The 54,171-nt window shown below is 44.6% G+C and overlaps 1 protein-coding gene and 1 long non-coding RNA gene across 12 annotated transcripts, besides 5 other annotated features; one reads left to right on the top strand and one right to left on the bottom strand.

The window, feature by feature from the left end:
* Positions 1–848: 848 nt before the first annotated feature.
* Positions 849–6,562, bottom strand: LOC105377577 (uncharacterized). The gene is made up of 3 exons (XR_939536.3): positions 6,407–6,562; positions 1,355–1,486; positions 849–930 (listed from the first exon to the last, which is right to left on the bottom strand). It is a non-coding gene; the product is annotated as an uncharacterized LOC105377577 (long non-coding RNA).
* Positions 18,422–18,624: a silencer, noted in NCBI's record as "fragment chr4:183846516-183846718 (GRCh37/hg19 assembly coordinates)". NCBI's record gives its function as "represses an EF-1alpha promoter that drives an FKBP-Casp9 reporter gene in an ReSE screen in K562 erythroleukemia cells {active_cell/tissue: K562}" and the evidence as "EXISTENCE:reporter gene assay evidence [ECO:0000049][PMID:32094911]".
* Positions 24,637–24,686: an enhancer, noted in NCBI's record as "active region_22178". NCBI's record gives its function as "activates an Ori minimal core promoter by ATAC-STARR-seq in GM12878 lymphoblastoid cells {active_cell/tissue: GM12878}" and the evidence as "EXISTENCE:reporter gene assay evidence [ECO:0000049][PMID:35858748]".
* Positions 26,260–26,969: a silencer, noted in NCBI's record as "silent region_15825". NCBI's record gives its function as "represses an Ori minimal core promoter by ATAC-STARR-seq in GM12878 lymphoblastoid cells {active_cell/tissue: GM12878}" and the evidence as "EXISTENCE:reporter gene assay evidence [ECO:0000049][PMID:35858748]".
* DCTD (dCMP deaminase) lies at positions 26,376–53,896 on the top strand. Of its 11 annotated transcripts, none has more exons than XM_017007820.3 (8): positions 26,376–27,314; positions 27,448–27,568; positions 28,103–28,106; positions 28,412–28,526; positions 28,929–29,064; positions 49,382–49,498; positions 50,860–50,956; positions 52,510–53,896. In XM_017007820.3, exons 4-8 carry the CDS (start codon positions 28,419–28,421, stop codon positions 52,586–52,588), a joined length of 537 nt encoding a protein of 178 aa, XP_016863309.1. In that variant the 5' UTR covers positions 26,376–27,314; positions 27,448–27,568; positions 28,103–28,106; positions 28,412–28,418; the 3' UTR covers positions 52,589–53,896. The 11 variants fall into 11 exon arrangements, with proteins under 11 accessions (XP_016863309.1, NP_001338676.1, NP_001338673.1 ...); NM_001351747.2 differs by having other exon boundaries at positions 28,099–28,106; NM_001351744.2 differs by having other exon boundaries at positions 27,448–27,701.
* Positions 45,858–46,358: an enhancer, noted in NCBI's record as "H3K4me1 hESC enhancer chr4:183818782-183819282 (GRCh37/hg19 assembly coordinates)". NCBI's record gives its function as "activates a minimal SCP1, AML or CMV promoter by ChIP-STARR-seq in primed H9 embryonic stem cells {active_cell/tissue: H9 hESC(primed)}" and the evidence as "EXISTENCE:reporter gene assay evidence [ECO:0000049][PMID:30033119]".
* Positions 48,385–48,955: an enhancer, noted in NCBI's record as "H3K27ac-H3K4me1 hESC enhancer chr4:183816185-183816755 (GRCh37/hg19 assembly coordinates)". NCBI's record gives its function as "activates a minimal SCP1, AML or CMV promoter by ChIP-STARR-seq in primed H9 embryonic stem cells {active_cell/tissue: H9 hESC(primed)}" and the evidence as "EXISTENCE:reporter gene assay evidence [ECO:0000049][PMID:30033119]".
* Positions 53,897–54,171: the final 275 nt, after the last annotated feature.

Below are 54,171 nucleotides of genomic sequence, written 5' to 3'. Positions count from 1 at the left end.
TGGGAATACAGAAGGAGGGACATTTGGGAATACAGAAGGAGGGACAAGGGAATACAGAAGGAGGGACATTTGGGAATACAGAAGGAGGGACATTTGGGAATACAGAAGGAGGGACAAGGGAATACAGAAGGAGGAACATTTGGGAATGCAGAAGGAGGGACATTTGGGAATACAGAAGGAGGGACATTTGGGAATACAGAAGGAGGGACAAGGGAATACAGAAGGAGGGACAAGGGAATACAGAAGGAGGGACATTTGGTAATACAGAAGGAGGGACATTTGGGAATACAGAAGGAGGGACATTTGGGAATACAGAAGGAGGGACAAGGGAATACAGAAGGAGGGACATTTGGGAATACAGAAGGAGAGACATTTGGGAATACAGAAGGAGGGACAAGGGAATACAGAAGGAGAGACATTTGGGAATACAGAAGGAGGGACATTTGGGAATACAGAAGGAGGAACATTTGGGAATACAGAAGGAGGGACATTTGGGAATACAGGAGGGACATTTGGGAATACAGAAGGAGGGACATTTGGGAATACAGAAGGAGGGACATTTGGGAATACAGAAGGAGGGACAAGGGAATGCAGAAGGAGGGACAAGGGAATGCAGAAGGAGGACAGTGTGAGTGTTGGGCATGTTGTGCTTGAGGTCCCTATGGGGCATGAGAAGAGATGTCCAGTGGGAAAATACGTACTTGATTTTGAAGTTCTCTTGGCTCAAGGTGGACATGCTGAAGTCATCACTGGCAGCTGAAGCTGTGATAGGATCCCAGAGAGACTGTTTAGAGAGAGGATCGGGCCAGGAAAAATATTTCAGCCATGACTGGAGGAAGAGGAACCATCAAGGATAATGAAGTGAAGCAGCCACAGAGGCCAGAAGAAAACTAGGGAGCAGGTGCATCATGGAAGCCAGCGGAGGGAGAGCTTCAAGAAGGAAATAGAATCAACAGTGAATAAGAAGGCTGAGGAAGTTTGTACCTTAGTCATTCCTGTTGTCATTTTTTGACCAATTTAAATTTCATTTACATTCTATTCCTGTTACCTATTAAATTCAAAAATAAGTGTTTAATACATTACATAAAATATAGCCATATTGTATAGATATTACAGCTAACAATTATGGCCTTATCAAGGTACATCTCTCCTCTTGTATTCTTATGGTAATGCCAGAGGTATTCTTTCCAGTTGTGCTTGAAGCAAAGCCTGGAAACACATAAAGAAACTATTCCTGCAATTCTCCAGTATAAAAATGAAATTTTATTCTATAGAAATAAATTCTAGTATATGACTGAGTGGGTCCTTTTGAGAGATACTTTATAATGCCATAATAAAACTACTTTGTACTCACAAGTTCAGCCGTTCAGGTTTTTATATTTGTCATAATGTCAGAAATTACCCTGAGGTATCCAGAGAGTAGCAATACTTTGAATATGATGGAAACATATTCAGAGTTCTCAGCACTGCCACATAAACATTGAACCTAAATAATTGAATGAGAAAAATACATTTTAAAAGGTTTATTCCATGAAAGAAGGTCATGTATTCAGAGTTCTCCAGAGAGACAGAACCAATAGGATATATAGATAGATAGACAGACAAGAGGGCATTTATTAGAGGAATTGGCTCATGTGATTACGGAGGCTGAGAAGTCCCACGACAGGCTGTCTACAAGCTGGAGACCCTGGGATGTCAGTAGCCCGGCTCTGAACCAGGAAGCTGATGGTGTAACTCTCAGTCTGAAGTTGAAGGTCTGAGAACAGGGAGTTGGTAGGGGAGGTTGCTGGTATAAGTCCTGGAGTCCAAAGACTGGAGAGCCTGGAGTTGTTCAAAGATAGGGGAAGAGTATCCCAGCTCCAGCAGATGGATCAGCATGTGTCTTTTCTCTGTTGTTATTCTCTATGGACCCCCAGCGGGTTGGATGGTGCCTGCTCACACTGAGGGTGGGTCTTCCCCACCTGGTCCACTCAGACTTACATGCTAGTCTCCTCCGGAAACACTGTCACAGACACACCCAGAAATCATGCTTTACTGGCTCTCTGGGCATCCCTTAATCCAGTCAAGTTGACACCTAACATTAACCGTCACACAGCATTTTATAATACTCTCAAAAAGAACGCTGAATCTCACTGTGGGGTACTGGTCTTTTAGGACTAAAAGACAAGTTAGTTGAAATTCAGAAATGTACTTGTTTGGTGTGGCATGCATGCATGTGTGTGCCTGGTCCTGTGTGTGTGTGTGTGTGTGTGTGTGTGTGTGTGTGTGTGCACCTGTTGGTTTTAGGGGATGTCTGCCCGATGACATATCTAGAGTCTAGAGTGCCCAAAGAGATTTAAATATCCTACCCAAAGAGATTTAAATTTTAGGAGGACGGTCTATTCAGTTCCCTTCTGGTTTCTAAAGAGGAGACAGTCGTATATCTCTTATATCTACAGAAGCAAACAAGATGTGAATGGAACAAAAATCAACCGATTTGTTTTCTGTTAGAAAATAAATATAGGCTTCATATCTGTGAAAAGGTATTGTTTGTCATAAACCAACACCCACATGAAATGTAATATTCTCAAAACTTATTATTTTGAAAAATTCCAAAAGTACAGAAAAGTTGAAAGAGTAATACATATACCTTTCATCTAGAATCACTAATTAGTAATATTTGGCCATATTTGCTTATTCAATGTTTATGTGGTTACATGTGTGTATGTACTGTTTTCTCTGAACCATTTGAAAATAAATTGTAGCTATCAGGATATGTCTCTCCTAAGTACTCTGTAATCCTAAGAACAAGAACATCTCCATAACCACAGTACCATTAGCAAACCTAATAAATTTAAAACTGATCTGCTCATATTCAGTTTTTCCCAATTATTCCCTTAATATCCAGGATCTAACCAACAACCACATTGTGCATTTAGTTATCATATCTTTTTAGTCTTTTTGCATCTAGAACAATCTCCTACCCATTTTTTGTGTGTTTTTGCTGTTTATGACATTGATATTTTAAAGAATCAGACCAGTTGTCTTGCAGAACATCCCACAATCTGAATTTGTGTGTTATTAGTTCCCTAGGCTGCTGTGACAACGTAGCACAGACTGCCTGGTTTAAAACAACAGTAAGGTATTGTCTCACAGCTCTGGTGACTCTAAGTCCAAAATCAAGGTGTTGGCAGGGCCACGCGCCCTCCAAATGCTGCAAGAGATAATCATTTCCATGCCTCCTCCAGCCCCCACTGGCTCCTGGCACTCCTTGACTATGGGCAGCATAACTCTTCTCTGCCTCGGTCTTCACACCACTTTCTTACAAAGAACACCATTCATTGTATTTAGGGCCCACCCTACACTAGTGTGACCTGATCTCAACTACGTCTGCAAAGACCCTATTTCCGCATAGGGCCACATTCTGAGATGCTGCATGTTAGGACTTCGACATGGAGAGATTTTGGGCAGACACCAGACACAATTGACTGAAGAACAGTGTGTTTCCTCGTAGTTTTTTTGTTTGTTTGTTTGTTTGTTTGTTTTTTGAGACGGCGTCTTGCCCTGTCACCCAGGCTGGAGTGCAGTGGCATGATCTCAGCTCACTGCAACCTCTGCCTCCCAGGTTCAAGCGATTCTCGTGTCTCAGCCTCCAAAGTAGCTGGAATTACAGGTGCCCGCCACCACGCCCGGCTAATTTTTGTATTTTTAGAAGAGATGGGGTTCACCATGTTGGCCAGGCTGGTCTCGAACTCCTGACCTTAGGTGATCCACCCACCTCGGCTTCCCAAAGTGCTGGGAGTACAGGCGTGAGCCACCGCGCCTGGCCCCACATGGTTGATTGAACTTGATGATTTTCATGAAGAATATTTTGCAGGTGATGCTGTGTACTTCCCATTACCTCAATTTGTCCCATTATTGGTGATGCTAAATTTGTTCACATAGTTAAGGTGGTGTCTGCCAGATTAAACCGATTATTAATAGGTAATCTATGAGGGTGGGAACACAACTGAGCTGAAGATTCAAGCTCAAGTCATGATGTGGAAGCTGACCTAGAAACACTGGTAGGAGGTGGGAAAGGGACATAGGGAAGCAGCACGGCCAGTGCGGGCTGGGGCGTCGAGCTGACTGTCACAGGGTGCTGCAGCTCAGTCCTGCTGGGACCGCTGGGTCAGTGTAGACTGGAACGAGGACCCCCTGGCTCTGGCTGTGGGCCACTGGAGCGGAACTTCTACCCTCCCCTGCCAGCAGACAGAGCTGGCTCTTGACCAAGGAAAGCCCTCGGAGCTTTGGGCTTGTGTGCTTCACAACATCAGGGCTCAGGACCATGGCCAGGCCGTTGGCAGCATCTGCTACAGTGACCTTGTAAGCTTCATTTGTGGCTGAATAGTACTCCATTGTGTATATGCACTAGTGTACATTTTCCTATCCATTCACCTGTTGATGGACACTTAGGTGGCTTCCAAATCCTGGCTATTGTGGATACTGCGGCAGTAAATACGGGAGTGCAGATATCTCTGGGCATGTCGATTTCAATTGCTGTGGATATGTACCCATATATGAAATTGCTGGATCACGTGGTCATTCTATTTTTTGTTTTTTGAGAAACCAAATTGCTAAGAGAGTAAATTTCTAGTGTCTCACCACCAAAATAATAATAATAATAATAATAATAATAATAATAAGTCAGGTGATGGATACGTTAATTAGCTTGGTTTAATCATTTCACATTGTATACATGCATCAAAAAATCACAGTGTCCCCCATAAATGTACATATTATCTGTCAATTAAAAACGAAACACTGAGCCAGGCGCAGTGGCTCATTCCTGTAATCCCAGCACTTTGGGAGGCTGAGGTGGGAGGATCACAAGGTCAGGAGTTCGAGACCAGCCTGGCCAACATGGTGAAACCCTGTCTCTACTAAAAATACAAAAATTAGCCCAGCGTGGTGGTGCACACCTGTAATCCCAGCTACTCGGAAGGCTAAAGCCGAAGAATCACTTGAACCTGGGAGGCGGAGCTTGCAGTGAGCTGAGATTGTGCCACTCTGCTCCAGCCTGGGAGACAGAACAAGACTCCTAAAAAAAGAAAAAAAAAAAAGAAAAAAGAAAAAAAAAGAAACACACGCACACACACACACAATGAAACCCTGTCTCTACTAAAAATACAAAAAATTAGCTGGGTGTGGTAGCAGGCACCTGTAATCCCAGCTACTCTGGAGGCTGAGGTGGGAGAATCTTGAACCCGGGAGGCAGAGGTTGCAGTGAGCCGAGATGGTGCCACTGCACTCCAGCCTGGGCACCAGAGCAAGACACCGTCTCACGCACACACAAAAATAATAATAATAAATTAATTAATTAACTAAATTAATTTTAAAATGTTAAAAACACCTTAATTTACGAGCAAGTTATATAGACCTCAGCTACTTTATCTCTAGCCATGCTTTCAGGAGTTTTCTCTGTATAATATCCTGCTTTGTCAATTGCAGCTCATTTTGGTTCCATATTTTTGTGATTTTGGGAACTGGAGTTAATAAGGGGTCCACTCCTCACATCCTGCGGATTCTGCGTTGTCAGTTACATAGGAGGGAACAAGGACGTGAAATGAAATTCCTGAAAATCCGAGAGGGAACGTTGAGGGCGAGGGCACGCGACAGCGGGCCTGGAGTGTGGCCTTGCCCTCTGCCCAGGCCGGCTGCAAATCTCTGCTGCCCCCTGGAGTCCACGCTGAGCACAACCCTGAGTGTCCTTGAAGTCTGAGTCCTGTCAAGGACCGAGTTGTGTCCCCTTCCGCCAAAATTCACATGTTGAAGCCCTAACCTCTAATGGAACTGTATTTGGGGATAGGGCCTCTAAAGAGGTAATTAAGGTAGAAGAAGGTCTTATGGTTAGGACTTAATCTAATATGACAGGTTTCCTTAAAAGAAGAAATTAAGACAAACAACAGAGACCTGGTCAGGACAGGGAGGGAAGGCAGCTGTCTGTCTGCAAGGCAGGCAGCTGTCTGTCTGCAAGGCAGGCAGAGAGACCCCAGGAGAAACCAACCCTGCCGACACCTTGATCTTGGACTTCCAGCCTCCAGAACTGTGAGAAAATACGTCTGTTGTTGAAGCCACTGGTCTGTAGTATTTTGTTATGGTAACCCCAGCAAACTAATACAGGGCTGCTTTGAGCTCTTTCATTCTCTGTTCTCTTTTTCTCATCTGTCTCTATATCTACCTTTTTGTCACACTCTTTGAACTTTAAGAAAGAGATACTTTACCTCCAGCCTCTAAATCTCTCTTGCTGCCTGGGAGGTAATTTACTTCTAAACATATCCAATTTTTCTTTGTCTTTCCAGTCTTTAAGAAAAGGGGGCAGGATTTAGATAATAAGTAGATCTTAAGTAACATTCTTTTCTTTACCTTGTATTATTTTCATACTCACCCTTTCCAAAAACTAGGTTCCTTTGTGGCTTGAGCTATGCAGCTGGCTCTCAGGTCAGCCTGCAGGACACGAGGGCAGGAGGTGGGTGTGTTTGCATCAGAAAGAACATGCTCTCACTGTGACTTCACTACAAACATTAGTCTTAAACAGTGCTTCTCAAATAGTCTGGGAGGGAGGACCTGGGATTTCCCCACGATCTGTACCGAATCTATATTTTTTGTCAAATAAGATCAAGGGATTTCTAGAAAAAAAATGAAGACATACAAAATACAGGTCCCAGGTTTTTATTATTAGATTCAATAGACAGAGAATTACTCTGTCCGATTGCTTTAATTGTTTCTAAACGGTTACTTTCAATGTCTGTACTTTTCACACACACTCAACATGCAGTGCAAAGACAGACACTGGTCTATGGAGCACGCTTTCAAGACAGCTGGCCCAAAGGGTGGTGCCAGTGATTTCCATTCTTTCTCATTGGTTTTAATAATCTCACTCAGAGTCAGCTGAGCTGTGTGTCTGGAAGAACTTCTCCCAGACTTTCTCTCTCTTTTTTCTGCCCCCTGCCTTCCTGTTGGGGTTCATCCCACTGAACTTTCCTTCATGGTCAAGGCTGGGGAGAAGGTGGTTATTCCTGAGGGTTCCTGGGGAGACCTGCAGTGCTCTAGAAGTGCAAGCTCAAGTTTCTCGGTTCCTCTGAGTGGAGCGTCTAGAAGATGGAACGCTCTCTTGCTCTATGACAGCCTCTGCCATATTTGACTCTTTTTTTTTGAGATGGAGTTTTGCTCTTGTTGCCCAGGCTGGAGTGCAATGGCTCGATCTCGGTTCACCGCAACCTCCGCCTCCCGGGTTCAAGCGATTCTCCTGCCTCAGCCTCCTGAGAGCTGGGATTACAGGCATGCACCACCACACCCTGCTAATTTTTTGTATTTTTAGTAGAGATGGGGTTTCTCCATGTTGGCCAGGCTGGTCTCGAACTCCTGACCTCAGGTCATCCACCCGCCTCAGCCTCCCAAAGTGCTGGGATTACAGGCGTGAGCCACTGCACCTGGCCATATTTGACTCTTGATCACTCTTACTTTCCTGCAACCTCTCCTTTGTCTCCTTCTTGATATCAGTCTGTCCATGGGCAGCCAGACTGGCAATATGTGAGAGGAAGCTGCAGTAACAGCTTTCTGGGTACAGGAACTTCTCCACCATCTGTTATGGTAAGTGGGAGAGCAGAGTGATGGGCAGAAATTCAGGGAATGGAATCATCTGGAACTCCTGAGGAAGTATGGAGCCAAGAGCTACATCATTCACTGGAATAAACCTTCCCCAGGGAAGTTATTGTCACATAGTATGTTTAGTTTATTGTTCAATAATAAACAGAAGGTTGCAAGACAATAATCTTTAGGCTGGCATATTAAGAGTGTGGATGGCTAAAGCCAAGCAGAATGGACCCTACTCAATTTCCCATCGCTACCTGGACAACAATCCTGCCCTGCCTCTCATCTATCTCATGACCAATACATACCAATTGGCACCTAATAAGGTCAGTTTTGTGAGGCTGGATTCCCCTGGAACTATTCCAACTGGTTTAGAATGAGCATAAGAGGTCACCATGCCATTTTTTTTTCCCATGCAAGTGCAGCCTACCTCAACAAGAAAACATCCTATCCAACCAGGGCACCTGGTTTCTAGAAGAGGTGGATGCGTGTGCCACTTCTGTTTTCTTGGAGGACCAAGATGCAAGGTACTCCCAGAGCAAAAGGGATCCTTTTGTATGGTCAGGCTGTAACAGATGTGGGTGAGTCTGGTATGGGCCTAAGGAAGTAACTCTGACACTAGTTGATTCCAAAGAAATATTGTTCCGCAATAAACATACGTGTGCATGTGTCTTTATAGCAGCATGATTTATAGTCCTTTGGGTATATACCCAGTAATGGGATGGCTGGGTCAAATGGTATTTCTAGTTCTAGATCCCTGAGGAATCGCCACACTGACTTCCACAATGGTTGAACTAGTTTACAGTCCCACCAACAGTGTAAAAGTGTTCCTATTTCTCCACATCCTCTCCAGCACCTGTTGTTTCCTGACTTTTGAATGATTGCCATTCTAAGTGGTGTGAGATGGTATCTCATTGTGGTTTTGATTTGCATTTCTCTGATGGCCAGTGATGGTGAGCATTTTTTCATGTGTTTCTGGCTGCATAAATGTCTTCTTTTGAGAAGTGTCTGTTCATGTCCTTTGCCCACTTTTTGATGGGGTTGTTTGTTTTTTTCTTGTAAATTTGTTTGAGTTCATTGTAGATTCTGGATATTAGCCCTTTGTCAGATGGGTAGGTTGCGAAACTTTTCTCCCATTTTGTGGGTTGCCTGTTCACTCTGATGGTAGTTTCTTTTGCTGTGCAGAAGCTCTTTAGTTTAATTAGATCCCATTTGTCAATTTTGGCTTTTGTTGCCATTGCTTTTGGTGTTTTAGACATGAAGTCCTTGCCTGTGCCTATGTCCTGAATGGTAATGCCTAGGTTTTCTTCTAGGGTTTTTATGGTTTTAGGTCTAACGTTTAAGTCTTTAATCCATCTTGAATTAATTTTTGTATAAGGTGTAAGGAAGGGATCCAGTTTCAGCTTTCTACATATGGCTAGCCAGTTTTCCCAGCACCATTTATTAAATAGGGAATCCTTTCCCCATTGCTTGTTTTTGTCAGGTTTGTCAAAGATCAGATAGTTGTAGCCGGTCCAAATGTCCAACAATGATAGACTGGATTAAGACAATGTGGCACATATACACCATGGAATACTATGCAGCCATAAAAAATGATGAGTTCATGTCCTTTGTAGGGACATGCATGAAATTGGAAATCATCATTCTCAGTAAACTATCGCAAGGACAAAAAACCAAACACCGCATGTTCTCACTCATAGGTGGGATTTGAACAATGAGAACACATGGACACAGGAAGGGGAACATCACACTCTGGGGACTGTTGTGGGGTGGGGGGAGAGGGGAGGGATAGCATTGGGAGATATACCTAATGCTAAATGACGAGTTAATGGGTGCAGCACACCAGCACGGCACATGTATACATATGTAACTAACCTGCACATTGTGCACATGTACCCTAAAACTTAAAGTATAATAAAAAAAAAAGAAAGAAGTATTGTTCCATCATTTATCCTAACTCTTAACCTTGCCTAGAATATGCTGAAATGTTGAAAGATGGAAGCTTCTGTGTTATGAAGCCATGGGAAATGAACTGAGGGAAACTTGACATTACTGATTTTTAGAAAGGGATAACTTAGAAGCAAATATCTTGAGAAGGGATGGGATGCAGAGAACACATGGAGAGACTGGCCTTTGATAGAAAAGGAAGTTGTTTTCTCAGTTGCTAAAGGAAAGAAAAAAAATCAACAATGTCAAGTGTGGATGAGTTTGTGAATCTGATGGTGGGAAGGTGAGGGCGGATCTGATGGCCCCTATTTTCTCAGCCAAGTGTAAGTTAAAGTGGATGGAGGATGTGAGGAGGCCACTAGGAAGGGTAGAGAGTTTGAGAAGAGAGAAGAAATGGTCTTCTTGGAGACAGGGACAGTAATCTTACTAGCAAAAATGCACTGGGTTGCTGGGTTACAGTGAAAGCCCATTTGGGGTGCAGGAGGATGAATTTTAAAGTGAAGCCAATTTGCTTAGTTGTATGAATCTGGCCAAAGTTCACCTGCTGGGTGCAGCTGAGGAGGAGTGAGCACCTGGGTCTCCTTAGGCAAGCATGATGCAGGGAGAGGGGGCAAGGTGGTTATAATGACGGGCCATGGGGTGTAATCTGGAGAAAAAATGTGAAGGAAGGAAAGGACTGATGGAGATCAAGAAACCGAGAATTTTATGTCATAATTAAAGGCGAAATATGGTAGAAATACTTGATCAAGTGACATAGAAGATAAGAGGTCATGGCTGGTATATGTAGTGTTCTGGAGGTGATGCAAGTTTGGGCGAGGCATGTGAATCACGCAGCCTATGGCAGTCATGGAGCAGAGGAAAATGTATTCATTGGCCCTAGGAAGCCCAGGAACTGATTGGCAGGGTGTTGGGTGGGTCATCTAAGTAGCTACTGAAGATGTCAAAAAAGGTGATGAAGGATACCTGAGGGACAGAGGTCGGGTCCGGTTGGGGATATGTTGGTACTGACAGATGCTGTGAGTCTCAAGGGAGAGAGGTGGGAGGTGATGGTCTGGAGTGGCAATAGTCACCTCCACAGATAAGCTTTGGGACAGCCTGGTTTCAGTGAAGGTTAGGAAATGGATCCAGCCTGCAGGAAGAGGCTGAAGCTAGAGGGCAGGGCTTGCTGTTACTTCTGGAGCAGGGATTCCGGGGGCCATAGTGCATGGCACACAGGTAATATGTTTGTTCTGTATTATTAATAATGTTTTCATTGACCGAAAAAGAAATAAGTGCCTGTCAAAGAAAAATTGGGAAATACAGGTAAGTATGGAGAAGACAATAAAAACCATCCATAATCTGACTCTTGGTGACGACAACTTTTAAATGTTTTGTGTTTTTCCTTCCAGTCTTGCCCCTACATATCTGCACACATTGCCCAAATTAACCATGTGTGTAATTGGGTAAGCTAAGATGCAGTATAGGTTAGAGATTGAGTCCATAGGCTCTGGAGTCAAATCGACATAAGTTCAAATCCTGGCTCTGTGATTTATTAGTCGTGTGAACTTAGCCAAGCTTCTTAAATCTCTGACTCGGTTGTTTATAAAATAGAGATAATAAGATAATTCGTTGCGTCATTGGTTAATATGAGGATGAAATGAGACAATGTATATATAGCAACTTACCACAGCATCTGGTACACAGTAAGTTCTCAACACATTTTTCTCTTTATCTTTTTTAAATGAACATTTCCCATATTATTAATAATTCTTAAAGTCCAGGATTCTTCCTATTTACTGAGTATCCATTGTACTGATGTACACTGTGTCTATCCCTTTTTGATGACAGCATAATACAGAAGTCGAGGCAGCCTCCAGAGTCAAAATGCCTGGGTTTGACTCCTGGCTCCGCCACTTATCCCTGTGACTTTGCTGAGTTACTCAACTTCTATAATTTCAATTTTCTGATCTGTGAAATGGGGATAATTATATCCCTACTGAGTTTTTGTAATAATTACCTGATGTAACACATGTGAAGTGCTCAGTAAATCTTAGTGATGTTGATTATGATGATGACGTTTGTGAATATTTATAGTGTTTCTGACATATGCCAGTTTGCATTACTGGGTTTCATAATTTCTAGAAAGTGTGGGTAACTAAAAGTGTAAAGTTTACCAGAAAAAGAGGGGCTCTGGTTGGCCAATAGACAAAATTTACTTCAAGATTCTGAAAGGTGCAAGTAAAATAAACTTGCGTAATAACAACTAATATTTCTTTTTTTAGTAAAACTGTTGAATCAAGAACAAGGCAAACCACTTCAGGAGGCCATGGAATGTGATTATAAAGTAATGAGACAGACTCCACAGCAGCCAGCCTTATAATTTTACAGTCACACCTAGAATGTTTCCTCTCTGCTAGAAATAGGGGGCTTTGGTGAGCCTGATTATGTCACTGATGTCCGCTGATGATGAATAAAAGTACACACAAATCTGTGAATATTCTCTTTGGCTCCAAGCTTTCATACTAGTAATATGACCGAGCATATGTCAACTGGCTTTCTTGTGAACCCTAAACTCATTCTTTTCCCCAGATATAACCTTCTATTTGGTGACTCAAGCACTAATGAATTCAATACAATGTCTGTTATTGTCAGAGAAAATTCCTGGTACATTTTTAGTTATTATCTCAGCTGATGATACGGGTCTGAATTCAAAAATGGAATCCAAATTCTTCTGAAGCTGCACTTTGGGAGGCCGAGGTAGGTGGATCACCTGAGGTCAGAAGTTCGAGACCAGCCTGGCCAACATGGCGAAACCCCGTCTCTACTAAAATATAAAAATTAGCCAGGCCCTGTGGTGGGCGCCTGTAGTCCCAGCTATTCAGGAAGCTGAGGCAGGAGAATCGCTTGAACCTGGGAGGCAGAGGTTGCAGTGAGCCAAGATCACGCCACTGCATTCTAGCCTGGGCAACAGAGCGAGGCTCCGTCTTAAAACAAAAACAAAAACAAAAATTCTTTTGAAGCTGTGTGAGATCTATCTGTTCACTTTATCTCCTGCTCTGTGCATCAAACAATGAACATTGGTTATATTAATATAATACTTTCCCACATAAAAGAAAAATCACTATTTTTTCAAGCAAAATTTTTATATTAAAATTAAAGACCTGGGAGTATCAAAAATATCGGACGGTAGAATCTGGCCAAGAGCAATACAACAAAGATATTTAAAACTGCTGCCTGCTAAATGGGGAGGCGGGGAGGCTGTGCTTCTTTCTCGCCCTTCCTTTGACAGATCTTTTGACGGAAACATCAGTGGAAAGGATTTCTGCTGTGTCTACATGAAGTGAGGAATTGGATTAGATTTTTCACATCCTGTAGACCATGGTGTATAATAATCTAGAGTAATGAAAACATCATTTGTTATGATAGATTACAAGATGACCCTGTAATAGCTAAATTGAGATCAATTACCTTGACTCCAATAAGAGTATGTTTCCACGTGGGAGGAGAGGAAAACAGGAGCAGAGTGTAACTGTGAGGAGAGCAGCTGTTGGTCACAGGGATGGAGCCTCAGAGGTCCAGGGCCCCAGGACCAGCCTCACAGGTGGGTGACTGCCCAACTCTCCTTCATAGAAGAATCCTTTGGAGAGCGGAAATGCCCTCAGGGCAACAGTTACTGCAGTTAGTACATTTTGTTAACTCTCAGATCTAGTTTTGTTTTTTTTTTTTAATTTGTGAGTTTCTTTCTTTTTGCCCTTTTTAAAAAATTTCAGCTCCATATTTCTTAATTTTACCTATTTCTTCTTTGGCTACAACTTGAGGCAGACTTTACTCCCTTTGAACGTGGACTATGGACAACACCTGGCAGCTGTATTTGTCTTGTATATAAATATTTCACAAATGTTTGGCCCCGTAATCCATGCAAGGCCTGAACCAGGCTATGCAGTGGGTGCCCAATAAACATGCATATGCTTCTCAGTGTACAGGCCTTTCACCTCTTCTCTGAGCCTCTCTACAGCCCTGTGAAGAAAGCAGTGCAAGGCTGGGCGTGGTGGTTCAGACCTGTAATCTCAGCACTTTGGGAGGCAGAGGCAGGTGGATCACCTAAGGTCGGGAGTTCAAGACCAGCCTGGCCAACATGGCGAAAAACTGTCTCTACTAAAACTATACAAATTAGCTGGGTTTGGTGGCACACACCTGTAATCCCAGCTACTCGAGAGGCTGAGGCAGGAGAATCGCTTGAACTCGGGAGGCGGAGGTTGCAGTGAGCCAAGATTGTGTCACTGTACTCCAGCCTGGGCGACTGAGCAAGACTGCGTCTAAAAAAAAAAAGAAAAAAGAAAGAGAAAGAAAGCAGGAAAAGCATTAATGCCATTTCCTAAGAGGAGAAAATGGCGCAGATATGAAGAAGCAGAAACAAGTTCCCATCGTTGTTAGGAGTAGAACTAGAATGTGACTCTTGTGACTTCCCTTTGCAGCTTCTCCTCTTTCTAAGGGAACCGACAGAGATCAGCAGGTACAGTAGTTGGAGCACACCATGCTTTCCCAGAAACCTCCAGTTCTTACTGGCTTCTGCCGAAAACAGTTACACCAAGAATGGGCTTTGAGTCCCCACAGCAGAGGTCCCTAACTGTGAGTTTCTAAATTCCTAGGATGTTGTTTATGGATGGGTGACATGTGACCCTCCAAAATCATGTGCCAACTGCATGTGTGTGCATAGTTCCAGGGACACTCCAGAGCTACCAGCAGATTCTCAAAAGGTCCCTCAAATGCTAAGAGCTATCACCTAGGTCAATCTTACACCTAAAGCTCTTGAGGCTTCTTCTAGCCTTTGCTCCAGGAAGAGATGCCGATGATGAGTGAAATTCCAGTATTTCAACTCCATGAGATGATTCTCTACACTGGAACTTTATTAGAATAAATACATGAGAAATTCCTAGTCTGCAGGAATGCGGAGGCCGTGCTTGGTGTCATCAGGGTAGGCAGGAGTTACTGTGGATAATGGATGAATCAGCTCTGAAAGAAAGAAGCTCAGTTCAGTCACTATCAGTGAGCCTCAAGCTTTGGCTTATGTAAAAAGCTCCTGGAGAGATTGAGAAAGCTTCAGATTCCCAGGCCTCATCCCAGACCTACTGACTTGAAACCTCTGAAGATGGAAACTTGTCATCTGTATTTTAAATGACAACCTTGGGTAATCCCGCCAGTTGTCCACACTAGGAGAAAAAGTGCTGTAAAGGGTGCTATTTTTTCATGTCAGGAACATCTCTTCTTACATATAAAGAAGTTTTTGGTTTTTTGTTTTTTTTTTTGAGACGGAGTCTTGCTCTGTTGCCCAGGCTGAAGTGCAGTGGGTGATCTCGGCTCACTGCAACCTCTGCTTCACGGGTTCAAGTGATTCTCGTGCCTCAGCCTCCCGAGTAGCTGGGACTACAGGCACGCACCACCTAGCCTGGCTAATTTTTGTATTTTTAGTAGAGACAGGGTTTCACCATGTTGGCCAGGCTGGTCTCAAACTCCTGACCTCCGGTGATCCGCCCACTTCAGCCTCCCAAAGTGCTGGGATTAGAGACATGAGCCACTGTGCCCGGCGGAAGTTTGAGGAATTTAAGAAATTATTATTAATTTAAGTAAAAACCACACAAGGGCAAATGCACAGCATAAACAAATAGTGCAATGAATTGTCACAAGAAAATACACGTGGGTAATCATCACCCACGTCAACAAACAGAACACAGCACACCCACCGCCACCACCTCACTCACTTCCCGATGGAGATTCCCTCCATTCTCTCTAGAAGTGCCCCTTGTTTTACCCATTTTTTAAATTTTTAATAAATTGAGTCATACGCTATTATTTTGTATTTGGTGGCAACAGGTTCTAGAAGCCACACCAGTTATTTTAACAGAGATAATTTAATATAATGAATTCCTAACTGGGTATTACAGAACAGAGAGAAAGAGACACTGAGGTATGTAGGTAGCAATGTCAGGGTGCAATTACCACCTCTAGGACTGGGGAGACAAAGGAAAGAAGCTGGAACTATTAAAATTGAGAACAGCAAGAGGAGGGATGCTGCGGAGTCAGAGCCCAGACCTCCAAGGGGATGCAATGATGCTTTCTTTGTGTGTGTGATGGAGGAAAAACGGAAAACAACCCATGCTCCAGGAAGGAGCCAGTCACGTCTTCCTCACAGCCTTGAGGCCTCCCTCTGGTGCCCCCTATTGGTAGAACCTAGCAGAGAGACAGCTAGAAAAGCAGAAATGTGCTTTGCAGAGTCCTAGTCTCAGCATTGCCAAGCAGAGAATAAAAGGATGGGCTTGAAGCAGGAAGACAACAGTTAAATACCTGGCACAGTGTCCCTAGCTCAGTATGATCTTTGTGAGATTCATCCATGTGACATGTACCAGAAGTTCACTTATTTTTATTGCTAAATAGTATTCTGTTGTATTAATACACCATAATTTATCACTTTATTGTTGATGAACATTTGGGTTGTCTCAGTTTCTTGACTATGATGAACAATAATAGAAAGACGTTTCTTGGTGCGCATGTGTGCACGTTTCTGTGGGCCTATGTCTAGAAATGGAGGATGGGTCGCAGAGGATGCATATATTAAACTTCACTAGATCAGGCCAGTTGTCCAAAGAGATTCTGCCAATGTGTACTCCCACTAGGAGTGTAGTAGACTTGTCAGCTCCTACTCATTCACATCAGCTCTTGATGTCTTCAGTCTTAAATTCTAGGCATTCTAGCCAATCTGATAAGGATAGTGATATATCATTGTAGTTTTAATTTTCTTTTCCTGATGACCAATGACTCTGAGCACATTTCAAACACGTTTATCAGCCATTTTGTGCCCTCTTTTGTAAAGTCAAGTTTGTCAAGTATCTTGCAAACTTTTCTGTAGGACTGTTTCTTATTGATTTGTAGGAATTCTTTATATATACTGAAGATGTCTTTTATCATTTCCATAATATGCTCTTTCTTTGCTATAACTTACCTTTCCCATTCTCTCAATGAAAAAGAAAAGTTCTTTTTTTTTTGTAGACGGAGCCTTGCTCTGTCACCCAGGCTGGAATGCAGTGGCACGATCTCGGCAATGAACCCCATTAGTGAGGGCTCCATCCTCCTGAACAAGTCTGTGTTTCTTTTGCTAAATAGCCTAAGAGCTCATTGTAGAAATTGTTCTAAATTCTAGAGAAATAAGGCGGGTGTGGTGGCTCATGCCTGTGGTCCCAGCACTTTGGGAGGCCAAGGTGTGTGGATCGCGGGAGCCTAGGAGTTCAAGACTAGCCTGGGCAACATGTGAAACCCTGTCTGTACTTAAAAAAATACAAAAAATTAGCTGGGGATTGGAGACCCGGTCCTAGAAGCAATTCTTATTATATGTATTTCCCTATTGCTGAATGTGATTGGATATATGCCTGCAAGCTTTTAAATTTGTGTTTCCATGAATTTCTAATGGATTTCCTAAATGATAGGAAGCCCTGTGAATTTGGGACCTGTGCCTTCCATCTGATTCAGAAGTCTTTATAAAGTCCTAAATAGTAGTCTTCCTGGCACCACTGTACATATTCCTTAGTGCCAGATTGGTTTCCCACAGTGCTGTTTTCTGTCTTTCTTTGTCTTTGCTTGGCTCTTCCTAGAGAAGTACACATTAAATTTTCTTTTTCTAAAAAAAAAAAAAAAAAAGCATTACCATAGGGTGGATAGCAGGAGGAGGGCTGATGTCCACCGATGACTCCCAGTTCAACCTGGGCCACAGTCAGCTGTTTGGACTACTGAGGCCACCACGTACTGACTTGCAAACTGGGATTCTGGTTCCTCATCACAGGACTCGGCAAACTTGACAACTAACTGTTGCCTTGGCTGGCACAGGCCACTGTGTTTGCACGGCCTCCCTGCCCATGTTTGCATGGCCCTTGAGGGAAGGATGGTTTTTACATTGTTAAATGGTTGAAATGAAACCAAGAAAAGAACAATATTTTGAGGCATGTGAAAATTAGACGAAATTCACATTTCAGAGTCCATAAATAAAGTTTGGTTGGCTATAGCCACTCTCATTTGTTGATGTCCTTGACAGCTCTTTACAACAGCAGAATTGAGTAGATGCACACACACTGCAGAGACGCAGAGACCGTGTGACCCTCGAAGCCTAAAATCGTTACTCTCTGGTCCTTTACATGTAAAGTTTGTAAACCCCTGCCTTATCTGGGGGCCAAAAGAAAAAAAAGAGAGATAATGATTCCTACACCAGAAGGTTTTTGTGAGGATTGAATGAATACTAGTGATAAAATAAGAGACTGTACCTGGAATATGTGGGTGCTTCAGAAATGATTTCCTCCCACCAAGCTTAGCAGCTGGCTCTTATCACATTCCCTAAACAGTTACATTTACAGCCAAGGTGGCTTTGGATCACAGCACAGAGCTTCTGCATGTCACACAGATGGACAGGATAAATGTACCTCACCGTCTACTCAGAAATACCCTTCATGAATGAAACTCCTAGAAATCTGCAAGGATGAATTTAAACCTAAATGCTTCCCCATGAATTTGAGAAACCTCTAATATCCAGTCTAGAAATCACACAGCTGAGTTTAATAATTTATAAGTGTTTTATGGGTAGCAGCACAATAGTTGGGAAAGGCAAGTTGCTCATAAACTGTTCCCCCAGATCCAGGAGATGTAGATTGCAGTGGAAAGCGACTCTACCTTGCTTTCCAAAATTAATCTTTAAAAAAAAAATTGAACTTTTTAGAGGTAGGGTCTCGCTGTGTTGCCCAGGCTGGTCTCGAACTCCTGGGCTCAAGCAATCCTCTCTCTTCGGCCTCTGGAATAGCTGGGATTACAGGCTCGGCAACAGCCCTTTAATTCTAAATCCTCTCCCCAAGTGACTCCCTGCTTCAGATAATTTTATGTTCATATGGCCACTAGAGAGCACTTTGAGACTAACAAACTTTGCTCTGTGCGCCCAGGCCTCTGCTGCACCCTGGTCTCCTGAGGTGGAGGGGCTGTGTTCCGCTGCTGCGCCATCTAGCTACCAGCGGCGGCCTCCAAATGGCTATCAAGGCTGATGGATGCATTTTGTGAAGCTTAGTGACCTGTGGTAGTGATAATGAAGTATTCTGAAGCTCAGATAACATTTTATTCTGTCACTATGGTTTTCTGACTTTAGTGACATCACCTAATTTGTACTGCTTTGCCGCGTGTTTCTCAGGCAAGCATTTCAGCCAGGGTCCCAGTTTCCTTATTGCTCCTACTCCCTTCTGTCAGATTGAATTTCTCTCAAAGAGAAAATATTGCTTGATATTGATTCCAGTGCACAAGATAATTTCAGGTTCTCACTCTATAGTTCATCCAGGGGCCCTGTTTAAAATCTTGAAGAGGTTTTCCAAGGCTAAGAGGCACAGTTCAAAAGAACAGTTCTTGAATGTGTTTAAAAGACCCTTGGCTACATTTTCTGATGTTTCATCAGCAGCTTGCACTGATACACTTTCCATTGCTATTACAACTGAACCATATCATAGGGAGCTGTACCAGCAAGACCATCAAGTTTTCTAAAAAGCTATAAAGCTTTCATGTTTTCTGGCCTATTTCTTACTGTGCTCTTAAAAATGTTTAGCTTCTGCCGAGCCAAATGTGTACCTCCAAAGGCAGACGCAGTGAAAAACTCTTCAAGTATCTCAGTGACTGCTGCAATATCTGTATATACAGCAGGAGGATGATTCTGTTTGGATGGAGGAAGGGGCAGTTCTCTGTGGTGTGCCCTGTGAATGAATCACACCGCCCTTCGGCGAGGCCCGTCAGCACTGGGGTCCAGCTACGGATGTAGAAGGAGAATCCACTTTCCTGACCACTGCTTATGAGCACTCCCCAGAGCCATTCCATTCTGGTATCATTGTTTGCATCAAGGAGAAATCAAAGTCATCAGTTCTAGCCCTGACTCCTCAACAGGTGGAGGCATTTATAAGGAGAGGTTTTCAGGGGATTTCTTTGAGGTTTTCAAAAATCCTAAATAATTTCTCCCTCTTTTGAATGACACTTGACTTTCAAGTAAAGAATATGCCTGCATGTGAAATGTCAGTTCTGTCTAATAATAACCTGCTTAATGTGCCACTGAAATCGCTAATCGAATTTGCCACCATTTTAATAAAATGAAGTTCTTTTCCTCTGTCCTGGCGCCTGGCTCCTAGAAGCTGGTTAGAACGGTCAGACTGTTACAAACAAAACGGATGGCTTCATAAGGAAATTACACTCTAAAATGTAAACTCACTATCTCGCTCTTTGCCGACACACGTCGTTGGTACTTTGCCATGAGAATAGCAAGGAAGTGAACAGGCTACTAACCAAGACTTTCAAGAAATATACTTCTCTAGGTTTCACAGGGAGCCATGAATATGAAAACTTAACGGAGTGGAAGGCAAGATAAGGAGTTTCCATGGGGACATGTGCATTATTGAGTAGATATGGCTAGTTTTCAGCAGCCAGACTTAGTTTTTAGCTATCAGTCTCTAACCCAGACCAAGCCACCTTCTTCTCCAGTCCTGGAGGGTGTACCACATGCTCCTGTTTCTTTATTTCATGTGATGCTTTTTTGTGTGTGGGTAATATGATGGTCAAACTTTATCTGAAAGGCAATGTTATCCCTGGGATTTCAACACGGGTCGAATAGTACAAAGCAGAAAGATTATCTACATGTGCATGTATGCATGTTTCTTTGACTGAAATTCCATGGTTCTTGGGGGCTACAATTTTGTTAAGGACATATGAACATTTAATATTTAGTGAATGCAAAGAAATGGCACTGACTCTGCCTTGTCTGGGCTTTGTTCCAGAAACCAATACAGATGGAGTCTTCTCCCTAGCTAGTGCAAGGCTCCGGTTAGGGCAACCTCTCATACTTAAGGCTGCGATGCTAGTAATTCTGCCTGAGCTCTCGCTCCATATGCAGGCTCCCATTCCTTGCAGCGAGTGTATCTCGCACTCCTTCCAAAACAGAAACTGGGGTATAAACACAACTGAATATTGTGCTAAGTGGAAGTAATAATAAAGGGAACAGGAAAACCCCTGCCTTTATAACCTACTTCCTAGGTGGGAAGAAGGGGCTTTTTTAGGTAGAAGACACACACACACACACACACACACACACACACACACAATCATATTCTGCTTTGGGACAGCTCTCTTTTATTGTTGTCTTACATCGCCACTTAACCACTGAATCTTGGGTAACCTATTATGTAGTTTGATCTTCTCTCCGGCAAAGAGAGGGAGAAGACTGATGCGGCTTTCTTTACGCCCCTCGAAAGCTTGGCAGAGTGCCTTCCACAGAGAGGCTCAATAAACAGTTGTGTTTTGATTCATGGACTGCAAAGCTGGACATGAGCAGTGTGGCATGAGGAAATCTCACCAGAGCAGCCGTGTGAATGGGAGCGAGCCAAGTCATCTTTCTGGGCCACTATTTCCTCATCTGTAAAAAGAAGGGGCTGGACTCAATGATTGCTAAGGTCACTTCCCAGCTCTGTAAATTCCATGCTTTTAAAAAATGCTCGGATCCTGAAAGAAGACCATCTTCTTGGGTTTGCAGACGAAACAGCCCGGGGTGTATTTATGTTTGACCTCCTACCACATTCTGACTTTCTACTCTAATGAATCCTGGTTTATTCTTCACTGAAATGGCTCGGCTCCAGGAGCCCTTGGTGTGATTCTAACACAGTGTAGATATCGATTTTTCTTGCAGGTTAGTGGTTACTGTAACCACCACACTATTAGATCTCTCTCATTCTCTTAGGGATGATTTCATGAGGGCCGTTCCACTCCCTTTGGTTGATATTTAACTCAATCCAGGGCTAATTTGAAGATAGCATTACTAGGATCATGCTTCATGGCTGAGAGCTCCCTACCTTGTATCACTTCAAGTTGTCTATCAAACACTGCAGCAGACAGAGGTTCATCAGAAATGGGGCCTTTGGAGAACTCTGGCCTCGGTACTGCCTTGTTGCTCTCTGTCAGCTCTTGAATCAAAGCTTTGAATTGCTTACTGTGAACAGTGTCAACAGTCATTCACATAGGATAGGGTTCCTCCCTTATTTTGTTTGCTCCTGACTGTGGAAGATGACTTTTTCCCTCATGGCATTAACAACAGATTGTTGTTGTGGTAGGATCACAGGTGTTATCTTCAATATACACATACATGGTGTGCCACAATACTAAAATGTTAATTTGATTCGCGCCTTCTCCTTTCAGAGGTTCACACCCAGTGAGCTTTCCAGTTAGCTGAGGGAAGGCGCAACACGTCAGGCAGGTTATGATGGCCATTAGCTCCCAACTACAATTTCACAGGGACTTTCATTTACAATGGTTCTTAGGCATTCACCTTGCTACACCAGTTAAAATACACACTGCAAAATGAGTGGTGACTCTGATGTCAATAAAGAATTCTATATCCAGAACCGTAATACCTTGTTGATTACCCTTTAGGAGGTTCCTTGGTGACCCCAGCGTAGAGGGTGTAATTTAATGAAATCATTAACATTTCTATAAAGCCAACAATCTGATACATTCTCTTCAGGTTAGGCACTTTCACAGAATAGCGTAAGTGACTGTTCCACATGAAGCATTATCTTTTCTTGTACAACACTGAAAGCTTACATGCTGCTTGACAAATGTGAATTTTAAAAAGTAAGAATGATTGGCACTTGGTAACTTACACAGAAATAGAAAGTGGTACGAGAAAATTGCCCATTTCTTTTAGATTTAATATGTTTTTTTTTCTTTTAAGAAGCAATAAGACATGTAATTTCCATCCACTTCAACCAGTTGTGTATGAAAGAGGCTACAAGTTCAGCTCTGTAGAAGCAAAGAAGTCATGGGGAGAGGCATCACACCAGGAAAGAGGAGACAGCCTTCCCCTCCGCCTTCAGCTCTGCTGTACGAGAGATGGTCATTTTCAGGCCAAGCCCCAAATCCTAGGACTGAGATCCATGCCTCCTTAAAATGATACTGTTCACTCTTGTTTCCCTGACCCACCAGCCCCAATGTCTCACTTATCAAATGTCTCTCCAGGTCTATGAATTGCAAGGAGAAAAAGGAGGCGGATAGGGAAGTAGAACCAGAGTTCACAGACAAAGACTTCTCTCTATGAGTTAGATGCTCCAAACAATTTGGCATAGAACAATGATTTTCTATTAACTCATTTATTTAGTCAACAAATATTTATTAATAAAAAACGGCAAAACACCCAGCTTTGTGCATATGCCATGTTAACATTTCCTTATTGATCTTCATTGAAAAAAAAGATTTTTTTTTTTTTGAGATGGGGTCTCCCTCTGTCACTCAAGCTGGAGTGCAGTGGTGCAGTCACAGCTCACTACAGCCTCAACCTTCTAGGCTCGAGCAATCTTCCCTCCTCAGCCTCCTGAGCAGCTGGGACTACAGGCATGCACCACCATGCTTGGCTCATTTAAAACTTTTTTTTTTTTTTTTTTTTGCAGAGACTGGGTCTTGCATAGCCCAGGCTGGTCTCAAATTCCTGGGCTCAAGCGATCCTCCCACCTTGGCCTGCCACTTTGCTGGGATTACAGGAGTGAGTTCATTACAACAAACCCGGCCCTTCATTGTAATTTTGAAGATGTATAATGACAAAGTAATTGGTGGCTTCAACTCATAACAAAAACGCTGTTTAGGGATCCTGATTTTTTTTCTGATAGGAGTGCTCTGTCATGTCAATTTGCAGTCTGTATGCCCTTCATGGAACACAAACAACTGACCTCATGCTCTAACATACATACGAAAATGTATATACAGGTTGAATATCCCTTCTCCAAAATGCTTAGGACCAGAAGTGTTTCAGGTTTTGGATTTTTTCAGATTTGGGAATATGTGCATATATGTAATGAGGTGTCCTGGGGATGGGACCCAAATCTAAACACAATATATATTTATGTTTAATATACACCTTACATACATAGCCTGGAAGTAGTTTGACAGGATATTTTTCATAATTTTGTGCACCTATCACATGAGGTCAGGTGTGAATTTCCCACTTGTGGGAGTGTCAGCACTCAAAAAGTTTCAGATCTTAGAGCATTTTGGATTTTGAATTTTCAGGTTAGGGATGCTCAACCTGTACTGTATTGATAAGACCACATATTTATTTTTTTCTAGAATTTTCATTGTGACTTTTTTGTGGTTTAGCAGACTTACAGTCATCCCTTACTTAAGATTTAAAAAGAGTTTTCTCTAGTTTGCACTTTAGCATGGAAACATAAACAATTATTCCTTTGAAAACCAGTCAAAGTGGCACTTTGCCTCTAAGTGCAGTTGTTATGCAAAGGAGTTTTTGGTCCTGACTGACAACCACCAAATTAAGAACAACAGGCAGTTTATAACAACATTTACTATGTTCACTGGGCCAGCAATAAGGTTCATTTTTTTCTGTGTTTATTTGCGGAGAGGGGAATGTGAGGGCAAGAACTGGCTTATAGTATCCATCATGGTATTTACAGCACTTAGCACATAGCAGGGAATTAATAAAAAATGAATATTGTTGATTTTACAGAGACTCCAAGAATGGAAGTAGCTTCTCAAGGTTACTCGGGTTGTAAGAAGTGGGAGTAGGGTTCAAAGTCTGGTCTGACTCCAAGGCCGGTGCTCTTTCTCTCATGACAAACTTGATGGACAGATTGGCCACCTTCCTGACTCCTTGCCTCTGTTTCCCCAGTCACAGGTCTCATCCTTACCTTGGCAGGCAGAGGAGGTGGAAGGAGGGGCAGGTAGTATCTCGGTACGGCAGACATTTGCAAATGCCATCAACCCCTCTTCTGAGGCAGCCCTGGAAGAGTCTTACCTTGACTTCTGTTTTTAATCGGGATCCCCTACCTAAGGCACACTGAAATATTAATATATTCCAGGTTATGCTCTAGACTAGACATAGATAGCACGAAACCCCATAAACAAAAGGGCCAAGACAGTAGTCCTTAGGAATGTGCTGATTGGGTTCAACCTGTGTGAGGCCCTCAAGGAAGGCCAATCTAGATAGGGCTGAACACATACCTAACCTCTGTATCTGTAGTAGGTGGAGAAAGATCCTCAATTATAAGCCCAAATACAAGGTATTAGCAAGAGAGATTTAACACCTACAGTCACACTTGGAGTTACAAGGTGTTAATGAGAAAGACATACCAAGGAATATATTTCTCCCCCCTTTGGCCGCGTGGCTTCACTATTGGTGTACAATATTTGAAACCTCAAGTTGTGAAACTCTGAACCAGGAGGGTTTCCTGTATTATGAATGATGTCATCTTTAAGATGAGGGACTTTCAGTGAAATGCGGGAACATTCAGGGTAATGTGTTTTCAGCAAGCAGGAGCTTGAATTTATGGCAGAGGGGAGTGTGTGAGTTGACCAAAATGGAGAGTGATGAGAAGTAACTAAATTATGTATGACAGTCTTTACCGAGCAGAGGAAGGAAGAAAGCTTAATGATGTTGTGGTTGAAGGAGCAGCAGCAATTGGTGATGTATGGGTTGTAGGTTGGTAAGAAGAGAAATGGATCTATGAAGACCCAAAGACTGTAGATGAGTGTGACAAAGACCAAGCGGTGGATTTGGGAGGAGGAGGGAAACCAGGGGCTCGGGATATATGACACATTTTAGCGGCAACAAGACAGCCATGTAAAGTCAACTTGAAATTAAAAATCATCATCTTAATCTATGTGGCTCTTTCAAGCCTGAGTCTTATCAAGGCAAAAAAAAAAAAAAAAAAATCTATAGTTAACGATGAAGTATTTCTCCCTTTTGCTTTCCCGGCATCCACCAAGAGCAGTACATAATTTAATTATTGAATCTACAAGCTGGACCATGAGATGAAGAATGATGTGTCTGCTGTAGTGAGAAATTAGATAGAACCAACTGTTTACTCTCATCATTCTTCCTCCGTTAGGCTAAATTAATATAGTTAACAAGCTTTTGTTTGGAATAGCAGTTCAAATCTGGGATGTGCAGATCAGAACTGGCGATTATTACAGTAGCTGTTATTTATGGAGTGCTGACAGTCCCCTCAAGTCCCATGAATGAAACAGAAAGGGGTTCTTCTGTCATTCTCTGTGCTAGAACCACTGTAAGGGGCTAGACGTCTGCACAGGGTAACGAAGTTCATGAAAACCAGATTAAGTTGCTTGGGGCATACGACTCCAGAAATGTCACTGATGGTCTTTCCTATTGCCCTGTTTTTCTCATCTTTGAAACAACTGCAACAAAATGTGCACTATATAAGTGGGCGAGCATTACCAGGAGGTAACATGCAGGTGGGGTGCCTGTGCGGTGATACGGGTCGAGCAGGGCGCGGCAGGCTTTAGCAAACACCTCAGGCCCTTCCGCACAATTTGAGCAGAAACTGAAAGCCTGTCAGGCGCAGCCAAATGCAAATCTAGCTTCGAGGCACTGAGCCTCGAGGCACAGCGCCCCCGCCGGACCCAGTTCCCTGCCCCATCCAGTGTGTGAAACTGTGACCCAGCCACCGGCCAAGGGTCCCCACGGGGACGCTGCGACACAGCGGGCTCACTCCAGAGACCCAAACCAGGTCTCCCCACCTCCCGCCCCGCCAGTTTCACGGCACTAGATTCTTGGGGTCGTCTTTTAATCACAATCTCCATAGCCGTGTCTCTAAGCAGTTGATGGAACACGGATGGTGGGGAAAACCTCACCACCGCCACCACCACCAAACCAAGCAGCCCCCGACGGTCGTGCAGTCAGGCCCGGGAGCGCCCAACTCGCGGCCACCCAGCGCCACGCGTGACCCGGGCAGCGGGGCGACCTCGGGGCGGTCTGGCACCCGGGAAGTAGTTTGTGCTCGGGCTCTGAACACCGCCGGCCGGACCGCGGGCTGCGTCACGGGGACCGGGAGGCGTACGGCGACGCGGAGCAGCGCCTTTGCGGCGTGCGACCCGCCCCCGCCGTCCCTCCCTCCCTCCCCTCAGGGCTTCGGGCCCCCGGGGCCAGCCGCCGTCCTGCGAACGCGCGGCGCCCGGGCCGCTGCCCCCTTCCGGCCCCGCGGCGGCCCCGCCTCCTCCCCCGACTTCCTTCCCTGAGCACGGCGGCGGCGGGGACGAGCACCGGCCTGCGCGCGGAGCCGGCACCGGATGGTGGGCGGGGGCCAGCCGTGCGGGTACGCGGCCCGCGCGCCCCTAGCCACCGCCGCGTGGCACCGTCCCGAGCGCGTGGCGCGGGGCGCTGGCTGCCGGGCGGGGGCCTGGGGCCGCGGACGCTGGGGGCGCCTCGGCCGCGCTCAGCCTTTAGATCGGAGAATGCGGGCGGGGTGGGGGCGCTCGGGGTCCCCGCAGTCACTCCAGGGTCGATTTCTCGGCGGGCGCCGCGGCCTGTGCGAGGCCGGGCCCCTTGGAGTGCCCCGGGAGGTGGTGCTGGGCGTCTGAACACCACATCCCTTCCTGCGCCCGTGTGTGGGTTGGGAATGCCGGGTGTAGGCCCTGGATCAGAGCTGACGGGGTTGCGAGCGGCGTGGGGTGTGCCTGGGACGGTGACCGGATGTGTCTTCCTGAATCGTTGTATTCGAGCTCCAGTTCTCTCTGTTTCTACAGCTGGGCCTCAGTCCTCACAGGGCTCTAGTGGGCGTTCAGCCACACCAGGAGAAGGCGCCCAGGGGATTAACAGGACCCTTCCCTCTCCTGCTCTTCCCTCGCCCCCCATGGCTCCCCCTCCCTCCTATTTAGTAGGTACTTCTCCAGCACCCCACAGCGATGATGGATGCTGGCCCTAAAGCCAGGTGGGAAACCAGGCTGATTCAGCACCTGTCTTTTCCTGTTAGGGGGGTTGCCAGGCCTCTCAGATGTGGGGCAGCGTAATCAGTGGGTGACCGTGGTTCCCAGCACCCACTCTCCACTGCATCCTTGTCTTAGGCACTGCCGCCCTGCACTGTAGCAGATGCCTAAATAAAGTGTGGAGCCTGAAGCAGAAGTTTTGGGAGATGCTTGCCTTCCTTTAGACCACATTCCTCGCCTTTCTCAAGATTTCTCCGTGGTACCCACCCCGTTTTTGTGTTGTCTTCCTTCCTTGCCCTTGTTTCATTCCTTTTGAAAGCGACCACTCCCCTGAAGTCCTAGGACCCCCTTCGTGGGCTCTCCCTGCCGTAGACAGTCTCTGCTTGCCCCTGGTAAACTACGTTCCAAAAACCTTGCTTTAGGAGTAGCACTTGACGTTTTTCATAGTTTCTTCTCATGTAATTCATTACTCGGAGTTGATAACTTCTGTCCCATCTGGATTATTGAGGAGAAAGGGAAGGGAAAAATTATCTGGTTAATATCAGAGTTGGGAAGGCTTCAGATGTTTTCTTTGAATCCGTCTGGCATGGATGATAATCCTGTGTGGTTTAGGTTAAGTTACCTAAGTTCTCTGAGTCTGTGTAAGATGGGATGGCACTGTCTACCTTAGCTAGGAGTAAGGCTTGAGTGACATGATGTGTATAAACTTTAACAATGTCTGGAATCTATAGATGATCAATAAATATTTCTTTTTTCCACCCTCCTCCTGTGCTGACTCCGCTTTGTAAGGGAGACAGGTAAAGGACACAACAATTTGTAGGCTGGCATAAAAAATCCTATGAGAAAGCAGTAAATAGATGAAATATTTGGGAACGTGAAGCTATAGGTTTCAAATTCAAACTTCTGAAATAGGAAATTTCTTAAGTTTTTACTTAAGACCAGAGACTGTTTAGGGCCCATGTGCTGTGATTTCTGATTGATAAATGTAGCTGAAGTTGCCCATGTTTAGAGATTTAAAGGTTCAGTGTGGTTGGGTTGAACTGGAAAACAGACTTACTAAAATGCTTCTCTCAACTTCTGTTTTGTCATGTTTTTCTTCTAGACCCAACATGAGTGAAGTTTCCTGCAAGAAACGGGACGACTATTTGGAATGGCCAGAGTATTTTATGGCTGTGGCCTTCTTATCAGCACAGAGAAGCAAAGATCCAAATTCCCAGGTAAATGAATTTCACGGGAGAATGCTTAGATACTCACAGGCAAAGAGATTACTGCACATGAGCAGAAAGGGGAGACTCAGTGGACGCCTGTCAACTTAAAAGTGCAGGGTCGGTCTGCCTTTTGTGCTGCGTTTCTACAAGCTTAGTTCTTCCTGTGAGACAGAAAATTGTCACATGCCATTGTTAACTGCCTCTTGTGCCCCTTCTGGGACTGGGGGTGCACTTTCCTTGGCTTGTGGGTGCTGCCACAAAAAACCAGGCAAGGAGACCGACAGCTCTCAGCACCTGCAGCAGCTATGCGTCTGTTTTGAGTTCTGCAGTCCCCCTGGTTTTATTCCCTGCTTCCACAGCGGCAGACCAGCCAGTTGCAGGCACCAAGCCTTTGGGCATGTTTCCTTCTAGGTCGGCGCCTGCATCGTGAATTCAGAAAACAAGATTGTCGGGATTGGGTACAATGGGATGCCAAATGGGTGCAGTGATGACGTGTTGCCTTGGAGAAGGACAGCAGAGAATAAGCTGGACACCAAATACCCGTACGGTAGGGCAAGTTTTATGTCCCATTCTGCTTAGTGACATAGCCTGGTGAGTGCCTAATTAAGAAAGTTGGTCAGAAGGCATCATCTCCCTTTTGTCATCAACAACTGGAAAGAAAAGTATCCTACTGAACTACCCCAATTTCCTGGCCTTGTCTCTTAAGTTCCAAAGAGAGCCACGGAGAGAAGCATGGTAGTGGCCACACAGGCTGGCCCTGAGATCCAGGGCTCTGCTGCCTGTGCTGAGCCTGGCAGGCTTCACTGGCAACCTGCTGGCCTGCACCACACCAGTGCACTGATAGTCGGCGTCTCTGCAGAGGGTCACAGCCCCTTGCAGAGATAGCTGAGGGATGTGCATGGTGTCTCTGTGGGTTCCTTTTTTTACTACTTGGAAGCAGGGTCGGCTAACCAGGGGCTGGCTCGGGCTTTGGTCTGATGAGAAGCAGGCTTCATTCAGCCCATGTGCCTGATGAGAACATCTGGCTCAAGCTCATTGCTGGCAAGCAGGAATCAAACTGTGAACTAGACATCAGGAGATGGAGGATCCAGTTGCTTCCTCCAGTTACAGGGGATGCTGCAATTTCACAGTAGGCTGTGGTCAGACCAAAAGCCAGAAGTGAGGCTGGGCACGATGGCTCACGCCTGTAATCCCAACACTTTGGGAGGTGGAGACGGGCAGATCACCTGAGGTCAGGAGTTCGAGACCAGCCTAGCCAACATGGTGAAACCCCATCTCTACTAAAAATACAAAAATTAGCTGTGCGTGGTGGCAGGTGCCTGTAATCTCAGCTACTCGGGAGGCTGAGGAAGGAGAATCGCTTGAACTCAGGAGGTGGAGGTTGTAGTGAGCCAAGACTGCGCCACTGCACTCCAGCCTGGGTGACAGAGCAAGACTCTGTCTCAAAAAACAAAACAAAAACAAACAAACAAAAAACAAAACAAAAACAAAGAAAAGAAAAAGCTAGAAGTGTAGAACTGTAAACCTTTGGCTTGACTGTCTCTGGATTTTCCCCTTGAAATTAGGGAAGGCTGCTTCTTAGAGTTTGTTGCCTGTCTAAGCCCCAGGGAAAATTCCTTCAGAGATTGCCTGGGAGGGTCCAGCCATAGCTTTACTTTTCCTTGCATTCCTTGGAGAATATGCAAGCAATGCTGGAAAAGAGGCAAATCATGCTGGGTATGCAGGTTGCTGATTTTTGTAAGGTTAGGCCCTGTATTTTATGTCTGAGAATGAACAGACTGGCGCTGTTGGAAGTGAAGGGAGAGTAAGGCCATCCAAATGGGAAAGATTGTGTCTTCAGGCCAAGGCGTGATGTACGACCTTTCTTCTTTGTTGACTCTCCTGGTAGGTTTTCTTCTGGGTTTTTCTCATGAAGAATCCAAGTCAACATTTAGTCTAATTTATATATTTTTACTAATGTTCCTGGACCTCAATCATGTTAAATAAGCCCCATAAATTTCTTTCTAAATTGCCTAGGGGCAACTTCTCCATGTTTGAAAGAAAAAGTTAAGAGGTACCTGGAGAGAGAGGAGGAACTGAGGACTGCAAAGCAGTCTGGGTTTCCAGGATGTGAAAAGTAGTTTAGGGATGAAGGGGACCGAATCCTCAGATCCTTGATTTAACCTCACCCTCCCTCGTCGGAGTGGGAAGAGAGGATGGAGTTGGGGGAGGGTAAGACTGTCTTCTCAGCACAGCTTCAGAGCCGGTGGTAGTGGATGACTAATTAGAAAAATGCGCGGACTCAGAAACTGTCACCCTGATTTTGATTCTATAAGCTTTTGATGGTAAGAAAGAAGGGAAGTGATTAGTTGTTTTTAAGTCCATGCAAAGATAATTTTTCACAGTGCGGTTCAAAGTCCCCTATAAAAATGGTGAAAGTGGAGGGTCGATATGTTAAAGGTCTGCATTGAACTGTGTGACGGCCACAGTCAGTATGTCACCGAGTCTGGGCAGTGAAATATTGGCCCTGGGGCTGGACTTTGATATGGAGGAATTCTGGGGGGATGGCGGTCCGTCATACTCAAGCTGGTGCAAAAGATACCCGTGGTTGGACAGTGCGGAGGGGTCCTGGGTGAGCACTGAGTGGGCCTCCCAATGGGGCCTGTGCCTTCTTCAGTCACCCAGAGCCCCCAGCAGATCTTTAAGCAGTGACCTGGAAGCCAAGGGCCATGCAGTACATTTGCAGCACCTGCCCCACACCCCAGACTTCCCAGCTCTCCTGACTTCCCGTGTAGCTGATTTTGTTGGTTATGAGACACTGCCTTTTGTCCAAATTGAGGAGAGTACCTTTCAGAGCCCCTTTCTAGAAGGAATTTTTTTAAAAACCTGCATAGGTATTTGTCCAACTTCACCGATTGTTTTTTATTGAATAGCTCCTGAGCTCCTGGGCACTGGTTGTCTGTCTGCATTATTTTTTATTATCCATATGATACCTCTAGGTTTTCAAAGCTCTTTGCTCTTACTTATCAATTATTCATTTATATGTAGCTGTGTTAGAATGTCGACAGTTTTCTTTCACGAGAGTAAGCTTGTAATTTGATGTACCATAAAAGTTGTAGAAGGTATTAAATGGTTTCTAAAAGGCATTTAGTATTACTGCCGCCATAATACAGTAAAGATGGGCTTAAAGTCTAAATGACGATGACTGTGTATAAACTGTACACTTGTTGTCTTCTCAAGGTTTTTCAGGCCACAGAGAAGTAAATGTTTGGATTGCCTGGGATGTCACAGAAATGTTTGCTGATAATTGACTCAAATGCAAAGTCTTTTTTTTTTTTTTTGCTTTCGTTTTAAGATTTTCAAAATTAATTTAAAAAATAAGGGGATACTGCCTGGAGTTGGATAGCTCAACCCATTCTTTCCTCATCTACATTAATGGTGACTGAGCTGCTGTAGCAGGAAGGGTAAATTCATAGGTTAATCCCTGTAAAGGAGCTTTAGAGATTATCTCGAGTTCTGGACAATGATTTTTAACTCTTTTGAATGTACAGGACCCTCTTTTAAATGCTGAAAAACTTCCAGGACCCCTGCATAATGCTAAATTCTTAGTATCTTTTGAGTAAGAAACTCCACAATGACAAAAACTACTTCGTATCAGTAACATTTTTTGTTAATCTGAACTTTATTAATTGGATAGCATTTATGTATGTTTGGGAAAAGTTTATGTATGTCCTGGACATGGGATTTATCCAGTTGTGGATATGCTTGGACCCCTTGCAATACCTTAGTAGTGTCTCAGGGTTCTATGCCCACAGGATCTAAGCCTCCTCCTTTCTTGTAAGTAACTTCTATAATGTCACACATGCAGGGTGACATCTCCTAATTCCAAGGTCAGTGCTCTTCCTGCTACCTCCCTGTGTCTCTCCTGTGGGGCACATGAATTCAGCTGTACTGAAATGCCAATCATTGTCTCATTTTTTTTTGCAGTTGATCAGACTGAGGCTCCGATAAAATAATTACTCCTCAGAGATCAGGAGCTCGGGGAGGGGTGGCCTGTGTCCGGCATCATGCAGAAAGCCACATGCGTGGCTCACTGTAACATTTCTTCAAAGGGGAGTGCAGTGGACTGAATGTGTCTCCCCCCAAATTCACATGTTGAAACCCTAATTCCAATGTGCTGATATTTGGAGGTGGGGCCTGGGGGGACGTAATTAGGCCATGAGGGTGGAGCTCTCCTGAATGGGATTAGTGCCCTTCTAAAAGGGACCCCAGGGAGCTCAGTTACTCTTTTTCCATGTGCAAGGATAGGCGGAGAAGATGGCTATCTGCAACCCTGAAAGGAGACCTTGCCAGAATCTAACCATGCTGGTGTCCTGACTTCCAGCCTCCAGAACCATGAGAAATAAATGTCCATTGTTTCTCAGCCACCCAGTCTATGGGACTTTGTTATAGCAGCCCCAAGGGACTGTGACAGGGAGCTTGAGAACTGTGTAAATTTGAGTTTACCAAATAACATACAGCTTAATACTGCTTTATTAATTCCGTAAGTCGGAAGTCATTAGTCCTGATTGATGCCTTGTGGGGAGGAGGGAAACACACACTACTTGTAACATAATAGGAAGATGGAGCTTTTCCTGGGCTGTGTCTCTAGAGAGTTATTTTTAAAGGGTGTTTTTGTTCTTCCAGTCTTGGGATCAAAACTTCATAAAACTATTTTATTATAATGTAGTATTAATGTGGAAAATGAAAATTCCCTCTGCTAAAGAAGCTTTTTATTCCATCCTTTTCCTGAAAAATCCAAAAGATAATATGATGTCAGTAACATTAAGTGGCAGGAAGAAGGCAATGTTATTATACTAAGAATCTTTTCAGATGAATGACAATTAAAAAAGAGGAAGCAGCAGATTTATCTAATTTACAAGATTAAAAAACTTGGGAAGATTTTTATTTTCATGAGGGGGTGGGTTGCTAAACCTGTGATGAAGTATTCAGTTGACATTTTTCATTCCTTTTTCTTTGTGGAATTCATTATAGTGAAGCACATTTAATCAAAATACCAATGTTATCAAATGAGGTAAAATACTCTTGGTGATTCAGATATCACTCTTTCCTTGGGTTTTCGTAACCGATTTTGATGATATAGTTTACAAATTAGAGAGTTGGAGAATTAACTTGTTCCCGTTGTTAAACTTAAGGGAATTTTTAGTAATGCTTGCCACATGTATCCAGCTGCCCAGCACTTGTGGCCTTGCTGATTTCTGCTGGCAAAGGGCTCTGGGTTTTGGTGAGTGCCTCTGTGCTTGGCCTCCTATCCCACCCAATGGACCAGGGAGCCAGGGTTGCTTGGCCTGCTGCATCTCACTGCACCAGGGAGGGAACCGTAGCATCTCAGTGTCCCCAAGAGTCGGGGGAGGCCTCACTCTGAGTGCGTTGGGTAGAAGTGGGGCTCTTACCCGAGTCAGTTCCTATGTCTACAGGGATACTCTAAAAAGGATGTAATGCTGGGAAGGAAAATGCTGAAAAACCTGGAATTAATTAAGGCGAAAGAGTTCAGCAGAGCATCTTAAACACCTTTGCCAGTGTGGGGCAGTGCCTCTTTAAATTCTCTATTTAAATTTCATCTTTATTTTTCAGACTTAGCATATTGTTAAGCATGCATAGATGTCACTTTTGTGATTACTTAGCCATTTACTTTACCCCCTTGAACACTGACATTTTCCTGACTGCCATGCACGTGATATATTTCTTTGGCATCTGAAAGGTTAGTGTTGAGAAACTAATTTATCAAGAAGTTAGGAGGCTGATCCTTCTTAAGATATGACTTCCTCACAACTTGTAAGAGCTTCTTAGTAATTAAGATCAAATTTGTTCTTTCCGTCCTGAAATTGAATGTCCTCTGGTTTCGTTAGTCAGTCCATGAATTTGATAACTTGCTGTTTCTTTTCCTGCAGAATTTAATTTCACTTAAAGCTTCCTGCCGCTCCTCCCCTGCCTGGCCTTCTACTAGTTGTGGCCCGACAGCAGGTCTAATTAGGGACTTTTGTACAAAACTACTGTTATAATCAATGGAAAACCTTTGAACAACTGCATAGAAAAGAAATTAAGTAGATTATTTTTACGAATCAAGGGGCAAACTCAGCTGTGATCGTGTGGGGTTTCAGATAAACAGAGGGACACACCAGTGTATATATGAGTCTTCTCCCACCCACTAAAATCAACCAGCTCCATGTAAGCATGTTTTACTTTAAGATATAATTGTTTATAAACAGTTTTCAGAAAGGAATAAATAATGATATTTTAATATAATTTATTTTGATATTTATGTATTTTTATAGTTACAGAGTTAATTATTTTTAAAGTGCTAGAGTTTACTATTTCATTATGAATATCTATGAAAGACATATAGTAACAAAATAACTCCTTGTTTTGAAGAGCACACATGTTAGGAAAAGCTGAAATGTTTGGGGATTGGACCTACCCATGAAAATACACATATCTGTCTCCTTTCTATAAAAAGTGACTTTTGAGTCAGTTCACCTCGTAGAAGTTTGAAATAAAACTTAATCTAAAGTAGTGGTTCCAGGGTTCCCAGAAGTGGGCTGAAGTTTATCTTTGTACTGTAATCTCTCAAGATAAAAGGTTTGTTGAAAAATTAGTAGCCTTGATAAAATGTCAGGGGCACATGCAAACTAATTTAGAAAACAGCTATGTTAAGTATTTGAGCACATTAATGATCTGAATGCAAATGGATATTCCTTCTTTATTTCTTCTTCTTCTTCTTCTTCTTTTTTTTTTTTTTTTTTTTTTTGAGACAGAGTCTTGCTCTGTCACCCAGGCTGGAGTGCAGTGGCACAATCTTGGCTCACTGCAGCCTCCACCTCCAGGTTTCAAGCGATTCTCCTGCTTCAGCCTCGGAGTAGCTGTGTGATTACAGGCACGTGCCACCACGCCTGGTTAATTTTTGTATTTTTAGTAGAGATGGGGTTTCACCATGTTGGCCAGGCTGGTCTCAAACTCCTGACCTCAGGTGATCCACCCGCCTCAGCCTCCCAAAGTCCTGGGATTACAGGCTTGAGTCACTGTGCCCGGCCACTTCTTTATTTCTTTAACTTTGCTAAGTCTTTGCTTAGAAACACAGGGATTGCTGTACAGTGTGGTTACCTGAGAATGATTACTCTCATAGTCTTGATTCTGGTGATCTGTTCTATGTCAGTTGTGCTGATTTTGACTGATCTTCTCTGAAATTGGCTGAAATGACTAAAGCTTTATTGTATTTTGAGTTTTTTTTAATCCGGAATCTCCCTTCAGGAGTTTTGTTAATACCAGCTATATTAAAGTAGAATATGAATATATTGTTTGCTCCCAGAAATACACAATAAAACCTAGTTCTTAGAGATTTTTGCAAATGTTTGTATTGCTTTTTACTTTTACTTCCTGAAGACTTTTTTTTTTTTAATCTGGATAGGGATATGCATGTCTGTAATACACACATTAGCTAAGTAAAGCCCCATAGTGCTTAAAACAACAATTGCCATATTCACACGAAAGAATCCTGGAGCCGCCGTAAGGAGCCAAGGGTTCCAGGTTTGGTATGTTCATGCCCAGTGACTGTGGGGCTGTTAGAGGCATCACCTGACATTTATTTCTCAATATCTCTATGAAGTAAATTATCACTGAAGATTCTTCCAGTTCTCTTATTCCAAGGAAAAATATAAGTATTATAGCTTTGATGGCATTAGATTAGTATCTTTTTCTCAGCTTACGGAGTTCTGAAAGCGTTCTCGGTCAAATCAGAGCTGTAAAAAGCTGTTGGAGGCAATGCCACAGGGAGAATGTGCATGTGTACATATGGATAAATTAATAGAAACAGGCGCCTTTCCCTCCCTCCTCTAACGATTAAAGACTGGCGCAGTTCTAAGATGAATATAGACCATATGGAGATAGGATGCATGAATAGGAGGGGACAGTCAGACTGTAGGTTACTCCACAGACATGCAGATTAAAAGACATTGGATGAGAAAAGGTTGGATAACAGCAATAAAGAAAAAGATCCTAGCTGAGTATGGAGTGCACGCCTGTAATCCCAGCACGTTGGGAAGCCGAGGCAGGTGGATCGTTCGAGTTCAAGAGTTCAAGACCAGCCTGGGCAACATGGCGAAATCCCGTCTCTACAGAAAATACAAAAATTAGCCGGGTGTTGTGGCGTGCAGCTGTAGCCCCAGCTACTCCAGGGAGGCTGAGGTGGGAGGATTGCTTGAGCTCGGGAGGCCAAGGCAGCAGTGAGCCAAGATTGCACCACTGAACTCCATCCCAGACGACAGAATGAGAGACCCTGTCTCAAAAAAATTAAGAAAAAGATCCTATGTCTAAGTGAAAGAAAATGTATGATTACATGGGACACGCTGAAAACTCTTTGAAAGAGACAAGAGGTTAAGACCAAATAGAAAGAAAGGACTTTAGAAATTCTTTAGAGAACAAGTCAGCATGACAATATTTATTCAAACAGAGATACTTGCTTGACATTGGGAAATCCCTGTGATAAATGCAGGATACTGGTGAAGGCAAGAGAGTTGCAATGCAAGGGAATGGGCGCTCCCCTTGCTGATGCTGTCTGAAGGGTCGGTGCCAACCAATTAGTGGAGGTGTAAATTTTCTCTGTGCTTCTTTCAAATGATAGATGCCATAGTAAATTTAAAATATTGAATATGATAACTGAGCATGAATTTTTTAATTCTGCAATTAAAAGACTTTGTTCAAAATGCCATTAATTTTGAGTTTAGGTGAATAAAGGGAAGCAGAATTCTTCTGTCATTTTTCCTTCTCCATGTGAGTTATCACTTTTTAGGAATTAAAATAAGTACTAACGAGTCACCTGTTCTCTTACCAGTTTCAGTTGTCTGCTGGTGATGGGGATGATCTCTGGAGTCATCTTTCTTTCTTTTTAAAATCCTAACTCTATTTTATAATGCGTTGGAGTTTTTCAGACACCATCACATGTGGTCATTTGTTCATTCAGCAGACACTTCTAGGGCATTTATTATGTGTTTTACATGCCGGGCACTCTGCAGAGGTCAACAGAATGCCATGGGAGGGTCTCTGTTTTTGAAGAGTTTGCAGACTAATTGTGGAGGAGGTAGACATTAATGAAACAAACAGATATGATTGAATATTCCTTTCTGAGGCAGTCACTTTTTTTTTCTTTTTTAATGAGATAGGGACCAGACCCCGAATCTGCCAGCCCCTTGATCTCGGACGTCCCAGCCTCCAGAGCTGTGAGAAATACATTTCTGATGTTTAGAAGCTACAAATTTATGATATTTGTTAGAGCAGCCCAAACAAACTAGGACAGGTTGTGTGTATGAACTGGATTGTTCTGGGGCAAGAGTGGAAACAGCGACTCGCCAGCCGGGAGGTGACGTGGTGTACGATGCGAGGGCCTTGGAGGGGGTGGGTGCTGGGGCTGGAGAGGCCTGGCTGGAGATGGGGTGTATTTTAGGGGCAGCATCAGGAAGATGGCGTGATAAAGGGTGGAAGAGGTAGATTGACTCCCCCCAAATGGTTCTGGTTGCAGTAGCTAGACAGGCATGCTGAGGAGGAGAAGCAAGATTTTGGAATGATCAAGGAAGATTTAGACACCTGAAGGCTGAGGTGCCCATGAGCGCTCCCTGCAAAGGGTTGGGTGGTCAGGTGGGTGTATGAGTTGGGGATTAGTCCCGACTGGCTGTAGCAGTACAGGTATGTCAGTGCCAGCGACCTGGGTGGCTGATGAAGGGAGCATGTGCAGAGGCAGTAGGAGTAGCTGTGGCTGAGCCCTGAGGGCTCCAGCGCTTAAGGTGGTTGGAGAAAGAAGGGCCCGTGAGAAGGAGCACACAGAGCAGTGCTTTAAGAAAGAAGGCCTCATTTTGGGAGGCCGAGGCGGGGAGATCATGAGGTCAAGAGATCGAGACCATCCTGGCCAACATGGTGAAACCCCGTCTCTACTAAAAATACAAAAATTAGCTGGGCGTGTTGGTGCGTGCCTGTAGTCCCAGCTACTTGGGAGGCTGAGGCAGGAGAATTGCTTGAAACTGGGAGGCGGAGGTTGCAGTGAGCCGAGATCGCGCCATTGCACTCCAGCCTGGCAACAGAGTGAGACTTTGTCTAAAAAAAAAAAAAAAAAAAAAAGAAGGCGGGCTTGTCAGCTGTATCGGAGGCTGCCAAGAGGCCTAAGATTAAAAGTGTTCATGGGGTTCAGCAACGTGGAGGTCAGAGGTGATATTGCCAAGTACAGTTTCAGCCAAGTACAGTTTCAGCGGAGCAATAGGGTTGCAAGCCACATTGGAGCCTCTTGAAGGAGAACAGAGGGTGAGACAATGGGGACAGCTTTATTTAGATCGGGCTTTGGGATGTGTGGCTGAGAAGAGAGCAGAGAAGTGGGGTGGTGGCTGGAATGGAGATAAGGCCACGGGAAAGGATTGCATTGTTTGTAGGATAGGAGAATCTGGTTTTGGCTTTGGTTTTTGCTTTTCTGTAGCAGACATTTGTTTGTTGATGGGAATAGTCCAAGACAGAGAGAGTGAGATAGAGATTTCTGGAACAGAGGCAAGGTGCTCAAGGCTGTGAGGATCGGTCTCTCAGACACCCTGGTTGATAATAAGAGGAAGGACTGAGAGGGGAGGTGGGAGGACAGCAGACACAGGGTCCTGGAGCGAAAGGCAGAGTGTGATCAGTTGCACCATTCCGGTGGAGGAAGCAGGGTCATCGGTTGAGAGAGCTGGGAGTTGGAGCTTGGATGCCGGGAGAAGAGAAGAGCTGATTGTGTGGGGTGGGAGAAGAATGTCCTAGGAATGTAGGGCAGTGTCAGGAGCTCACATCTTATCTGAGAATCTCGAGTTGGGCGGTTGCTTCCCATTTTCTACCTGCAGACCCAGGATCAGTGCGCTGCCTGAGGCAGGCCAGGGAGAGCTGGAATTAATTAGAACACACATCCCAGCTCCTCTTCCAGTGCCCAGTGCTCAGGCCCGGTTCCCCTCTAAACGCTATTAACACACAAAGGAGGCTTTTAAGCTCCATCACAGTACTATCAGCGCTGATTAGCGCTCTGTTTCTCTTGGTGCTGTTGTCACGCATTTTAGGCATCACGTGTGCATTTCACATGAACAGTGGGAAGGGAGTTGGCATGGCCTACCGTGGATGCAGTACAGCTATTTCCACATCCTCCTCCTCCTGACCTGATTGTGTGCCCTTAGCCCATAGGGAGGCAGTGTAATTAGAGTTCTGGGGGCTTTATTACCAATAATGGCCTTACCACAGTCAGAAATCTCTTTAGCCCTGAGCACTACCATTGGGGCTAAGTGGCTCCCCTGGGTGCCGTGAGTTGTCATCCGCAGCTTTAGCAAGAGGCATTGAGGAAGGGGGCAGGGATGGGGAGCAGAGTGGGAGAGAGGGAAAAAGAAATGGGTATTCTCACAGGCAGGCTGGATTGGGCAGGCCAGGACAGCCTGGTCTCAGGTGGGCACACGTGGGAGAGGATGGGAAGCACTCACATGTAGCAAGTAGCTTGTCTGTGCTGTGCTCTTGACAGATGTTAGTCTTTCTAACCGTTCTTGGAGAGGGACTTTTCTCTCTATTTCTTAGGTCCGGAGGCTGAGGCTGAAGAAGATGCTTGACTGGTAGGTTGTGGACAGTGTGTGAGGACATGGTAGGGAGGAAGCAGAGAAGACAGGCAGAACCAGGGGTCTCCAAGACCCCTGAGTGCATTGTTGCAGGAGCGGAGACGGAAGTTCTTGCCTCAGCTTTCAGGGCCCTGGGCTGTGGGCAGGCGGATGGGCACCCTGGGTGTGGAGGCTTCCCTCAGAGCCTGCAGGATGGGCTGCCTTTTACGTGAGTGACCCACCACTTTCTCCCCAGACCTTGGTAGAATTCCTTTGCGCTGTCATTTTCTTCTAGCAGAGCCCTCCTCTCTGGGCACAGGGTGGAAACAGAACAGAGCCCACACATTTTCCACGCATGCGGCGGGTTTCTCCACATCACCCCCGTTTCTCGTCTTTATTTTCACACACACACTTACACTGTCATGCCTATCAGGTGGAATCATGTGTCCCTCCATGGCGGGAGGGCTCAGTTACTTTATCTTCTGAGTAGAAAGGCCACACTCTGCCTGGGGCTGGGCTGGGGGCAGGAGTGTCTGGATGCCAAGGACAGGTAGGCTGTCGGGTGCAGCGTGATCGGGGAGGCAGAAGCGCTGTCACTTGTTGTCTCTGATCAGGAAGACCTGGTTCCTGCCAGCCAGTGTCTTTCTTAGGAAACAGGTCCTGTTCTGAGTACTGGTGACAAAGTCCCCATTTGCAGAGTTCTTTGGAGTTCACACAGCATTTTCCTACTGTGTCCCTCACTTGCTGTTCGTGTGACCCTGTGAGATGGGAAGGGGCGGGTGTCGTTATTCCTATTCGTAGCTGAGAGAGGCTGGAACTTGAACAGGGTATTACCTTTGTGTAGGCACATCCTAGGATTTAAATCCCTTTGTCCTGAAAAAACATTTGTAATCCACATACATTTTTCTACAGAAACAATGTTACTTGAAGATTCAGTTCCCCTTGCACCTGCGAGCAGTGCCTAGAACCCTCGTTTTCTGGATTTTCTCAGCACTCCTTCAGCAGTCCTACTGTGTTGCTTTAGCTTGCACTCGGGCCGCTGCTGATTTCCATGCTGGGGCATCGCAGCCCAGCTGGTGTGAGCTCTGCAGGGACCAGACCCACCTCCATCCCGCAGCCCACACACCCAGCCCTGTTAGCTCTCCACCCAGTGCAGGCCAGTTTGCAACCAGAACTTACCAGAACATACCTGGGAAACTGCGAAAGTTTTAAACTGTTTTATTTTCTTGCTCCAGTCCTGTTACTAAGGGCTGCTCCCCTGGGTGGGGGACAGGGCTCTGTCTGAGCAGGCTTAGAGGGACATAGGCTTTGGAGCAGTCCAGCAGGCTGGCAGGAGGAAGACAGGGCCTTAGCCAGGAGAGGGGCGGGGAGCAAGAGGGGCTTGTCTGGTGGAACTATCTTAGAGAAGTGATATCTGTTGATTTCTATATGGTGCTCCCTTCCCCAGTTCCACCTTTATTTCAAATCATTTGAAAACCTTGATAATGAGCCAGATTGCTGCTTTACTAATAGGAACTTCATGCAGGAGAGATAAGATAGAGAGGTGACATTATTTGGGACCAAATTCTAGAAATCTTTGCTTTAGATTTTGGGGAAGCCATAATTGGGAACACTTCATAAGCTTTTGGGAGAGTGTACTTGGTGGGGGTTGTGGGGGGCTTAACTGTCGCGGCTATTCCGTTGTTAAATTATTGACGTGCAGGATAGGGACTGCGGAGGCTGGCAGTGACATATGAGGCCCTGTCAGGATATCTTTCAATAATTAAGAAACAAGTAGTTGAAATTCCATTTTAGTTCCAGAAGCTGTGAAGCAGTTCCATAAATGGATCAGTTAGAGGAGTAAGTGTGTACCCCATCCCTCAGCGGAAGTTTCCATCAGGCATCTGTGGGCAGTGGGGGCCGGGGCAGGGGTGCAGGTGCTCCCAGAGACAACATGTCCAGGTTTAGCAACTCTGATAACTATAGGACCCCAGAAGTAAAAGCACTCAGGCCCTAACTTCAGGAAGAAATGACAAAAAGCTTTGTCATCAGAATGGAAGTAGAAAATCCTGTAAATTACTGAGTTTTTTTTTTTTTTTTTAATGCACAGGTCAACCTTGAACTTGGGTATGCCATTTCATGTCACTTGTTAATTGCAGGGTGGGAACCCAGTAGAAATAATAGAGGGTGATGCTTCCCACCTTTTCATTCCAGAAGGCCATGAGCAGACGCTTCTTAGCTCGAGTCCTGACCCTTGTCTTGTCAGTGAACAGAACTGTCCGTGCTCTGAACGGCTCAGCCTGGGGTGGCGGCAGAAGGCGTTGCAGGTCTGTTCTCAGTGGCAGCAGGCACTCCATGCCTGGCCTTCTGACCCCGGTCCTAGCGGGAGCCACCACACCAGGCTGCCACCTGTTCAGGTCAGCTTTGGCAGAACAACCCTCAGGTCTAAGGACATCGTTTTCTTTAAGGAAAATCCTGTGTCACTAAAAATGAGGGATTTTTAAGCAACCTGGAGAGTTCAGAACTAGAACTAGAGTTCAGAACTAGATCAGAACCTTCATTTTCCTGACTCCAAATTTTCTCAGGCCCCAGTAGTTCCTGTCACATCTCCATAGCAGATGAAGATCAGTTGAGGGTAGAATAACACTATCACTGCTAAATTATTTAGGCAGCAATTAGAATTTGTTCAGCATTATTTAGGGTTTTTAAACAAACCTATCTGAGTAACCTTATAATACTACCGTCTAAAATAGATATTGTATCAGTCTTATATCAGATGAGGTGAAAGTCACATCTATAAAACGCTGAACTCTTAAATCTAACCAGGGATGGAATATATCCTGTTAATTTGTCAAACTTCTAGAGAACCGCCTACATGAGACAGTAAGGATTAATCAAGCCCTACTAAGAGAGAATTTGAAAAATACAGTTTTCTAATTATACAGTCTCTTCTCCATGGTCCAAGGTTAATGCAGTTCTGAATTCTGACAGTTAGTAATAGAAAAGAAAAAAAAAAAAAACCAAAGCATATGAATTGTCTTATAATTACCTGAAACAGAAAGTCTCTTCTGGCAATCAAGGCCTTCTAAGCATTAATCTGATATTTTCAGCATTTGATTCTTTTCCTTTTAAACAAGGTTGGGAATAACTGGAGGGTTGTGTGTCACTCTTTGTGCTTATCAAATATATATGTACTGTTTGCAGATTTATTTTGCTTATTGCTTAGCTGTAGATGTGTAATTCTAGGTTGAACATTTTATCTTTTTTTCTTTTTTTTTTTACAATTTAGACTAACTTATGAATACTTCCTAGACACTGTATCTTTGAAATACTTGATCCTTATTCCTACTACGAATATAAAAACTAACAATTACTTCTTGGTTAGTTTTGGTTAGTTGTAGCTCTTGCTGCAGTTCATCCAGGCAACACAACAAAAATGTGCACTCTAGGGAAAGGTAAATTTATTCCTTCATTTATTGCTGTCAAATATCTGTGGAATGTTTATTGTACAGGTTGAGCATGCCAAATCCAAAAATCAAAATCTGAAACTTTTTTTTTTTTCTGAGATGGGGTCTTGCTCTGTTGCCCAGACTGGAGTACAGTGGTGCAAACACAGCTCACTGCAGCCTTGACCTCCTGGGCTCAAGCAGTCCTCCCACCTCAGCCTCCCAAGTAGCTAGGACTACAGGTGCACGCCACCATACCTGGCTAAGTTTTTTTATTTTCAGTAGAGATGAGCTGTCACTATGTTGCCTAAGCTGTTCTTGAACTCTTGAGCTCAAACGATCTCCCCCACTTGGCCTCCCAAAGTGCTGGGATTACAGGCATGAACTACTGCACCTGGCCCAAAATCTGAAACCTTTTGCACACCAGCATGACACTTGAAGGAAATGCTCATGGAGCACTCTGGATTTCAAATGTTTGGATTTGGGATGCTCACCTGGTAAGTATAATGCAAACATTTTAAAATCTGAAATCTGAAACAATTCTGCTCCTAAGCATTTTGGATAAGAGATATTTAACCCATAGAGGAAAGGTACATGGAAGCCCCAGACCACCCAAAAGAAAAGGCCTGGGGAGAAGATGGGCAGTTATGGCTAGACACCAGATTTCAGGTTTTACAGATGGATCTGGCATCTGAGAATCTATGAACAGATGGATTCTTAAGGTCAGTGACTGGCCGGGCGCGGTGGCTCATGCCTGTAATCCCAGCACTTTTGGAGGCCGAGGCAGGTGGATCACCTGAGGTCAGGAGTTCCAGACCAGCCTGGCCAACATAGCGAAACCCTGTTTCTACTAAAAATACAAGAATTAGCTGGGCATGGTGACGGGTGCCTGTAATCCCAGCTACTCGGGAGGCTGAGGCAGGAGAATCATCGCTTGAAACTGGTAGGCAGAGGTTGCAGTGAGCCGAGATCACGTCATTGCACTCCAGCCTGGACAACAAGAGCAAAACTCCATCTAAAAAAAAAAGAAAAAGAAAAAAAAGGGCAGTGACTATGGGAGAAAAATCAAAGACCAATATTTTACCTTGGGAAGTGCCCACAAAGGCAGGAAAAATAAAAGGACCTACAGAAAAGTAAAGCAGAAAGAGAACACAAGTGTATGGTGGTCCTGAGAGGTTTTAGAATAGAGAGGAGTCCAAAGAGAGCAGGTGAATCAAAAGGTTCCAGGCCAGAAGAGACCTTGGGTTTTCATGATGACGAGACCCTCCTGTGGCCTGTGGAGCTGGCTCTCATCAGGTCATCAGAGCCAACTGTGCGCATTGCTTCCCAAGTACACGTCATGTTGGGAGTGGGAGATTGGCTGTGTGAAAAAATGTCTACACCACGGAAATTGGCAGATATATGGTGACCCAGCAAACACAGTTGACACCTGAAACATAATTTTTAGGAATAGTATTTAACCTTGTATGCGGGATCCATTCTGACCTCTATCCTTCCCTTCTTACCTATTTCATTAAAACAGAAGAAAAAGCTGGTGTAACTCATTGAACTGATTTCATGACCTGCAGTTTGAAAAACATTATTTTAGAGAAAACTGGGGATTATGTATGCCTTACAAAGTCAGAAGACAATTATTTTAAAAATAAATTATAGTAACAATTGTAGATAGGATGATTTCATCTTGAAAGGAGGAAAAAAAGAATCCTAAAAGGCTGACAAGATGACCTCTCTAGACTAAGGACTAAGTATGCATGCTTACAGGAGAAGAAAAACGAGCAGAGAGAAGCGGGAGCCCTCAGAGATGGAGGGAGGAAGGGGCTGGGAGCACGGCCTTGTGTTTGCCTGGGGAGAGGAGGCCGTGTTTTGATAGTGAAAGCTTGTTTTAGAGAAAGTCACCTGTTCTGGAGGATTGAGGAATGAAACTGGAAACCTTAGGAAAAAAGCAAAGACATCGGATGTACTTGGTATTTTTTAAATTGCTTTTATTTAGTTAGCTGGAAATGCACTTTCTCAGATCCACTGTCACTCCTGCAAATTACAAGAGCGCTCAGCCACCCTGTCGAAGGTCATCCGGCTTCCAAGCAGCAAATTGGACCTTGAGCCCTCGTGCTGCCCTTGTTGCAAAGCTCTTTGTCCACACTCGCTGGCAGAGGTGGAGAGTACAGAGGGGAGGATGCTTGGCCTGTGGTGGTCTGGCCAGCCAGGGCAGGCATGAGCTCGTCACAGGCCAGGCAGTCATCGAGTGCTCTTTGTGGCCTGAAGTGGATTTGGCAGGTGCCTGTTATTTGATCAGTGTCGATGGCCAGTCGACACAAGTAAATGAATCCCCAAACTTTACTCTGACCCACCTGCTTTAAACAAATTGGAGGAAGTCATCAAGTTAGTTTCCCTAGTTTCCTCTCTGAGGACAGTCTGGGGGCTGAGGCCTGGCTGAGTCCTGTCTCCTCAGGACAGGCCCAAAAGGAGGTACAGGGCGGCCTGGGGGACAGCAAGGTTCAGAGTTTCAGGGCTATGGAGATCCTGGAGCTGATAGACGAGTGTCAGCCACAAAGGTGAAGCTGGATTTCAGGACCACAACAGGCGGCAGCTGGGAGTTACGAAGGGGGCAGGGCTGGGTTGCGGCCTCAGGTGCTCCTCTGGGTTGGGGCTTCTCTCCTCAGCCCCGCAGGTGCGGGTCGGGCAAGCCTGTGATCATAAGACAGGGCTGAGGGGGTCTGGGGAAGGGTACGGGAACCAGCAAGAGAGACCAGGGTGGGGCTGATCTTACACCCTCCACCGAACACTTGAGTTTCCTGCTTGTCAGTGTCCACTTTTGCGTATGTGGGATTTTGGATTGTTCCTTTTAGAGTCTCATGTGTACCCGACACACTACTGTTCATATTGCCCAGTAGCTTTATATATATGTAAATATATATATATATATATGGGTGCTAAATATTTATCAAATGAATAAAGGAGGAAATGCAGATTCCAGTTATTCATGGTGATGTTGGGAAGTACTGAAAGTCCTCTTAAATTCAAATATCAGAAATATGCTCTCCCATCTAATAAATACTTTTTGATGGTGCTGGTATTAATATTCAGATATGATATATATTTAATATTTATTTTTAATATTAATATTCATATATATATATTTTTTAACAAGAAGCTTTACATTCTTCATCTTGTGATTTTTTGGTTAAAAGAAAGGAAGTCTGTTTATAATGCTGTGCATTATTTCTATAAATCGCCCTCTGTACACAGGGATGTCAGATGCTGCCCAAGAGAATCTGTTTCATATGGTAATTTTCACTAATGAATCCAGACCTATACTGTTAAATTTTGCCCCAAACTGCCTGGGATGAAGTAGAGGAAGCTCATGGCAGTGAGCGTGACAGTTCTTAGAGGACGCTATCATAGTGTTTCATAACAGATGCAGAGGCTCTGCAGTTCTGAATATTAATACCAGCACCATCCAAAAGTATTTATTAGATGGGAGAGCATATTTCTGATATTTGAATTTAAGAGGACTTCCAGTACTTCCGAACGTCACCATCAATAATTGGAATCTGCATTTCCTCCTTTATTCATTCGATAAATATTTAACACCCATTATGTTCATGGCATCACATTAGACTCTGGGGGAGTTACAAAGAACCTAGGCTGGGCTCTGCCCTCAAGGGGGAAATAAAAGAAACAATTACATGTAATTGTTTTTAACACCAAGCAGCGTGAAACCCAGCTCTGGAGCAGCCTGGTCACAAGGGGGAGAAGAGGTCACGGGAGCCCCTCCAAGGCCAGCGCACATGTGGCCATACCTTGTGCCTTCCCAAGCCCGGGCCCTCGCACCCTTCTCTTGTCTTTCCTTGTCCTCCCATGCCGTCAGGGTTTATGAGACCTGCAAGTCTCGGGGCATGGCTCTGGTCACTCTGGGCAGCGAAGATGATTCTCTGATGGGCTGTGGTCAGTGAAGCACAGCTTGTTTGCCTCTTTTGATTTTCCTGCAATGCCAGGAGAGATTGCTCAGTTTTAGGCAGGACTGAGATCTCCTAAAACATGGAATTTGTAGACAAAAATGAATACTTCCTAACATTTCCTGAGAGAGCTTTTGGTCAGCCTTATGCCTGCAACATTGCATTGCTGCTGGGGGACCCAGGCACACAGAGGTAGCTGCAGCTGCACCCGAACACGAGAGGGTGGCTGAGGAGAGTGGCCAGGCCTTCATCTCTCTGACCCAGAGTACGTGCTCAGTAAATGATCATCGATGAAGCAAGTGAGTCGGGACTGAAATGTATGAGCGCCATAAGTTTAGGCCACTGCTCATTTAAGGCCTCAGAACTCCTGGAAGTGTTACGTGTAGAAGGTTGGCAGGCTGGAGAGGGTAGGGGAGACCTTGAAGATTCCCATATTTATATTCTAGGTGGCTTGTGTGATGTGGGCCATGGCCGGATGTCATTCATTAACTCGTTTGACAAATATTTATTTTAGCACTTGTGTGCATAGCATGTGCTGGGAATACCAGGGGAGCCAGAAGGCAGTGCTTCCGGAACTTGTCTGCACGTTGGAATCACCCGGGGAATTGCTTACAAATTCAAGCCCAAGCCACAGCCCAGGCCATCACACTCTGCAGGCACAGGGCACAGATCTCTGTATTTTGGAAGCGCCTAAGGGTGTTCTGATATCAGAGAGGTTTGCAAGTCACGGCTGTTAGGATTTATAATAGAGTTTTAGATAACACACCCAGGAAAATTCAGTAACGATACAAGACGGCCATCCAGAAACCTCCTGGGCAGGATGAGGGAGTCAAACCCAGGTGTGTGCTGTGGGCACCACTCATTCCCCCTCAAGGAGGATGTCGCCTGTGGATTAGGGAGCGGGAGCATCTAGGCAAACTGGACCTCTGGGGTGTGTGTTGGCTTTGCCAGGTTCGAGAGAGGGAGGAAGGGGATCCCCTTGACTCTGAACTCAGGCAGGTCCGGATGTGACCCGGGATCATGGGTGGAATGCACTGGTCTATCAAGAGCTCAACTAGTCATTGCCATTTAAGTGGATGAATGTTTTTCTTATAAAAGACAGACTGGGCTGGGCATGGTGGCCCACACCTGTAATCCCACAGCTTTGGGAGGCCAAGATGGGAAGATCACTTACGGCCAGGATTTCAAGACCAGCCTGGGCAACATAGTGAGACTCCATCTCTACAAAAGATACAAAAAATTAGCTGGGCTTGGTGGCACGTCTGTACTCCCAGCTACTTGGAAGGCTGAGTTGGGAGGATCACTTGAGCCCAGGAGCTCGAGGCTGCAGTGAGATATGATCATGCCGCTGCACTCTGGGCAACAGAACGAGACCCAGTCTGGCTGCTGGCGTTTTTCCTTGTGCGTATGTGGGCTGAGCACGATGTGGTAAAGCAGATCCCTCAGGATGGACACGCTCAGCTTCGTCACTTGTTGATTCTCTTGCTCTTAAAATCCCCTAGCCCTCTTAACAGCCACGGTGAACTTCCCCATGTGTGCGTGTCAGCACACCAATGAGCCAGCTCAGGTGGGCACTTTCATGCCCCAGGGTCTTGTGGAGCCGTGAAGCGGAGCTGCGCTTAGGGTGGGGAAGGCACTTGACCTCGGCCGTCCTGGCCGCTCTAGGTGCCTTCAGGCCTCACTGCTCATCAGCAACCAGCCAGACCACGTGGGCCTCATTTGGTATTCTTAGGACTTGCCATTTCTAATCAATGTTTTTACTTGAGTCTGTTATATGTTATTTCAGAGGGGGGAATGGAATGTGTTAACACTTAGTAAATTCTTCATGAGCTGCAACCAAAGTTTTTCTTTCTTTCCCTTTCAACCCACAGTGTGCCATGCGGAGCTGAATGCCATCATGAACAAAAATTCGACCGATGTGAAAGGCTGTAGTATGTATGTTGCCTTGTTCCCTTGTAATGAATGCGCTAAGCTCATCATCCAGGCAGGTAGGAACCGGGTCTTTCCATTTGTCACATTTGCATTGCTGCCTGCTCGTCAGTAGCTCATTGCTGATGTGTTTGATCTTAAATTGCTATTGTTTAGATCTAAATTAATTGCACTATCAGCTTTGCAAGATATTTCCCGTGTTTTGTTTTTGAATGGTGCCAGGTATTCTAAGACTAATTGCATCCTCTGTGATTCTTAGCATGTTTTTAATTTAGTTTGCAACTTCTTAAACTGCAAGCTGCCAAAAAACAACACAGGCATTGCATATAATTACTGTCAATTTACTGTTCTCTGACATATTGTGCATAGATTTGGGGGAGGGAAGAAATGAACTTCTGTCAGAAACAAGGTCAGCTGGGAGTCTGTATATGAAATTTTAATTTGTATCTAATACATGGTAGATATTTGAGGATCTCAACATACCTTGGCATATAAATGTCATAAGACCCAAATGGCACTACCTTCAGGTTTTCTTATTTTACGGTTCCCATAAATCTACACCATTGTATTCTGAATATTTCGCCTTTTTCAAACTGTCACATCTAAGATTCAGCTACACTTTGTCTCCATAAAACTCTCGGCTGGAGATTTAAAGACTTACCATGTTTAGCCAAATGTGTGGTTTGAAGGGGCCGTTTATCACCAGTCCTGTGGATCTCAGAGCAGAAGCGGCCTGCTGGTACTGAGGAGTCGCGTGGGCTCCCTGGCTGTCGCCGTCACCGTTCCTGGGAAGCTCTCCTCGCGGTGCCCAGGTGTGGAGGCGGTGGCAGGCCTGTGGGCCGAGCAGTCCGGGCCCCACACTGCAGCCTCCTCTGCCTTCAGAGGCTGATGGAGCAGCGGCCTTCAGTGCGGGGCCCTTGGGATTCCTGGCTGCCGAGTTAGCGCTGCCTGCTGAGATCAGGACAAGAAAACAGATCTGCCCTCTGTAGAGCTGGTTTGAAGTGGTCTGCAAAGCCATGCTGGGAAGCACAGTGGTGCCCACCTCTGAATTTGCCAGCAGCCCCCACTCCCTCCATTAGTCCTCCCACTAGTAAGAGAAGCTACCTTGTGCATACTGCCTTGATTACCTGTAGTAAGGGAAATTGGTTAATCGGATCAAGGCTTGACTACTTGACATGTTTTCCCTTTGCATTTGTTTAAAAAAAAAATCCATAAAGACTGGAGGGAAGATTAGATAGAATCCACCCTCTGCTGTATTAGAAAGCAGCAGATATGTATTTCAGTGACTGGACACTGTCTGCAAGCACACTCAGAAAAGGTCATTAATCATAGACGCTGAAAGTGCTCCAGCTGCTTCCGCCTGTCTTTTGCAGCATCTGTAGGTGCGTACACTAAGGGAGCTCCCATTGTTACCTTACAGGTATAAAAGAAGTGATTTTCATGTCTGATAAATACCATGATAGTGACGAGGCAACTGCTGCGAGGCTCCTGTTTAATATGGCCGGGGTGACATTCCGGTAAGTGGGGAGAATGCGGGCGGGGGGACGGGGTAGGGTGAAGGCTGATGAAGAGATGTATTTGACCTTGTCTCCTCCTTGTGATGCCTGACTTCCACACTTGGAGGTGTCTTTAGAAATGCAAGGGCATAAGAATTTAAAGACTATTATAGGGGTAGATATTTAAGAGCAGTGACAGGAAAATCTGAAGACCATTTGTTTAATGATTGTACTTTAATTTCAGTAACTTTCCGGGGTAATTAGACTAATTATTCAAGTACTGAGAAGTTTAAACATTCACAAGTTTTATAATAGGAATGCCAAACCTTGGTGAATTTTGCAAATGTAACAACTTTGGCATAGAAAATTTAGGATGAAAGTAGCCTGCCAGATTGAAACATTGGGGATTCTCTCTTTTTTTTTTGAGACGGAGTCTCGCTCTGTCACCAGGCTAGAGTGCAGTGGTGCGATCCTGGCTCACTGCAACCTCCGCTTCTCAGGTTCAAGCGGTTCTCCTGCCTCAGCCTCCCCTGCCACACCCAGCTAATTTTTTTGTACTTTCAGTAGAGACGGGGTTTCACCATGTTGGCCAGGATGACCTCATGAGCTGCCTGCCTCAGCCTCCCAAAGTGCTGGGATTACAGGTGTGAGCCACCTGGGGATTCTTTTTACAGCAACATTTTGCATTGAGATTTGAAGTCTTACAGATTTTTATGATTATCTTTGCTAAGAAATGGTTGTGAGCTATATTTTACTTGCAAGTAAGTTCAACTACCTTTGATTCATGGCAGAAAATTCCTTTGGGACTGTAAAGTTTTCCAGCGCTTCATGGTATTGGCGTTCAGCAGCAGTGGGACCATGGTCATAGGTGACGTGCCCTGGCCCCTTGTGCTGGTCATTAGGGATACAGCTCAGTGTATCTCATGAACTCAACCGTGGTGCCTTCTGAGACTTTAAATTCAAATTATTTGTATACTCTCTTGTTCAGTGATTCTTAAAAGAATTTGTTTTGTTCCCAAATGTCTTCTTTTTAATTGTTGTAGAAGAAATGAGGAACAAGTGAAAAGTTAATGAGCAAAAAAAAAAAAAAAAAAGTTGGTTTATGTTTGCATTTTTAGAATGTAATTTGAAAAATTACTCCTCACTAAAGGTAGTCGTTTTTTGCTATATATAAGCGGCAAAAGAAAATTTACTATTTTTTTGCATTAGAGAGACTCCAAGTTGGCTGCAGAAATTTTTCTAGAAAATAAGATAAATCTGATGGGAAAACTAGTAATCGGATATCATGTTGTGCAGCTGACTTGTTAGAAATCCTTTGACTCCCCAATAATTCGTGAACTCAGAGAGCTGAAAACATACAAACCACACCACCCCATGCATCTTTTTTTGTCTTAGTCTTTTCTGCTCTGTGTTTCTCTTGGTATGGTGCACTATAATTGGCTCCTATAGAGAGAAAATAGCAAGTGAATCCCAGGACATATTTTTCTCTGCACAGAAAATATGAGTTAAGCCAAAGTAAACAAATTGCTTTCACTACTCACCAGATAATAATTGTATTTTGTTTTTATTTTTAGGAAATTCATACCGAAGTGCAGCAAGATTGTCATTGACTTTGATTCAATTAACAGCAGACCGAGTCAAAAGCTTCAGTGAGTTACATCTCATTCAATCTCCAGAAGATTGGGATTATCGTCTTCTAAGAGGTTGCTAATGCCTTTCATCTTGAAGTTACACATAACTTCTTACTAGCCAGTATGGCAAAAGTAGGCATCTAAAGAATATAAAGCCTCAAATCTTCCTTACTGTCTCTCTTGTCACATGGAATCTACATGTGTTTGAACTATTGCTTTAGGGTTTAAAATAGGGGAGCCTGTGGTGGCCTGGTGCACAGGGCTAGAACGAGAGTGCCTCCCCTTCTTGTGTCCTGGCTGGCTGGGATGCTGGTGGCTCTTCAGAGGAGCATCAGCTGTCTGTCATCTGCTGCGATCCGGCAGCCTCTCTTCACTGCTACATGTGCTGGAAGGACAAATAAATAATTGTGGTTGTGTTCTTAATGGGGACGAGCAGACACACTGATCTGAACATCTGGCCCAAGTGAAGCATGGCATATAGTGCCCTTGGAAGAAAATTAGGCCTCAAATGACAGTAGCATTGAAGTGTTTGCTGCAGAGTTGAGGGAAACCCCCAGCCACCCTCCCGGAATCCGAGATAGGGTGGCACATCTGTCCTGACAGACGAGGAGTGTAACTGAACCAGGAATATTTCCTCCATTCCTGCTCTCCCACTGCACACAGGGTGGTGGCACATTATCCCTCTGGGGGGTGGGGACGCCTGTTGTTTTGGCTCAATTTGGGTTTGTTGGTCACATGGAGCTCTTCCATTTCGTTTAGCTGAATAATGAGTTGTTCCTAGAGGAGACAGCCTGTCTCTCCTTGTTGCCCCCAAAGCCCATGCCCTGCCGTGGTGGCAGCTGGGGCTGTGGATGGGAGGGGTCCCCAACATGGATGTGTTGCCCCTCCTCCGCATGCCAACGCAGTTCATGTACAAGGCCCCTCTGCAACTGGAGAGAAAATTAATTCCTATCCCGTGAGTGGATTGTGAGAAATTCCACCCACGTGGAGACAGCTTACTGCAGCACTGTTGGTGTTCGGAGCTCTTCTGTGCCCTGGCTCCATGCTTTCACCTACACAAGCATCACCTTCCTAATCACCGCGGGGCGGGGAGCGTGTGGCTGTGCCCCTTCTCTTTAATCTCATTTAATTTTTATTAAACATGCTCAGTACCTGTGTTGAGAAAAGGCTTTCTTTATCCTAAAGATTATTACCTTTTTAAAGTGCTCTTATATTTTCATGAGTTTTTATTTTGTCTCTGAGATTTTGTATTCCACATTCTAGGGTATTCTGTAATTTGGCTCCTTACCAATATTATTAAAATCTTATTAAAATCTACCCTACCAAAGCATGTACATTTTTATGTTATTATAATTATATGCTTAATTTTCTGCTCCTGTCCTTTCTGTATTGTCTCCGAAGCATATTACATATGTTTTAATGCTCAAAGAATAATTTGAGATGCCCAAGCTGTGTGCGTTCCCCAGGGTTGATGTCTGGGGCTGCTTTATGGATCAGATTTATGTAAAATGCGAAGGCAGCCGCTAGCCCTACGCTCTCTCCTGTGTACCCTGCCCCTGGTCCCAGGTGTGGCCATCTATCTGGTAGGGCCCAGGCCTCTGTCCT

This window comes from Homo sapiens, chromosome 4 (assembly GCF_000001405.40).
Source record: "Homo sapiens chromosome 4, GRCh38.p14 Primary Assembly".
NCBI lineage: Eukaryota > Metazoa > Chordata > Mammalia > Primates > Hominidae > Homo > Homo sapiens.
Note: the sequence above shows the minus strand (reverse complement) of the source record. Positions and strands in the feature narration are given on the sequence as shown.

Coding starts and splice junctions, on each gene's coding strand:
- DCTD (XM_005262778.4), top strand. CDS start 27,289: ATGATGGATGCTGGCCCTAAAGCCAG. Junction 49,499..50,859: donor TAAGCTCATCATCCAGGCAG/GTAGGAACCGGG, acceptor GTTACCTTACAG/GTATAAAAGAAGTGATTTTC. Junction 50,957..52,509: donor ATGGCCGGGGTGACATTCCG/GTAAGTGGGGAG, acceptor TTTTATTTTTAG/GAAATTCATACCGAAGTGCA.